Source organism: Myxine glutinosa, chromosome 5 (assembly GCF_964187855.1).
Source record: "Myxine glutinosa chromosome 5, kmMyxGlut1.1, whole genome shotgun sequence".
In the NCBI taxonomy this organism is placed as follows: domain Eukaryota; kingdom Metazoa; phylum Chordata; class Myxini; order Myxiniformes; family Myxinidae; genus Myxine; species Myxine glutinosa.
Genome location: NC_136265.1, coordinates 147,717,562 through 147,787,104, shown reverse-complemented (window position 1 = coordinate 147,787,104; position 69,543 = coordinate 147,717,562). Strand labels below are relative to the sequence as shown.

The window sequence follows — 69,543 nt, the reverse complement described above, 5'->3', positions numbered from 1 at the left end:
GTGGATTTTGTGAGCGTTTTTGGGCCAATGATGATTATTTCAGATTTATCACAGTTAAGCTTGAGGAAGTTGATTTGAAGCCAGGATTTTATTTCAGTGATGCAGTTTGTCAGGATAGAGTGGGTGTCGGTGGAGACGGACTTGGTGGAGATGAAAAGCTGGATGTCATCGGCGAAGCAGTGGAATTGGAGACCATGACGGCGGATTAAGTGACCGAGTGGGGACAGGTAAAGGATGAAGAGGAGGGGGCCAAGAACTGAACCTTGGGGGACACCTTGGGGGAGGGGAGCAGTGGGGGATTTGCAGTTATTGATGGAGATGAACTGGCATCTGTCAGAGAGGTATGATTTAATCCAAGAGAGGGCAGTGCCGGTAACATTAAAGGTGGATTCAAGTCGGGTGAGGAGGATGGTGTGATCGATGGTGTCAAAGGCAGCGCTGAGGTCGAGGAGGACGAGAATGTTGAGGTTGCCAGCGTCAGAGGAGAGGAGAAGGTCGTTGGTGATTTTGAGGAGAGCAGTTTCAGTACTGTGGTTGGAGCGGAATCCGGATTGGAATGTTTCATACAGGTTATTGGCAGAGAGATGATGTTTGAGTTGAGTGGCTACAGCGCGTTCCAAAACTTTCGACAGAAAGGGTAGGTTGGAGATGGGTCTGAAGTTGTTTAGGGTGTCAGGGTTTAGACCAGGTTTTTTTAGAATGGGGGTAACAGCAGCAATTTTGAGGGAAGGTGGGACGATGCCTGTAGACAGGGAGGAGTTTATTGTTGCAATGATAAGTGGAGAGAGAGCAGGGAGGGAGGCCTTGACAAAGCTGGAGGGGATGGGGTCAAGAGTGCAGGTGGCAGTTTTCATTCCTCTGAGGAGTTCAGAGAGGTCAGTCGGGGAGATTGGGGAGAACCGAGACAGGGGATGGCAGGACAAGGGGGGGCAGGTGGTTGGAGGGGGAGCGGGTGCGGCGGTGGTCAAGCTGTTGTAGATGTTGTCAATTTTGCGTTGGAAGAAAGAGAGGAAGGAGATGCAGTTGTCTACTGTGAATGACTGGGTGGTGGTGTTCAGGGGGCGGAGGAGTTTGTTTATTGTCGAGAAGAGTGCTTTTGGGTTTCCGGAGCCAGAGTGGATAATTTGAGAGTAGTAGGCGGAGCGGGCGCGGGAGAGGGTATCTTTGTAGTGTTGTAGGTGGTCCTTGTAGGCTTGGGAGTGAACTGTGAGACCCGTTTTATTGCGGAGTCTTTCAAGTTGGCGAGCACGAGTTTTCATCAGGCGGAGTTCAGGGGTAAACCAGGGAGCAGAATGGGTGAAAGAAACTGTTTTGGTTTTTACAGGCACAAGCTGGTCAAGGCAGGAGGAGAGAGTGTGGTTGTAGTAGTCAGTGAGGTCGGAAGGGGTGTGGAGGTCAATGAAGGGAGAAGTGGACATTTTTTCAGAGAGGGTGGATGAGAATGAGGTAGGTGAAAGAGCGTTTAGCTTACGGAAGTTGATAGTGCGATAATGCCTTGGTGTTGGGGCGGGGATGTTGATGGTCAGAGTGATGGCTAAGTGGTCAGAGAGGGTGAGGTCGGAGCCAGAGAGATGGTGCAAATTTAATCCAGTGGAGCAGACAAAGTCCAAAATGTGACCACGGATATGGGTAGGAAAGTCGACATGTTGAGTGAGGTTAAAGCAGGTGAGTAAATCAGTGAAGTCAGTGGTTATTGTGGAGTCAGTGGAGTCCATGTGGATATTGAAATCACCAAGGAGGAGGATTGAGGGGGAGAGGGAACATAGCTGGGTCAGAAAGTAGGAGAAGTCAGACAGGAATGATGGGTGTGGTTTGGGAGGGCGGTAGACGACAGCCATGACTGACTGCATGCGACCAGAGAGTTTAAAAGCCAGGTGTTCAAATGATGGAGCAGATGAGATGGAGATGAGGTTGGTCTTGATGTCTTGACGGTGGATAACGGCAATTCCACCACCTCGGCCCTCCGAGCGTGGTTTATTGACGTAGGAATATCCATTGGGTGTGGTGAGGTTGAGTGTGTAGTAGTCCAGAGGTTGTTGCCAGGTTTCGGTGAGACAGAGAAAGTCCAGTTTGTTATCCCGGACGTATTCGTTCAGGATGAGGCATTTGTTGTTGAGGGACTGGGTGTTGAACAGGGTGAGCTTGATGTTGTTTTGAACAGCAGGGATGAATTCAGGTGATTTAGCCAGGGTTCGTAGGCAGGAGGTGCGATCGTGTGCGTTGCTGTGACCAGGTGCGCTGGGACGAAGAGTGAGAGTGCGCTGAGCCGACCAGAGGACGGGGATGGAGTGACCTGATTGCAAATAAACAAACTTACGACCGGAGCCACGGTGAATGTACCTGGGTCGTCGGAGGAGTCCATTTGATTTGATGGCAGAGATGCATGATGGGGTGGAGCGGGTATTGAGCAGAAGGAGCCTTGCGGCGGAGTACTGCAGAGCCATGCCAGGCAGGAGCGGAGAGACGACGAGGCCAAGGTTGAGGAGGTGAAACAATGGTCCCAACCCACGAGAGCGGGCCCGAGGAAATGAAGGAGCCAGGTAGGTGAAACCAGGAGCCGAGCCGGGACCAAGCAGAGGGCAGGCAGGAGCAAAGAGACGATCACGAGGCCAAGGTTGATCACGGCAAAGCGGCAAATGCAGCGGCAATCGACCGCCGCCGCTACAAATCTAGATCACGGCGGGAAACCGCCACCAAACCGCTGCGATGGTCACAACCCACGAGAGCGCGCCCGAGGAAACAGCGAGCAGGCGAAGGAGCCGGGCAGGCGAAGCAGGGAGCAGAGCCGGGGCTATGCAGAGGGCAGACTCAATGGCCAAAAAATCCGCACGACCACCAAAAAAGAAAGCAACTGACAGTGGCCCGGTCGAAGAAGCGGCGAGCATGTGACGTCTGCGTCCTCTTCATACCGGACCGGAAGCGGAAGCTTCAGTATTATTTAAATAAATATTATTTAAATATGTTTAACCTTTCCCTTTCAGTGTTTTATTCAGTGGTATATTACAACACGCTGTTTTTCTTCCTATTTAAAAGGCTTTTTTCAAATTCCTCTCCATCTCATTCCACGTCAAAAAAAAGAAATTCAATCTCTTATACGTCTCCCTCACTACATGGTCTAAATTCACATTCATTCCATCCCTCCTCCATCGTTCTGAATCGGATTGCTAACTTGAAAATCACAACAAACCCAATTTGTTATCAATGTTCGTCTTTCATTAATCATCCACTTTCTAAACTCCCCTCTTGCCCCTCCCATCCAAATCCCCCCCCTTGCACCTACACTCCTAAACTCCCCCCTTGCCCCTGCACTCTTAAACTCCCCCCTTGCCCCTCCACTCCTGAACTCCCCCCTTGCCCTTCCCCTACTAAACTCCCCCCTTGCCCCTCCCCTCCAAATGCCCCCTTGCCCCTCCACTCCTGAACTCCCCCCTTGCCCCTCCCCTCCTAAACTCCCCCCTTGCCCCTCCCCTCCAAATCCCCCCCCTTGCCCCTACACTTCTAAACTCCCCCCTTGCCCCTCCACTTCTAAACTTCCCCCTTGCCCCTTCCCTCCTAAACTCCCCCCTTGCCCCTCCCCTCCTGAACTCCCCCCTCACTCCTCCCCTTCAACACTCCCCCCCAACCCCTCCCATTCAAATCTCCCCCCATACCATTCCTCTCCAATTCTCCCTCCTCCCCCCTCCTCCTCAAAGCTGCCTCCTCCCCACTTCGTCTCCCTTCTATCTCATACCTCCACCCCCCCCCCAACCTTCTACTTTCCTCTGCCCCCCCTCAAACAACCCCTCACTGAGCCTCATCCCTTCACCATCAAACCTTTCATCCTCCTCATCCTTCCCTTTCTTGGAACTCTTCTGCAATCTCTGACACACTATCAACTGCTCTCCCTACCTCCCCCTAGCCTTCATCTTACCCTACTCCTCCCCTCCCCTGTCCTGTACCCGATGCTCCCCCTCTCTCTTCATTAACGGTATGGACCTCAAACATCCGGGGCCTTCGCTCAAACCTGACTGATCTCTCCATACAGGTTGCTTCTGACAATCCAGACTTGATCTGCTTAACAGAGACTTTCCTCCTTCAAGATGTCTGATTCCTTAATATCTCTTCCTGGTTACTCCCTCCTCCGGTATGATAGACCTGAGCTTCGGCCTGATGGTGGGGTGGCTATCTTTATAAAAAACTCTCTTCCTCACTCTCCTTGCACTGCCCTCTCTCCTCCTCACCCCCAGGAGTACCTCTGGCTACGGCTTCCTCTCCGCTCCCACCTTTTGTTCATATGTGTTCTGTACCGTCCCCCAAACAGTGATGACTCCATCTACAATTCACTGTCTGACAACATGGACCAACTTCTATCCACTCATCCCAACTCTCTCTTCCTCATATGTGGTGACTTCAACTGTCATCATGCCACCTGGTTGGGTGTGGGTTCCTCTCTCACCAGTCATGGCACCTCAGCAAAGGACTTCTGTGACTCACTGGGATTGACACAATCTGTCAATTTCCCGACCCGGATCTCAGCCAATGGAGTATCTTCTCTTCTAGATTTGGTTATGACAAACTTCCCTGCTAATGTCTGCTGCTCTTCTTCTGCTCCAATCGGTTCTTCTGATCATGTGCTTGTCAAAGTGGACATCTCTCTGGCCATTCTCAGAGAGCCTCCTCAGCGTCGACGAGTCTGGCATTTCATTCAGGCCGACTGGGACGGTCTTCAAGCAGCCATCAATCGTCTGGATTGGTCTCCCATCTCCACTGCCTCTGACATCAATTCTTCCTGGGAATTCTTCCAAAGCAAACTGATCTCTCTCATGCACAGATTTATCCCATCTCGCCTGCAGTTGTCTTACCCTTCCTACCGTCCATGGTACACTGAATCTTGTGGTGAGGCAGTTGCCCTGAAACAACTTGCCTTTGCCTCTTGGAAGGCTAATCCAACTGAAGGCAATCTCAGTTCCTTCCACCAAGCTCGGAACAAGTGTGTGTCTACCCTCAGGAGTGCCAGGAAGCACTATCTCTCCTCACTCAAGAATGAACTCTCAAACCTGTCTCCTTCCTCCAAATCCTGGTGGCGTCTGGTCAAATCCGTTTCTGGTGTTTGTTCCCCCTCCATCCCCTCCCTTACCTCAAATGGCCACACAGTTGACATCGCACGTGACAAAGCCGAATGCCTCAACTCTGTGTTTGCCTCAAAATCCTTAGTCCCAAACCCATCTCTCTCTGTTCCCACCTTTCCCACTCGAACCCAACTGCTCCTGGACTCTGTGTCCTTCTCTCCTGACAAGGTGGAGGAGTTTTTGTCAATCCTCGACTCTGATTCTGCAACTGGACCAGACGGCATCAGCCCACGGGTCCTAAAATCCTGCTCTGCCGCTCTATCTCACCCTCTCTCTGTTCTTTTCACCCTATCTTTTGCTCAAGGTCGTCTGCCAGCATCCTGGAAATCAGCAAACATTACTGCTTTACACAAAAAAGGTGCAAAAACAGATCCTTGCAACTACAGACCAATCAGCCTGCTCCCAATTATCAGCAAAGTCATGGAATCCATCTTTGCTTCGGATATGAAATCTTTCCTCTTCTCCAATGGCTTGATCTCTGATCATCAATTTGGTTTCAGACCAGGTCACTCTACTCTGGACATGCTGCTTCTGCTGTCTCAACAATGGATGGAGGTCCTCAATGCCAAACAGGAAATCAGAGCTGTCTCCCTTGACATATCACGTGCCTTCAATACGGTCTGGCACCCAGCTCTGCTCACCAAACTCTCCTCCTATGGTATCCATGGAAATCTCCATGCATGGCTTGCAGACTTCCTCTCTGGTCGTAGTCAACGTGTGGCCCTGAATGGATTTCTCTCATCTCCCCTTCCTGTTCAGTCTGGAGTTCCCCAAGGCAGTGTGCTGGGCCCTGTGCTTTTTCTGGTCTTTATAAATGATCTCTCCGACTCTCTGGAAAATCCTCTCTATCTCTTTGCTGATGACTCCACTCTCTGACGCTCCATTCCTCTTCCCTCAGATCGGCAGTCTGCAGCCTCCTCACTCTCTGAAGACCTGGACAAAATCACAGACTGGTCAAACAAGTGGAACATGTCTGTCAATCCTGACAAATCTCACACTCTTACAATGTCTCTCCGAAAAGATCGACTGGACAACCCTCCCATCTACTTTCTCAACAATCCTCTCCAAGAAGTTCTGTCGCTCAAGCTTTTGGGTCTCACTATCTGCCATGATCTTTCTTGGGAAAACCACATTTCCAAGCTGGCCTCCAAAGCCAGTCGCCGACTGGGCATCCTCCGTCGTGCGAAGTCCTTCCTAGGCACACCTGAGCTCCTCACCACATACAAGGCTTTCATCCGCAGCTCAATGGAATACTGTTCTCCCCTATGGGCTGGTGCTCCTGCCTCACACCTGGCTCGGCTTCACGCTGTTGAATCCAAAGCTTTCAGAATCATTGGAATCTCCCGCGATGAAGCTATCTCTGAGGGCCTTTCGCTCACTCACCGCAGGCAGGTAGGTGGTCTTTCTGTCTTCTACCGACTCCTCTCCGGCCTTGCTCCCCCAGCTCTCTCTGTGCTCTGTCCCCCAAATATTCCTACAGGTCGCACAAGATCTGCCAGCAACCCTCTGATGGTTAAACTGTCGAAATCTCGGCTCTCTGCTCACCTTCACTCTTTCATTCCTCTTTTCTCCCGCCTCTGGAACAAACTCCCACACTCCCTTCAATCCCACTCCTCCCTCCAGGTCTTTAAAACAGCTGTTCACCACCATCTCTTATCTTCCCCCATCCAAAACCTTAATCTTTTCTACCCCCACTAATTCACCCCAGATCCACCTTGTTTGAAATTCCAACTTCTTTCCTGGAAGTCCTGGCAGCGTCCATATGTTTTATACCTCTCCCACCCGCCCCCCCCAAAGCCCTCTCCCTCCCACAGATCTCTCGATGTCTCCATGTCTCTCGGTCCCTGCTCTCAAATGTTGTGTTTGTGTCCTTCCCCCTCTCTCCCCATCTTGTCTACCGCTCCCGATGTTATTTGTTTTATGTGTCTGTTTGTCTTTCTGTGTGATTAATGTTCGCTCTTTCACGAGCCTCGATCTTGTATACAAAAAAAAAAGAAAAAAAAAAGTCAAGGTCAATGCCATCCAAAACATGTAAAATACATTCTAGGTGGCAATTAGAAAAAGTATCAACCAAATTTGTTACACAGAACATTCCATCATGTAAAACACATGATAGGTCAAATTTAGCACTTTACCAAATTGCTGTTTCCATGGCAACTATTGTTTATTTGTCTTTCAAAAGTATCGTGCTATGCAAGACGTCTTTGTTGTTCGTCTGTGAGCACGATATCTCAAAAAGCAATGTACAGATTCGGACGAAACTTTGTGGGCAAGTTGGGAATGGGACAAGATTTTGGTGAAGATCCAGTTCCAATAATTCCTTCAGTGATTCTTCACAATTGGGTGATATGGCCAACAACTATGTACCGAGATATTCCAAAAGGTTTTGGACGGATTGTGACAAAACTTCGTCGATGAGTTGGGTAGGGGACAGGAACCAGCCAATCAGATTTTGGTTAAGTTCGATTAATGGGATAGAAAACATAAACTGTTCCGCCTGGCAGAGATACAAGTATCGAGTGCCGTTGGAGTGGGGCAATAAAATCGGTAGGTTGTTCAAGTATACAAAAAGTGGTAGACTACCACCAAGTGCAGTGGAGTTGAAAACTATGACTGTGGGTCTTGACTTTGAAGACAGGTATTGGCCACATCTTTAAGTACATTTACCAAAAAAATAAAATAACAGTCACAACACTCCCAGGCCATTGGTAAGACAAAAAAAAAAATAGAATCAACTTCAATCTAGAAAGATTAGAGACCTTATGAATGCTGTTTGTGACTCGGACTAGGCCAGCCTCTCTTTATTACGTCACAATCTCGGCAAACTATGACGTCATTGACTAAAGTGGCCAAAGAGATCAGTCTTTCAATTTTGAAAGCACGAAGATTCTTTTATGTGGAGCATTTCGTTGACTACTTGTGTAATGCCTAATATGGAGCAGATGCGTGGGAGGCGGAGGGTGTGGGAGAGAGAGGAGGGACTGGGGCATGGGGTGAGGGGAGGGAGAGAGAAAAGAGAGCGGGGAATGGGGTGAGGGGAGGGAGAGAGAGGCGAGAGCGGGGAAAAGGGTGAGGATGTGGGAGAAAGAGGAGAGAGCGGAGAAAGGGTGAGGATGTGGGAGAGAGAGGAGAGACCGGGGGATGGGGTGAGGGGAGAGAGAGAGAGGAGAGACCGGGGAATGGGGTGAGGGGAGGGAGAGAGGAGAGAGGAGAGAACGGGGAAAAGGGTAAGGGTGTGGGATAGAGAGGAGAGAGCGGGGAATGGGGTGAGGGGAGGGAAAGAGAGGAGAGCAGGGAAAAGGGTGACGGTATGGGATAGAGAGGAGAGAGCGGGGAAAAGGGTGAGGATGTGGGAGAGAGGAGAGAGAGCGGGGAATGGGGTGAGTTGAGGGAGAGAGAGAGGAGAGAACGGGGAATTGGGGTGAGTTGAGGGAGAGAGAGGAGAGAACGGGGAAAAGGGTGAGGGTGTGGGATAGAGAGGAGAGAGCGGGGAATGGGGTGAGGCGAGGGAAAGAGAGGAGAGAGCAGGGAAAAGGGTGACGGTGTGGGATAGAGAGGAGAGAGTGGGGAATGGGGGGAGGAAGAGAGAGGAGAGAGTGGGGAAGGGGGGGGGGAGAGAGAGGAGAGAGCGGGGAAAAGGGTGAGGGTTATGGAGAGAGAAGAGAGAGTGGGAAAAGTGGCAAGGGGAGGGAGAGAGAGGAGAGAGCGGGGAATGGGGTGAGGAGGAGGGAGAGAGCAGGGAAAGGGGAGAGGGGAGGGAGAGAGAGAGATGGGAGAGTGGGGAATGGGGTGAGGGGAGGGAGAGAGAAGACAGCGGGGATAAGGGTGAGGGTGTGGGAGAGAGAGGAGAGCGGGGAATGGGGTGAGGGGGAGGGAGAGAGCAGGGAGAGGGGAGAGGGGAGGGAGAGAGAGGGGAGAGCGGGGAATGGGGTGAGGGGAGGGAGAGAGCAGGGAAAGGGGAGAGGGGGTGGAGAGAGAGCAGGGAAAGGGGCGAGGAGAGGTTGAGAGAGGGGAGAGCGGGGAATGGGGTGAGGGGAAGGAGAGAACAGGGAATGGGGTGAGGGGAGGGGAGAGAGAGAGAGAGAAGGGGGAGAGCGGGGAATGGGGGGAGGGAGAGGGAGGGAGAGAGAGGAGAGAGTGAGGAAAGGGGCGAGGAGGAGGGAGAGAGCAGGGAAAGGGGAGAGGGGGAGGGAGAGAGCAGGGAAGAGGGGAGAGAGAGAGGGGAGAGCGGGGAATGGGGTGAGGGGAGGGAGAGGGGAGAGTGGGGAAAGGGGCAAGGGGAGGGAGAGAGAGGAGAGAGTGGGGGAAAGGGTGAGGGGAGGGAGAGAGCAGGGAGAGGGGAGAGGGGAGGGAGAGAGAGGGGAGAGCGGGGAATGGGGTGAGGGGAGGGAGAGAGCAGGGAAAGGGGAGAGGGGGTGGAGAGAGAGCAGGGAAAGGGGCGAGGAGAGGTTGAGAGAGGGGAGAGCGGGGAATGGGGGTGAGGGGAAGGAGAGAACAGGGAATGGGGTGAGGGGAGGGGAGAGAGAGAGAGAGAAGGGGGAGAGCGGGGAATGGGGGGAGGGAGAGGGAGGGAGAGAGAGGAGAGAGTGAGGAAAGGGGCGAGGAGGAGGGAGAGAGCAGGGAAAGGGGAGAGGGGAGGAAGAGGAAGAGAGAGAGAGAGAGGGGCAAGAGCGGGGAATGGGGAGAGGGAGAGAGCAGGGAAAGGGGAGAGGAGAGGGAGAGAGAGAGAGGGGGAAGAGCGGGGAATGGGGGGAGGGAGAGGGAGAGAGCAGGGAAAGGGGAGAGGGGAGGTTGAGAGAGGGGAGAGCAGGGAATGGGGTGAGGGAAAGGAGAGAGCAGGGAAAGGGGTAAGTGGAGGGAGAGAGCAGGGAAAGGAGTGAGGGGAGGGAGAGAGCAGGGAAAGGGGTGAGGGGAGGTAGAGAGAAGGGAAAGGGGTAAGGGGAGGGGGAGAGCAGGGAAAGGGGTAAGGGGAGGGAGAGAGCAGGGAAAGGGGTGAGGGGAGGGAGAGAGAGGAGAGAGTAAGGAAAGGGGCGAGGGGGAGGAGAAAGTGGTGTTGATCAATTGAGAAAAGTGGACTGTGGGAGGAATGAAGAGATAAGAGAAAAGTTTGGAAGGAGAGGAAAAAATGGAGGGAAGGGAGTAGGTGTCTATGGAGCATAATGGAAGGGGGTGCTGTGGGGGGTTGAGGGGAGTTGACGGAGGCGAGGTCGTGGTATGCAGACAAAAATTCCGCAATATTTGCATGTGCAATACTGTAAATAAACGATGCTTTTGCTGAAAAGATCCTTCCTGAGAGTTTGCGGCTGTATCCATCTTGTTCACCCCATGTCGTCCCCTTGCCCTCATTCTTCCCCGCATCCATTATTTCTCCAAGTCTTCCTCTATTTACTCCCTCATCCCTGCTGTTGGTGAGTTTCCTCCTTCTCTTTGTGCTGTTCCTTTTGTTCTGTTATGTCCTGATCCATCATTTGTTCTATCTACTCCACGAGCCTCGACAATGTATACAAAAAAATGTACGACAGTACGATTGCCTGTACGATTTAGTGGCAGTGTATCCCAACGAAAAAAATTGTCAACTTTTTAAAATACAGATGTGGGTGAAGCTGGACGTCCCATCCTATAGCATTAGCTGGTGGTACTTTAAATATCCCACTGTTTCTTTGAACAGAGAACAGGCGAGTTATCACCGGCACACCCAACCAAATTTGCTTCATTGACGAGGGACATGGAATCAGTGGCACTGATACGCTCCCACCAGAAATGACGCAACCAGCAGCCAGGTGGTGCAGATTCGCAGAAAGACCTTAGGAAATAACATACCCGGTCGATAAGTGACATTTGTGGTCACTCCCAGATCCTGAACCCTTGGGGTTAAGCAAGAGCCGCAGTCCGAGTTAGTGTCCCCCAAAGGGTTGCGAGACATTGTAATGTCCCTGTCTGTGTCTGTCTTCGTCAAGATATTTTCACTTTAAAATGTTTTTCTCTGCAACCGCTTGTCTAATCGATGCAAAACTTTAAACATAGGAGGGATTCCCCATGGAGTACATTTTATTGATAACTCTTTCTGTCATAGGTCACATGGTATGGCAGCCATTTTGAATCAAAGGAAAAATCTTGGACATCATCTTCTCCGAAACCGCTCATCGAAAAAAATTGAATCTTGGCATACGTCATCAACTCCCCATGGAGTATATGGTGATAACGATGATGTCATCGGTGAAGTGGTATTCCAGCCGTAATTGGTTGAATCAAAATCCTTGTCTGAAAAATCTCTAAAAGTTCATATATTTGATCAACAACCCGATCCAAGGCCGGATACGCCATTGTTAGACTATCGATCTTGTTTTTTTTTGGTTTTTGTTTTTACCTCGGTGAAGCACCACACAGACACATGGTAGGATAGCTGATAGCCTTGAGGTCCGAACGTGTCTGAGCTGTCTAACCTGGGTTCGAATCTCGACCAAGCTATAAACTGTCATCCTGGTGTTTCACAGGCAGGAGGAGGCATCACCTTGCATTCCGTCACTCGGACGGAAATTAAGCCGGATGACCCGTCTGCTGGCCTTAGATGGCGGACCTTAAAGATCCCACGGTGTCTTTCACGAAGAAGTAGGTGAATTATCGCCGGAACCTTGAACGAAGTATAAATTCTTGCCCTAACTTAGAAAAATTGCTGGTCTAGACCTCACACCCTAAAACCTAAAATGGTCGTCACCCATTTAGCAAATCAAATTACCCACTCGAACTCATGTCCTCAAATTTGCCAATGCAGTTCTGTATATCGTTTGGGAGATTATGCAAGTGTTGAAACCGATATCCACGTTGGTGCGTCTGTTCCCGGGTAAAAGCTGCGATTATGAAAGTTGAAAAAAAAAAGTTTTTAAAAGTTTAAAAAGTTAAAAGTTGGAAGGTCGGATAATTTGTTGTGAAAACGGTGCAGGTGTAAAATGATCAGTGATCTGTTATCGAATAATGTTAGGAATGATATTAAAATATTGTGAAAGCGGACATATCGGAAAATGAGAGATGTTCTCCTATTTAATCAATTACATTTTAAAACCAGTTAAGAAATAATAAAAGAGCTCCACAATTTACTGCGCCTCTGTTCTAGGGCGTTCCGTTAGCAAGCGGCTTGTTATCGCTTTCTAAGCGGCTTGCGTGAATCAAAGTGCTCGAGCAAGCACTCCAACGGAACGGAGCACTCGGTATCGCTCAACGGCATGGCGGTATCCATGGAAACATTGCTGTCGTGATGTAATAAGCCTGGTGGTGGCTTAACGGTTAAGATGGCTGGATGAAGATCTTGGCGTCTCCAGTTCCATCCCCGGTCTTGCTGTTCCATAACACCAGGTGGGTTGACTCACCCTGTCATCCTTCCGAGGTCGACAATATGAGTACGTACCAGCTTACTGAAATCAGGGGGCACTGCATCAACGGGCACAGCAGAGCTCCCGGCAATGATGCAACCAGCAGCCGCAGGCTTCATACAAATTAAAAACGAAACAATCCGATTGCAGACCCTCGTCAGGACGTGTTTGTGTGGTGTATTTTGTGGGGTGTTTTTGTACAACTCCCCCCCCCCCCCTTTCATCAGACACGCGTGACATTATGTCCTCTTTATAAAATTGAATTTTTGTATTGTATTGTATTTTAAATATATATATATATATATATATTTTTTTTGTTGTAGTTTTGGAATAAAGGATAATCCCCCTCGTAGGTAGACGCACCACAACATGAAGCCTCGTGATAGTTAAGTTATTTCTTAGTGAATGTAAGCGTAGTCTTTTCCTATGTTAGTTTTGTGTTGAGCAGGCCCGTGAGTAGGGCGGTCTTTTGGCGCTAGCATGCCACGTGGCAGGCCTGAACAAGTCTGGCGAGGCCGAAGGGAGGCGCTGCAGGAAGGAGTGGCCAGTAAGTGCGAGCCGCCAATCAGAGCTCGAGGGGAGTGGCTAACCATGGCAACGGGAGGCGGAGCCTGGAACATTCGGGTAGGGCTGGGGCGGAGCCATAAAACCCTGCTCCGAGCCCTCCACCTCAGTTCTCAGTTGAGAGTTCGGAGTTCTCAGTCGGAATCGGAATTGGAGTTCGGGTCGAGGATTGATCGAGTCAGAGAGAGAATGCGCAAGAGAACGAGTCAATTGCATTGCCGGTTATCGTGATTGTACACGAACTTGCCCGTGCCCCGTGCCCCGTGCCCTGCGCTCTGCACTGTATTAATCGCGCGTTCGAGGAGACGACCCGTGCCGGGCCACAGACGCGCGATCTCCCCTGCCTGCCTTCTCCTGCATACGTGACCGCCAGAGGGCCACGCCGGGCGAGCTGCCCCGGAGCGACCGACGGCAAAGTGCGCTTGGCGCGCGAACTTCTTTTCTTCTTCTCCCCGTGTGCGTGAGTGGGCCCTGTGTCTGAGGATAAGTTAAGATTGATTAAGCTTCTGCTCTGTGTCCCCTTTTCCTTCTGCGAATCATTGTACATAAATAATAAATTGTGTTATTCCTCTTATTTGACCGTTCCCATCCTTTCCATCAATTGGCCTTGCATGGTACGACTAGAACCGCTCGAATCGGGTTCCATAAAAGTAACGGCATGAGTCGCATCATACGCATACCGCTCAGGCGTACTCGATTAAGCATGGCTTGTGTGAGGTTCGTTCCCCGCTTTTGTGGCAGCGTGGGTTAAAGGTACGTGCGGCATCGACCCGATACCCTTTTTCACGCTTGCTGCGGAAGTGGTGATTCGGCCTTGTGGACACGAAGACCCAAGGGGAAAAAGGGGTTTAATCTCCCCTTTGTAACGTGTAACAGGCTTCGGGAGGTCCGCAACAATATATATATAAATATATATATATATATATATATATATATATATTGTCGCGCAACTGTGATTAACATCAAAGTTGCGGATGGCCGATTACGAGGCTTTACTCTCCCGAGGCGAAACCTCAATAGCGGATTCCAATCGAAGCGTGCAGGATGGAGGGAAACGAAGAGAACCCCCCAGTCTTAGCTATGAAAATCAAACACCCAGGAAACTGCGTTCAGATATATCCAGAAAATAATACAAGGGTTTATTAAATAAAAGCAAGACAGTGAAAAAGCACGCGCCGGTAAATCTAATATCCTAAATCGGGATGTCTCCACATGACTGATATCAAACACAAAACGAGGGAGATGAATTACGAAAAGAACACGTCACGTCGTTCAAAATGTACGTGGATGCGGGCTTATCTGGTCTTTCGTCGTCTTTGTGGCTGCCGTCCAACACCGCTCCTTTCGGCCCGATCACACACCATGAGGTCCCTCGCTCCAAGTCCCACAAGGCCGAGCACCACGCACCAAAAGCACCACGCGTCGTCGATCTCCAACGCGAGCACAAACTCCAGAACCAAGACGAATGGCGAAAAGGGGGAGAGAGAGCGCAGGTGCGACTGCACGCTATGGTTCCAATCCGAGTTCGCTTTCTCCAGACTCTTCCGAACTGCACTCGAACTCTTGACTCAAGTCAGGGCTCTGCTCTCCTCTCAACTCACACAGGGAATGCCGAAAATGGCGTCCTGCCCTCGATAATATCTCCGGCCGATGACGTCACATTGGCGCACCCCTCAGCCTATCAGAGCATCCCCCAGCTCGCCGGCACGCCCACTGCGTCACTGCCGCTCTCTCTATTCCTGCCTCTTCTTCATAGCACGTGCTATCCGAGATTGGTAGGCCTTGCGGAGGTGTAAATGGTGGCGGCTGATTGTGGCGGTGTTCCAGCCCGATTTCCCGTCTATTCTCTTCCAAAGTCATGTCAAAGGGGATGAATTATTTAATGTTGTGCTAGGGACCTAACTAAGTGTTTATGTGGTTTGCAGTGCCATAATGGACAAGGGTTTGATGACCAGGTGAGACTCACAGGGGCGTTATCTTTTAATCCCTATCTAACTATCACACAAATATCCTGGTAGATCCACAATCATACATCTTACCCCGACAAACGCCTAAACATGAAGAACTTATTACAGGTAGAGTCCCTATCACGACAGTTGAATGCCTACCTATACAGATCTACCTAGCTCTAGATTTTGCTCTACCCCCAGACATAACAATAACTATATATATATATATATATATATATATATATATATATATATATATATATATATATATATATATATATATATATATATATATATATATTGTTGAGGATTTGGGAATTGTGTGTGTAATTTGATGTAAAACTTGTTGTAAATATCACCCTCTGTAGTATCAAGGTCAAAGGTCGCCCTTAGTTAATCCATCGCACACACGTAGCAAATCATAGATTTCCCCTCGGTAGTTATGTCCTTAATATATGTCAGTATAAGGCTCTGTGGTCCACTAATTCATTGCGTTGCATCAATTAAATAAGATAGGTCCCTCCGACGCCCCCATGGCATCTTCAAAGTGCCAGGTTTGCTGGGTTTGCTGCATTCACCCTCCATTAGCCACGAGGTAATCTCGGAGAAGAAGGGGGAGGAGCCACCTTACGGGTGTAGCCCGCACCTCGTCATCAAGGGTGGAGCCCCGAACGACCAACGACAGGCTCGGTGGGTATGGCTTGGGAAGGCGTGGCATAAAACCCGCGACGACGCCCCCCACAAGAGAGAGGCGGACACGAATGGTTACGTGCGCGGACTGCCTAGCCATGCTGTCCCCTTGCTCTGGAGCTTGCGCCGCCTCGTGTCATCTTGGGCCCTGCTGACTGCGGAATCGGCGCGGGAGAAACCAGCATCACACCACCGGCCCCGACACCTTCTCGAAGCAACTTCTCTGGACCGTGCCCCATCCTGCCGGCATTCAATCCCATCTGCAATTTCCCCATCGTGTGAGTCTGCTCGTTTGTCCGTCTTTCATGTTGTCTTGGGGTTTACTAAGTAAGCTTGTATAGTTAAGTAAATATTTGCACTGTGTCTCCTTGCTTCTTTCTGTCCAGTTATTTTCTTATCCTTCCTCCTCCGTGGTTCTTTTGATGATTTGTATATAATTAATAATAAACCCTGTTATTCCCTACCTTGCCTTTCTTTCGTTTACATCCGTTTCGCTTTAGTGATTTCCCTCATTGAATACCTGTGGCACGATTTGGCCAATGTTAAGGATCGGGTCAGTGCTTGTTAATAGTTCGTGCCGCGGTTGCTAAACCGCTCGGCAATTACCATCTGTCCGCAGTCGCGAACGGGGTTGCGCTCCTCCCTCTCCGGAGGGAGCGGTGCAGCGTCAGGACTCACGTTGGTCAGTCACGAACAAAGGGACTAATCCCCCCTTCTTAAGGAGAAGAAGGCCGACGTAGAGATCCGCAACATTTGGTGTCAGGAGCGAGATTCGGACCTGAAGCGCGCTAAGCGCGCTCAAATTACGAGTGGCCCACAATTTTATTTTAACATCTTAAATTTAAAATCGTGCCATGGATGGTCAAGGTGATCGGATGCCGGTTTGGGAGTTAGAGGGGGTAGAATCGACCCAGGACCCCAGGGAAATGTATATGGGGGAGAGGGAGGAGGAGATAAATGAGGATGTGGTTGCAGAGGTTTCAGGCAGACAAAATGGCGCCCTTGGGCACGTGGTTGCAGAGGCACAAAATGGCGGCGCTGCGGCAGCCGAGTCCGTGGCACTGGTGAAATTGGACCTCTTCGTGGCGCAGATGATGGGGTATATGGCAAAAATGGCTGAAAAATCCAGCAGGGAAATGGCACAAATGATGGAAAGGAATAGTGAGCGATTGGAAAGCAGAATGATGGGAGCAAAGAGGGACGAAGCAAGGGGTACCAGTGAGCGATTGGAAAATCAAATCGGGGGATTAAAAACGGACATGGGAAATCAAATCGGGGGGGCTAGAAGATAAATTTGAGGGTTTAGACAATAAATTTGAAGGTTTAGACAATACATTTGAGGGTTTAGACAATAAATATGAAGGTTTAGACAATAAATTTGAGGGGTTAGACAACGGGATGAAAGAGGTGAAAAATGGGTTAGGGGGGTTAGAAAACACTATGGACGGCAAATTGAGGGAAATAGGGGAGCAATCCGCCCGGGATATTAAACAAATGGGAGAACAAATAGAGGAGGTGAAAATCGGGTTAGAAACCAAATTGGAAGCCCAGAGGAATGATTTGGGACAGATGAGGGCAGCATCTACCAAAGAGATGGGAGAAATGGGGGAGGAGATCAGACGAGGTGTGAGCGAGGAGTTCGCGGGGGTACGCGAGGAGGTAAAGCGAGGTGAGGAGCGTATGGAGAAAGAGGTGAGAAATAGTACGGCTAGGTCACAGGGGGGCATAGAGGATCTAACGAGGGGAGTAGAACAGCTGACGGTGGGACAAAAGGAATTAGTGGATCAGGTGGAGAAGAACACTGCGATAATCGGGGGGTTAAAGGCATAAAAGAAATATTACATGAGTAGTCTAGTAGGAAGACTAGGTCCCCCTGCACCCCCCGGAGATATACTTCTAATCAGTGTTTCTAGATTGGAAAAAATGTGTAGAAAATGACTAGCTATGGCCCCAAGCTGAAAAAATGTCCCACATACCATTTTTATGCAAATTACTGCTGCAAATTTTATGCAAAATTATGCAAATTTTATGCAAATTTTTGATGAGGAGTAGAGTTGAGGGGTCTTTGAGGGCTTCATCGAGGTGCTCTCGGTTGCAAGACTGGGTCATTCTGAGAAGCACAGCAGGGTCAGAGATCATGATGTTCTCCTCCTCAGTGAATCTCTCCATCAACAGCCTCTCCATTGCCTCACACACTGTTTTGAGGCAAAAGAGGGACTTTGCGTAGGCCTTTCCACTGAGAACACCTTTGAGAGATCCACTTGTTACTAGTTGTGCCTCAAAGAGAATCTCTGCATATCCAGAACCACGCATCTTGTGTCCAGTGAGCATCCCGATGTAGTTCATGGATGTGTGGAAGGGTCCAATCGTTACTACATGACTAGCAAATTCATTTGGCCAGCGCCAGATGATGGGAAGGGCTTTCATGCAGACACCCAGATCAAATGTATTCAGGACCCATCTCTGACCCACCTCAGCAGTTGCTGCCTCGGAACGCTTCAGTAGCTCACGAACAACTGCGTTGTCTGTGATCGGTCTGTGCCTGGTGCCTGCATGGCATGGCAATGGCCTGCAGCCTGTGCCTGGGCTAGGGGGTTTCACCTCTGCAACTGGTTCTCCCCCACCCAGCAAATCAACAGTCGACTACTGCACGCCTATCCACCAACCGATCACAGACAACGCAGTTGTTCGTGAGCTACTGAAGCGTTCCGAGGCAGCAACTGCTGAGGTGGGTCAGAGATGGGTCCTGAATACATTTGATCTGGGTGTCTGCATGAAAGCCCTTCCCATCATCTGGCGCTGGCCAAATGAATTTGCTAGTCATGTAGTAACGATTGGACCCTTCCACACATCCATGAACTACATCGGGATGCTCACTGGACACAAGATGCGTGGTTCTGGATATGCAGAGATTCTCTTTGAGGCACAACTAGTAACAAGTGGATCTCTCAAAGGTGTTCTCAGTGGAAAGGCCTACGCAAAGTCCCTCTTTTGCCTCAAAACAGTGTGTGAGGCAATGGAGAGGCTGTTGATGGAGAGATTCACTGAGGAGGAGAACATCATGATCTCTGACCCTGCTGTGCTTCTCAGAATGACCCAGTCTTGCAACCGAGAGCACCTCGATGAAGCCCTCAAAGACCCCTCAACTCTACTCCTCATCAAAAATTTGCATAAAATTTGCATAATTTTGCATAAAATTTGCAGCAGTAATTTGCATAAAAATGGTATGTGGGACATTTTTTCAGCTTGGGGCCATAGCTAGTCATTTTCTACACATTTTTTCCAATCTAGAAACACTGATTAGAAGTATATCTCCGGGGGGTGCAGGGGGACCTAGTCTTCCTACTAGACTAGAGGCATAAAATAAAAAAGGCATGAAAGACATAAAGAAGGAACTTATAGCGACAAAGAGGGAATGTCAGATGGTACATGAGGGATTGACAAAGAGGTTGGACGAGGTGACAGAAGCAATGGAGACGAAAGAACGTGAGGTGAGGACGCAAATAGAAACAAACGGTCAAAGTGGCTTTGGAGGACGAAATTGAGGAGACGCACCGGGAAATGAGAGAGATAAAGGAGAAATTGAGAATGTGGAAGAGGGGGTGAGTGAAATTAAGAAGAGACGGCGGGAAACTAAGAGGGAGATAAAGGAGGAAGTCATGGAATTGTGCAAGGTCTGTGCTCAAATCATGATGATGTGCTTGCTAACCAAATAAAGAGTTTGCAGGTGGCGGAGGAGGAACGGAGATGAGGTGCCGAGGTGAGTGGCGAAATACTCGGAAATGTATATGGTGTGAGGGGAGATTCAGTCGGCTTGGGTGTTGGTTTAGACCCGGGTGTTCGTGAGAGGCCGCTGGTGAAGTGTGCGACAGGTACCGAGTGTGAAGGAGGAGGTGTGCGAGGATGTCCGACTATGGGGTGTGAGAGTAAAAAGTGCGCGCCGAGGAGTGAGTGTGCTGTCGAGAGTGAGTTGGTCATAGCGCAGGTGCGGGGGGGAACATGGAAGCGCGTGATGGGGAGTGTTACAGGGGAAGTAACGAAAGAGTGCACACCTGTGGTGAGTGTTACGGAGGACGTAACGGGAGAGTGTGTACAAGAGGATGCGTGAAAAAGGTGTGTAACAGAGGAGTGCATGATTATAGAGTGCGCTGTCGAGAGTAAGGGTGAATGCGCGACCGAGTGTGGTGGTGAAAGTAGTGAGAGTGACACGGAGCACGAGTTGGTTGTAGCAGGTGAGAGAAAATGCACACCTGGAATGGAAGGATGTACACCTGGAATGAAAGGATGCACACCTGGAATGGTCGAGCGCGTGTGGGAATGCACGCTTGAGTTGATAGTGGAGCACGTGATTGGGTGTGCGGAGGAGAGCACACCCGTGGTTGTCACAGAGGATGTGACCGAGGTGTGGGCGCGAAGAGGTGTGTTGGTGAGGTGTGCGAACGACGAGTGTGTGCTAAGGTGTGCGGTGGTCAGGTGTGTGATGAAGTCTATGAGTGTACAGGGGGGGGGGGGGTGTAAGAGAAGGTGCAATGATGGAGAGCATGGAGACAGCTGGATGTGTGAGCAAGGAACGGAACGCGGGGTTTGAGCATGCAAGTGGAGCATCGACGCTAAACGGGATAGCGGTTAGATCGACTTGTAGCCGAAGCGAGCCCTCGGTTCGTGCCGGGCTTTGTGCGCCGCGGGAACCAGCGGGGATCGTAACCACGGCGGTTTCAAAGGAACCGCCGTACGGGATCCATGCCGGGCCTCGCTCCGAACGGTCGCGTCCGTGCTCCGCTAGGCGGAGCGGGCGGCCCGGGCGGAAGGGTCATCACGGCGACCCCTTGTGGTTGAGGCGTTCCGGCAGGGTGAGATCGGGCCATCGGACGCCTCCGTGCCGAGATGGTGCGTGGAATCTCGGCCCGGGTAAGCCCCCTTCCCTGCACCGAATGCCGGACGAATCCAACCGCCGGCAACAAACCACCCGCATTCATTGCTCGGCTTTGCGAAGCCGAGCTTTGGAAATGAATTGGCGCACCGAGAGGCTCAGGTGAGTAGACGTGTGAGGGTGGTAGCAGTAGTGAATTGGAAAAGCAAAATTTGATTGGCAACTGATTGGTAGAATGATTGGCAGTGATTGGCAAATTTTTGATTGACTGGAATTTGATGAGCGAAATTTATAGTAGAAGATGCCCGATGTGGTGGGATGGCAAATCCACCATCCCTCACAAAGGGGGCAAAGGAGCTATAGTTTTATGGGGTTTATGGCAGTGTAAGCTCGCCGAGGGAGGGTTAGGATATAATGTGTAGGGACCTAGAAATGACCATAGGTAACTGTAGATTTAAGAAGCGACATTGGACAGGTAGTGGGGACATAGAGAGGGTAGTTGGATTATAATGACGAGGGAGCGCAATAATATAAGGGGCGACGAGGAAGCACGAGTTTTAGCAGGGCACCAGGTAGATCAGATCATGCCGTGTGTTTGAGGATCGGAAGTGTATTGAACATGTGTATGAGTGAGTAATGGTGATTGAGTGTTGTGTTGAGCAAATGGTCCTGGAGGAAGGAGGGTGCAGGAGGCACCAGGTTTGATGGCACAGGTGTGCAAACACAGGTGTATGGAGAATGGTTGTATGGAATAAATGGTCTGGAATATATGGAGCATGGAATGGATGGTGTGGAGTGAGTATGGTGGAAACTGTGGAGTGGAGTGGATGGTGCGAAGGCAGTGGATGGGGAGGATGGACCCCATCACGAATACCCGAGGAGGGTAGTTTAAGAGTTAGGTAGAGGGAGTAGGTAAATTGTGGTTGGATATTGGCATCTGTGGTGCGTGGTGGAAGAATGGTGTTTGAATGGGTGCATTAGTGTCGTGGAAATGGCTGGGCGTGTGGCCTGTTAGTGTGTGTAGTTGAATGGAAACTCCACCACTGTTAGGATGTCGGCCAGGTGAGGCCACAGGTGGGCTCTGGGAGCCGGTAGAGTTGTTGTGGATGGGGCCCGAGGATCCGGAGGACGGACCCGGGTAGCCCAGTGCCAGAGAGGGCACCGAGAGGGGAGAGCGCCAGAGGGCCTTCCCCAGTTAGATAGGTTAGGTAAGGAGCAGGTAAGCTCGGAGGCAACTACAGTGGTGGAGGTGTGCAGGTGGGTAGACCTGCTGGGAGAGCCACACGACCCAGTCCTGAAATTGTGCAAAGGCACAGGGAGTTGAATCGGGGGAGTGAGACTCCAAATTGAGGAAGCACCACAGTTTGGTCAATGGGAATTTAGTTCTTAAAACCGCATAGAGTAAGTTGGCCAATGGTTTGGCAGGGAAAGACCCCGGGTAGTGTAAAGTGTATTAAAGTCATTTAGGAAGTAGTTAGAATTAAGAATCTCCTCGCACCATCTACATCCACTCACCTGAGGTGACAGAACTCCACACCATGCCATGTTTTTATTATTTTCTGTGCAAATGTTTGGAATGTGAGACGCATCATGACGTGGGTGTGACATTGTGTTGTGTTCCATCTCTTCCTCCTGAAGAGGGATTGATGATGAATTGGTGATGGCAAATTTGGATTAGAGGGATTGTGGTGACGAATTTGGTATAGGGGAAATATGGGGAAGACGTGACGGTAGCAACGAATTTGTAAATGTGTAGATTTTTGTAAATATGGGGTAAGGGCAAGGGTAGAGTAGGTAACAAGGGGGGTGACGTACGGTAGGGACGAGCTTTTCTCCACTCGGTCTCCAGACGCACCTCACCTTGCATTGCCTTAATTGATGTGTACCCTTGTGACCTTACCCCTCGCTCACCTGTCTTCTGTTCCCCTGTCTCCCACCCGAGGACTGTGCTCTCTGGGCACCGAGGGGAGCATGTGGGAGTCCGCCATTGTGTGCCAGAACTCCCGCAACCAGCATGCATTGCATTGATGCACCACTTATGGACCGCCGTTCTGCGGCCAAGCACCACTTTATGGACCCCACATTTTGGGGCCTGGCACCTCTGCTGGAACCGGCCATGATGGCCTGGGGTATTGCTTGCGGACCTCGGTAAGGTGGCACCTATGCCAAACAGGTGGACCACCCTTAGTTGGCCCCTGTGGCCCTAAATAACAATGGACACGTTCTGTGCTGTTTATTATTGCCAAATAGGCTGCATGAAGAAAGGAAACATCAGGAAGAACATTGGCCCAGCAGAGAAGAGGAAGACCACCACAAGTTGTTTTTTTTGTGTGTATCATTATTATGAACTGGTGACTGTTGCAACGAATGGTGCTTTTGGTGCGGTTTTGGTATTTATTGGTGCTCTTGATGGTACTGGTGCGTCGATGCAATGCGTGCTGTCTCCTCCCTCCCAACAGGAATTTCTTTTTGTTTCCTCAAAAGAACAATCACAGGTCCTGGGTTGCATTTTGTAAATAGTCAAACTAATGTCAATGTAAATAATGCTCCCCCACCATAAATGTTTAGTTTGAAAATAATTCCGCAATTCGGTTAGCTGTGGGTGTGAAACTGTTAGGCAGGGTGCAACGCAATTAGCGGGACATATTTATTCGTGTTTTAAGATTGTCGCACTCAGGGTCAGGTTAATTGTAGAGGGTTACTACACCTGCGTGTCACACTAAAGTTAAAATTTTCGGGCAGGGACGTCCCGTAAGGAAGGAGGGTGCAGTGTTGAGGATTTGGGAATTGTGTGTGTAATTTGATGTAAAACTTGTTGTAAATATCACCCTCTGTAGTATCAAGGTCAAAGGTCGCCCTTAGTTAATCCATCGCACACACGTAGCAAATCATAGATTTCCCCTCGGTATTTATGTCCTTAATATATGTCAGTATAAGGCTCTGTGGTCCACTAATTCATTGCGTTGCATCAATTAAATAAGATAGGTCCCTCTGACACCCCCATGGCATCTTCAAAGTGCCAGGTTTGCTGGGTTTGCTGCATTCGCCCTCCATTAGCCACGAGGTAATCTCGGAGAAGAAGGGGGAGGAGCCACCTTATGGGCATAGCCCGCACCTCGTCATCAAGGGTGGAGCCCCGAACGACCAACGACAGGCTCGGTGGGTATGGCTTGGGAAGGCGTGGCATAAAACCCGCAACGACGCCCCCCACAAGAGAGGCGGACACGAATGGTTACGTGCGCGGACTGCCTAGCCGTGCTGCCCCCTTGCTCTGGAGCTTGCGCTGCCTCGTGTCGTCTTGGGCCCTGCTGACTGCGGAATCGGCGCGGGAGAAACCAGCATCACGCCACCGGCCCCGACACCTTCTCGAAGCAACCTCTCTGGACCGTGCACCGTCCTGCCGGCATTCAATCCCATCTGCAATTTCCCCATCGTGTGATTCTGCCCGTTTGTCCATCTTTCATGTTGTCTTGGGGTTTACTAAGTAAGCTTGTTTGTTAAGTAAATATTTGCACTGTGGCTCCTTGCTTCTTTCTGTCCAGTTATTTTCTTATCCTTCCTCCTCCTTGGTTCTTTTGATGATTTGTATATAATCTATCTATAATTCCAGTAATCTCTGTGTGTGTGTGTGTGTGTGTGTGTGTGTGTGTGTTTGTCTGTGACCGCTGTTTCTCGACAACTACCGGTCCGATATACTTAAAACTTGCCAGGTATATTGCTGGGGACCCGAGGATGTGCCTTTTCAAGGTTTCATATTAATCGGACAAGTAGTTACCGAGCTATTAGTAAAAGTAACGCAAGCCGTTCGCTTTGGCTTTGCGAATGGACCGAACCATTTCATGTAAATAGAGGGGGGGGGTTCTACCGTACTCGCAAGCCGTTCGCTTTGGCTTTGCGAATGGACCAAACCATTTCATGTAAATAGAGGGGGGGGGGGTTCTGTGGTCGTTACTGCCACGTGGTTTCAAAGTTTTTTTTTGTTGTTGTTGTTTGCACGCATGTTTTTTTGCACGCACGTACGGGCAAGCACGTACGGGCAAGCACCCACGTACGGGCACGTCCTAGTCTATCTATAATTCCAGTAATCTCTGTATGTCTATGTGTGTGTTTGTCTGTGACCGCTGTTTCTCGACAACCACGGGTCCGATATACTTGAAACTTGCCAGGTATATTGCTGGGGACCTGAGGATGTGCCTTTTCAAGGTTTCATATTAATCGGAGAAGTAGTTACCGAGCTATGGCGATTTATTTACCAAACTCCGCAAGCCGTTCGCTTTGGCTTTGCGAATGGACCAAACCATTTCATGTAAATAGAGGGGGGGGTTCTACCGTACTCGCAAGCCGTTCGCTTTGGCTTTGCGAATGGACCAAACCATTTCATGTAAATAGAGGGGGGGGGGGTTCTGTGGTCGTTACTGCCACGTGGTTTCAAAGTTTTTTTTTGTTGTTGTTGTTTGCACGCATGTTTTTTTGCACCCACGTACGGGCACGCCCTAGTTAATAATAAACCCTGTTATTTCCTACCTTGCCTTTCTTTCCTTTACATCCGTTTCGCTTTAGTGATTTCCCTCATTGAATACCAGTGGCACGATTTGACCAAAGTTAAGGATCGGGTCAGTGCTTGTTAATAGTTCGTGCCGCGGTTGCTAAACCGCTCGGCAATTACTATCTGTCCGCGGTCGCGAACGGGGTTGCGCTCCTCCCTCTCCGGAGGGAGCGGTGCAGCGTCAGGACTCACGTCGGTCAGTCACGAACAAAGGGACTAATCCCCCCTTCTTAAGGGGAAGAAGGCCGACGTAGAGATCCGCAACAATATATATATATATATAATTTTTTAAATGAGGCTGTCCTCATGGTCTTTTGCATCCTCAGAGTCTTTTGGGTCCTCTGGGTCTTTTGGGTCATTGGGGTGTTTTGAATCATCGGGGTATTTTTGGTCTTCAGAGTCCTCGGGGTCCTCTGGTTATTTGTGGTATTTAATGGTCTCCGTGGTATTTTGGGGTCTTGATGGTCTAAAGGGTCTTGGTGAGTCTTAAAGGTTATTCAAAGGTCCAATGGGTCTCAGCAGTCCAAAGTGTCAAAAGGTAATTGCGATAGTACATAATTAATAGACGTACGTAATTAACATACAGGATGCCACTGACTTCAAACAGTACATAATTAATAGATATATTGAAAACTCACGTGGCTGGAGAAGATAATGTCGTAGAGTTTCTTCTTCTTCAACCAATAACTTCTGGCTTCCAGACCGTAAGACCTATCATATTGAAATTTTAAACACATGCTCCACTTTACGACTACTACATTACTTTGAAGTTTCACATCGATCAATGAAGCGGTTCAAGAGATCTAATTTTTAAAAAGATTTTTGTTCAATCCAACATGGCTACCAAACCATGTCACGTATGATTTATTCAAGGATAGCATGGTATCCCCAAGGCATGGGGAACATATGTGTGAAGTTTCCATTCGATCTGTTCAGCCATTTTGGAGGAGTGGATTTTTAAAAGTGTATTATTCAAAAGAATCACAGCCGCAAAAGCATGTGACCTATGACGTCATGGTCGTGGAACGTTTTGTTTGTCCTGGATTTGCGATCTTGCATGCAATGTTTTGCTTTGATCTGTTCAACTGTTTCGGAATTTTTTTTTTCGTGGTTTTGAGGCTTTTGTGTTAAAAACAAAAATGGCGGCTGAGCCACGTGACGAAAACATTATTTTAAAAATTCTCCACAAATTTATCCCTACATATGCTCAAGAAATTTTATCGTGATGGGATGAAGTTTTATACTTGACGTTGTAATGGAGGCACCTGTGATCATCATTAACATATGTTATTCCCCATGGAGAGATCAGCCATATCTCAATTTTTTCAACACAGCACTTTCGGAGATATAGAGGTGCAATGTTTTTCGGTTTTTCCAAGATGGCGCCCATACTACGTTGCCTATGACATCATAATTATCATTACAAAATTCTACAGAAGGAGGCACACCGATGGTGAGAATTTCCTGTCAATTGGACCAACGGTTGCAGAGAAAAGCATACTTATTCGGACAAACAGACAGACAGGCAAACGGGCCCAAATGCAATACCCTCTCCTCTGGCGAGGGTAATAAACTCGAGCGAATGATGTCCGAGCCGTCGTTTTCATTTTACTCGATCCTTTTATAACAACTTCCCCCAAATGATTTTATTGTGTTAACAACGGCTACAAAGAACGACTTTAAACCCAAGTTTATGAACACCGACCTGATTAACTGTAATCCCTACCTATTTAATACAACGCACTACCCTCCGCATGGTACACTTTCAAACAGACAATCCTTAAGCTGACGTGTCCCTGCTTCGTACATCAAAACTGGTAAACTACTCATACACAAACCATACTACTCCATGCACTTCTATTTGCACCAAGGTAATCTCTAACCACCTTCAAACGTAACACAGCCCCTCCCCCTCCCGCCCCCCACTCCCCTGGAACGCAACTCCTGAAAGGTTCAATGCATGGGCAACAGCTCCAGCCTATCACTTACAGTCTCACACCTAATTAACCTTAACAAAATAAATCAGAAGGGGCTGTGGGAAGCAAGCCAATGCTAACTTACCAATTCTCCTTACCATACTACACCCCCTAGTTTCAACCAATCATTCAAAAATGTACACTTTTATGTGCAGTGGATGTTCCTCTCCAGTCTCCTCACTCCGATGTCCTGGGGAGTGGATAAAATGGCTTCCGAAAAACACAAACAGGCCTACCTTATTGACAATTTACCATAACCAATTAACAATCCCATCTACTTGACCACATCCCCCAGTGGATGTCACCTGCTCCAGCTGTCAGCTAAGTCCAAATACCCAATTTAGAATCTACCTATCCAATTTCAGGACTACCTGCCCTCCATAGCACATTTCAAGTCACACGGGATTGAGTGGAACATTCTCACACTCATACACAACAAAAACAACACCAACCATTACATTCCCTGCAAGGCCATCCACGGCTTCCTTTCTTATACACTGCAGGTGTAACCATCAACTCGGCAGCGGGGAGGTCCCGCACAAACAAGATGATGGGGGCACTTCAGACTGTCGTGCTCGCAGTCCCAAACACAGTCGCCAACTTCACAAATTATATGCCCCTCCCCTCTTCAACTTATCAGCCACGAGCAGCCAAACAGCTTCTTTGCTGTACAACGTGCTAGGGATGGTCTGCCCACACCGGCACTCTTGACCTCAGGCATTCCTGGCTTCTCCCCGGGTCGCAATGATTTAATGGTTGCCCAAACCTACTATTCTCCACCCAATGGTTGCCCAAACCAGAGCCTCCTCCGACGGCCTGGGCTCCCAATTCCAGGCACCACCAGTTGCCAGGGATGAATTACCTCAGTACAGGCCTCAGTCACCAATCCTCTATAGCCTGAGCCATACCTACAGACACACACAACTCCCCTGCTGCCATACAATTTCCATCACCTGCAATACAGGGTACTGAATACCCACCGTTCCATGGCCTATGTACATACAATAGTCACAAACACAAAAACAAATCTCAATCCTTCATTCACAACACACATCACATTTAACCCTTTCCACCCGATCCACATGCTTGGCTCTCATGGCCCCTCTTGCCCGTCACCCATACCAATTCCCCAAATCATCTGCATACCCCCAATAGCAACGCATGGCGAGTCGTGGCAATGGGGAAAGGTAAAATTCGCACAAATGCAATTAACACTGAGGAGCCCGTTCAATACTAGCAGCGCCTGCTGCAGCCAATGTCATGTATCCCATGCCAATTAAACCCAGGGCTTTCTTTACAAAAAACGAGAGCCCATTAATCACAGTCGCCAATACCTGGAAGATCATGCGGCCCACACTGGGTCTTTCCTCAAAACTCCATCACGTTCTAAAGGTGTTCCAATGGTTGCCTGGTGGGCTGTATTCATACCCAGTCCATGCGGTTCAACCCATAACGATAGATCAGCACAGTATGGCAGGCCTCTACATGTTGGCTGTCCCAGAGCTTCAGGCTATCCCAGGCCGCATTCCCAGTTCACCACGTAGGCGCTTACTCATCTTCAGTGGTGCCGCCACCAAAGCGCAGCCCACAACATCTCCCCCTAGTGGTTCTCCCAGTACACCATGACAGGTGCTCAGAATGAACCACTTCCGACCCCCAGAGGTCTCGACTCCCTCCAGGGTGTGGCAGCCCCACCGGCCCGAGACACTCGTTCAGATGGTGCACCGATGGACAATACATGTATATGTATACTCAAAGGCGCAGGAGGCATGTAGGAAAATGTTCGGAGAACGCTTGGATTCGGAAGAGGGTCAGAAAGCAGTATTCAGGATTGCAAAGCAGATAGCGAAAGAGAGGTGTGATGTGATGGGGGTGAGTTGCTTGAAGGATGAAGTGGGACAAATCGTTGTGGACCCAGATGGAATTAAAGGAAGATGAAAAAGATATATGGAAATGCTGTTGAATACAGAGAATGAATGGGATGGCAACATAGAGAGTAACCCAGTTTTAGGACCGGCAGAGAAGATAACTGAGAAGGAAGTTGAGGAAGCGATAAAAGCAATGAAGGGTAGAAAAGCGGGAGGGCCGACGGGAGTTGTGGGAGATATGTTGAAGGCAGCAGGAAGTTGGGGTGTGAAGAGAATGACAGAGATCTGTAATCTGGTGGTGAAAGAAGGCCTTTGTACCCTCCTTCCTTCCAGTGGCCTTCCTTCCAGTGGATTGGGAACTGAGTACCCTCGTCCCTCTATACAAGGGGAAAGGTGACCCTCTGGAGTGTGGCTCGTACCGAGCGATAAAGTTATTGGAGCATGGAATGAAGGTATTGGAAAGGGTGTTATGTTGGAGAGGAGGATAAGGAAGAAAGTGAAGATCGACGAAATGCAGTTTGGATTCATGCCAGGAAGAGGAACGACAGACGCACTTTTCATTGTGAGGCAGTTGCAGGAGAAGTACATGGAGAAGAGGAAGAAGTTGTTTCTTGGGTTTGTTGATCTGGAGAAAGCATTCGATAGGGTACCACGCAAAGTATTGACATGGGCATTGAGGAAGTTAGGAGTGGAGGAATGGTTGATCAGAGTAGTGATGGCAATGTACAAAAGAACGCGCACAGCTGTAAGGACGAAGGACGGGAACAGTGGTGAGTTTGAGGTGAAGGTGGGAGTGCATCAGGGGTCGGTACTAAGTCCACTACTATTTGTAGCTGTGATGGAGGTGCTGGCTCAGAACGTAAAGGAGGGTTTACCGTGGGAGTTGTTGTATGCAGATGATCTGGTGTTGATTGCGGAAAGTATGGATGGACTGAAGGAAAAGCTGAACACGTGGAAGGAATGAATGTATGGAGACAAAAGGTCTGAAGGTGAATATCGGAAAGACGAAGGTGATGGCAAGGGGTAAAGCATGTGGTGAGGTGGAAAGAACTGGGAAGTGGCCCTGTGCTGTGTGTAGGAAGGGTGTCGGAGTGAACTCCATTCAATGTACAATGTGCGCTGAGTGGGTTCATCAAAAATGTAGTGGTCTGAGAGGGTCATTAACCAGTGTGGCAGCTACATTCAAATGTAAGGTGTGCACAGAGGGAGCTGCAGATGGAGGAAATGTTGAGTTGGATCTTGGAGACGGCGTGAAGCTGGAAGGTGTGAAAACATTTTGCTACCTCGGAGACATGCTGAATGGAGAAGGTGGATCAGACTCGGCAACGGTTGCTCGAGTGAGATGTGCATGGAAGAAGTTTCGGGAACTGAGTGGCGTGCTGATGATGAGGGGAGTGTCGTTGAAGCTGAAGGGAAAGGTGTATGCTGCATGTGTGAGAAGTGTTATGATTTATGGGAGCGAGACATGGGTAATGAACGTAGAACAGCAACGAAGGTTGGAAAGGGTGGAAATACGAATGGTTCGACGGATGTGCGGAGTATCGTTGAGAGAGAGGAAGACAAATGATGAATTGCGAAGGATGATGGGAATAGAGCCTGTGATTGATGCTGTGAAGAGGAACAGGTTGAGATGGTTTGGTCATGTGTTGAGGAAGGATGAAAGTGACTGGTTGAGAAGAGTGATGGAAATGAATGTAGAAGGAAGCAGAGGACGGGGAAGACCGAGAAAGACTTGGCTAAAGATGGTGGAAGAAGAAATGCGGGCAAGGGGGTTAACAAGGAGAGATGCAGAAAATAAGGCAAAATGGAGAAGATTGTCATGGGGACCGCAAGGCTAACCCCCGCTCTAGCAGGGAAAATGGCCTTTAAAATGCATGTTGTTGTTGTTGTATACTGATATGGATTCGTCACTTCCGTTGTTGTGGTTCTCATCCACTGTAAACATTTTTGGTTCCATGTACTATTATTGGTATCGTTTAAGTGAATTGGAGATAACTGTTTTCAAAAGGTAAAAAAAATTAATGTTTTAAAAAGAAACCGGAAACCGCATCTGGAACCAGACGAAGAAGAAGAGGAAGAAGAGGAAAACGAGGCGGAGCAAGTGAAGTGGAGAAGGAGCCGAGCTGCTTTGAGGTCTTGAGCAAACGCTGGCGAACGGGGGTCACTAGCGAACTTTGGGGTTTCCTGGGAAAGGGATTCCTGCGATAGAGTTGTTATCGCTGTGACAGATAAACCTGCGTGACAGGTTTTGTGGTTGATTCCAAAGATAATTGTTGGAGTGCCGTTACGTCTCGAGTACGGGCCGGTTGGCCATTTTGCCTCGCACCCGATTTCGCATCGCTCTAGGCTCTTCACCTCGCTTCAACCATTTCACCGCATTCAGACGTTAACCTGGTTTGTGTGTGTAACGTGGATTTTGGAGTGGGAATTTGCGGTTCGCCGTTTGTGAGCCGTTGAACGTCCATACCCGAAGGTGTGATTTCCCAGTCGCCTCTTGAGGGTACCTTTGCCCATCTTTGGCAGTGTGACTGTCAACCGAGCGGGATTCTGGTCTCGATACAACATCGTTCTGACGATCACTGGAGCGTGGATCGACTTTGGCTTGAAGCCGGGACAGAGACATTGGGAATGTTCTTTTCTCTCACTTGGAGCACAGTGAGTTATATAGTACGAAACTGATGGTACCATCATAGGAATGATATATTGGTTGTACAATTGATTGATATTGTTATTGCTGTTATTCTTGTGTGACCTTAATACAATACTTGTTTGTTGGTAACAATTGGTGTGGTTTCACCATTGATCTTTGACACACAGAATAACACATCTTTCTGCCGTGACTCCTCTCGGGACTCGGAGGTACACCATGACCGGGGTTTGGGGAGGAGCACGTAACAGAAATTGGGGGCTCGTCCGGGATAGAATTCCCTAACATTCCCAAAATTCCCAAATTTGGAATTTTCTAACATTCCCAATTTTTTCGAAAAATTTGATTTTTTTTTGTGTGAATGTTAACAGGTGCTAACTGATAGTCACCATAGTGTTTGACGCAGAAAAGTTTGTGGCGTCCCCTAATGAAGCACAGTTCCAGGCATTAAGAAGATCGGAACTCATGATATTGGCCAAATATTTTAACTTGAAGGTCCGAGTTAGTATGAAGAAAGCAGAGATTCAGACATTGGTGGTGGAGTCTCTAGTGGAACAAGGAACATGGGAAGAGGTAGCCTTGGATTGGTTACCTGAGGAAAAAGGAAATGTGGAGCCCCGGAAAATGGAGATGCAACTGCAGAGCCAGGAAAGGTTAAAAGAGTTGGAATGGAAAGCCGAGGAAAGAAGAGCAAAGGAAAGAGCAGGAGAGGAACGAGAACTCGAGGAAAGAAGAGCAGAGGAAAGAGCAGAGGAAAGGAGAGCTGAAAAGGAAAGAGCAGAACAGGAATGAGAACTCGAGGAGAGAAGAGCAGAGGAAAGGAGAGCCGAAAGGGAGTTAAAGGAACGTGACATGGAGTATCAGAAGGAACTTAAACTCAAGGAGCTGGAATTACTGGGAGAACGGAGAGAAGTAGTATCCATGCCGGCTAGTTCGACAACTAGTGAGAACTCTTGGGATGTTGGTAGGCATGTGAGGCTGGTTCCACCCTTCAATGAAAAGGAGGTAGCCAAATTCTTTTTACATTTTGAGAAAGTGGCTCAAATGCTAAAATGGCCTGTGGGGTCCTGGACTATGTTAGTACAAAGTGTTCTGGTGGGTAAAGCTCAAGATATCTATTCGGCTTTACCGATTGACCAATGTCCAGATTATGAGATAGTGAAGAAAGCCATTCTCAAAGCCTATGAATTGGTCCCTGAAGCTTACCGGCAAAAATTCAGGAATGCCAGGAAGAGGGAGAGTGAGACCCATGTGGAGTTTGCCAGAATGAAGGAAACCATGTTTGATCGGTGGTGTGACTCGAAGGAGATTGGGAAAGACTTCAACCTGTTACGACAATTGATCTTGGTGGAGGAATTCAAACAGTGTGGCCACGTGGACATTAAAGTACATCTGGATGAAAAGAAAGTACCAGAGTTGTATGAGGCAGCAACCATGGCAGATGACTATGCCTTGACACACAGGATGGGGTTCCACAAACCTAACTTCCCGCCTAGAGTTAGTCAGGGGAGTTATGGTAAATCAGGTTCGGAGAACAAATTTTCATGGAGGCGGCCTAGAGAGGACTATAGGGACAAATCGGATACCGCGACTTTTAGGGATCAGAAGACTGCAGTTCCAAAACATACTTATCTTCCGGGGGGCCCGAGGAAGACCACGAGTTTTTCCTCCAGGCCTACTTGCACTTTATGCAAGAAACCTGGGCATTTGATGTCCCAATGTTATGCCCTGAAAAGGAAAAATCAGGAGGGGAGTCAAACTAGTGTAACTCCAAATGCATTGGCAAATGCGAGAAATCGTCCTTGGAGGACAGTGCCTTGTGAAGGTTCCCGTGCCAAAGTTACGGCATCACAGAACGACCTTGTTCAAGAGGGTTACAAACATTTTATTTCAGAGGGGGTTGTGTCACTGGATGGGGACTTGACTAACCAGAGACCTGTTAGGGTATTGAGGGACACAGGAGCACATCAATCTTTAATGCTTGAAGGCATTTTGCCATTGTCAGAGAAGACGGCAACTGGTGTTAGTGTTCTTTTACAGGGGGTTGGTGGCTATGTTAAAGCTCCACTTCATGTCATCCATTTAAAGTTTGATTTGGTGTCAGGACCGGTCACCATAGGTTTACAAGCCACTCTTCCTGCAGAGGGAATCTCTTTTGTTATCGGGAATGATTTGGCCAGCGGTCGAGTTTCTGGTAATCCGATGTTTGTTGAAAAGCCTAGTATGGAAAATAACACCGCGCAGTTAGAGCAGAAGATTCCGGGTATCTTTCCATCCTGTGCCACGACTTGTGCTATGGGTAGGAATCGCTCTGAAGAGAAGGAGAAGGTACTGACGTCACGCTTTGCACAGGCACATCTTGTCGAGTACCCTGAAACTAAGTGTCAGCACACACAAGTCATGGATGGAGGCAATGTTGGCAAGCTCTTTGACGGTGGACTGAACTTTGACACAAGTGAAGATGTTCTAGACTCCATCTTTGGCAAATATGGACCACTCTTGGAAGTAGTGCTGATAAAAGACAGGGAGACGCAAAAGTCGAGAGGGTTTGGCTTTGTCACGTTTGAAAACACAAAGGATGCCAAAGATGCAGAAAAGGAGTTCAATGGCAAGGATTTGGATGGTCGGACCATAACAGTAGAGAAGGCAGGCCATGGGCGTCGAGGGGGCGACAGAGGAGGAAAACGTGGAGGTAGTTTCAGAGGTGGCTATGGCTCCCGGGGAGGGAGTAGTAGTTTTGTTGGCGGCCGCAGTCGTGATTACTACGGAGGCTCCCAGCAGCAGCAGCGCAGTTTTGGCAACTCTCGACGGGATGACTATTACGGGGGTAGCCGAGATGGGGACCGCTACTCACGTGACTACAGCACCCAGCTCTACAACTGTGATTATGATTTTTATGATCAAGAGAAGAGTTGGAAGCACTGAGTGCTCAGGAGCAGCCGAGCCAAGATTCCTACACGGATTAACCCGTGAACTCAACGTTCCTAAATGCGTCCATGCAGTGAATACTTCCAGGCCTCACCACCCAACCACCATGAAACCTGGCTCTCAGCTCGGCCTCCTTAAAAAAGTGCTATAGATTTGCTTTGCTTTGAATTTTTGCTCACAACCCCTTCACCTTCATTCAAAAAATGAAAAATAAAAATCAGAGGTGGATGAGATGGAGTTTGGCTTTGCAGGAGTTCAACTTGGAAATTGAGCATGTAAAGGGCAGGGACAATGTCGTTGCTGATGCTTTATCCAGAGTGAACTAACTTTGGAAATTCCTGTAGGTTGTTGGAAGTTTTGTTGCTTTATTTTGGGGAATATTATTTATTGTTGTTCACGTGAATTGATCATTTGGGAGAGAGTTTTACTTTTGTTTGTTAAAAGAGTTTTTGCATACAAAGAAAGTTTTCACTATGTTCCAACTTTCTTTCTTGAGGGGGGGAAGTGTTACGGATTCGTCACTTCCGTTGTTGTGGTTCTCATCCACTGTAAACATTTTTGGTTGCATGTACTACTATTGTTGTCGTTTAAGTGAAATACAGATTACTATTTTCAAAAGGTAAAAAAAGTTAATGTTTTAAAAGAAACCGGAACCGGACGAAGACGAAGAGGAAGAAGAGGAAAAGGAGGCGGAGCGAGTGAGTCGGACAAGAAGACGAGCTGCTTCGAGGTCTTGAGCAAACGTTGGCGAACGAGGGTCACGAGTGAACTTCGGGTTTCCCGGGAAAGGGATTCCTGCGACAGAGTTGTTATCGCTGTGACAGATCAACCTGCGTGTCAGGTTTTGCGGTTGATTCCAAAGAGAATCGTTGTTTGAGGGCAGTTGCGCCTCGAGAAGAGGCCCTTTGGCCGTTTTTGTCTCGCACCTGATTTCGCATCACTCTGGGCTCTTTGCCTCGCTTCAACCATTTCACCGCATCCAGAAGTTAAGCTGGTGTGTGTGTGTAACGTGGATTTTGAGTGGAAATTTGCGGTTCGCCGTAAAGGGAGCCGTTGAACATCCATATCCAAAGGGGTGATTTCCCAGTCGCCTTGAGGGCACCTTTACGCATCTTTGGCAGCGTGACTGTCACTGTCAACCGAACGGGATTCTGGTCTCGATTCGACATCGTTCTGACTATCACTGGAGCGTGGATCAACTTTGGCTTGAAGCCGGGATAGAGACATTGGGGATGTTCTTTTCGCTCACTTAGAGCACAGTGAGTTATATAGTACGAAACTGATGGTACCATCATAGGAATGATATATTTGTTGTACAATTGATTGATATTGTTATTGCTGTTATTCTTGTGTGACCTTAATACAATACTTGTTTGTTGGTAACAATTGGTGTGGTTTCACCATTGATCTTTGACACACAGAATAACACATCTTTCTGCCGTGACTCCTCTCGGGACTCGGAGGTACACCATGACCGGGGTTTGGGGAGGAGCACGTAACAGAAATTGGGGGCTCGTCCGGGATAGAATTCCCTAACATTCCCAAAATTCCCAAATTTGGAATTTTCTAACATTCCCAATTTTTTCGAAAAATTTGATTTTTTTTTGTGTGAATGTTAACAGGTGCTAACTGATAGTCACCATAGTGTTTGACGCAGAAAAGTTTGTGGCGTCCCCTAATGAAGCACAGTTCCAGGCATTAAGAAGATCGGAACTCATGATATTGGCCAAATATTTTAACTTGAAGGTCCGAGTTAGTATGAAGAAAGCAGAGATTCAGACATTGGTGGTGGAGTCTCTAGTGGAACAAGGAACATGGGAAGAGGTAGCCTTGGATTGGTTACCTGAGGAAAAAGGAAATGTGGAGCCCCGGAAAATGGAGATGCAACTGCAGAGCCAGGAAAGGTTAAAAGAGTTGGAATGGAAAGCCGAGGAAAGAAGAGCAAAGGAAAGAGCAGGAGAGGAACGAGAACTCGAGGAAAGAAGAGCAGAGGAAAGAGCAGAGGAAAGGAGAGCTGAAAAGGAAAGAGCAGAACAGGAATGAGAACTCGAGGAGAGAAGAGCAGAGGAAAGGAGAGCCGAAAGGGAGTTAAAGGAACGTGACATGGAGTATCAGAAGGAACTTAAACTCAAGGAGCTGGAATTACTGGGAGAACGGAGAGAAGTAGTATCCATGCCGGCTAGTTCGACAACTAGTGAGAACTCTTGGGATGTTGGTAGGCATGTGAGGCTGGTTCCACCCTTCAATGAAAAGGAGGTAGCCAAATTCTTTTTACATTTTGAGAAAGTGGCTCAAATGCTAAAATGGCCTGTGGGGTCCTGGACTATGTTAGTACAAAGTGTTCTGGTGGGTAAAGCTCAAGATATCTATTCGGCTTTACCGATTGACCAATGTCCAGATTATGAGATAGTGAAGAAAGCCATTCTCAAAGCCTATGAATTGGTCCCTAAAGCTTACCGACAAAAATTCAGGAATGCCAGGAAGAGGGAGAGTGAGACCCATGTGGAGTTTGCCAGAATGAAGGAAACCATGTTTGATAGGTGGTGTGACTCGAAGGAGATTGGGAAAGACTTCAACCTGTTACGACAATTTATCTTGGTGGAGGGGTTCAAACAGTGTGTCCACGTGGACATTAAAGTACATCTGTATGAGAAGAAAGTACCAGAGTTGTATGAGGCAGCAACTGTGGCAGATGACTATGCCTTGACACACAGGATGGGGTTCCACAAACCTAACTTCCCGCCTAGAGTTAGCCAGGGGAGTTACGGGAAATCAGGTTCGGAGAACAAATTTTCATGGAGGCGGCCGAGAGAGGACTATGGCGACAAATCTGATACCGCGACTTTTAGGGATCAGAAGACTGCAGTTCCAAGACATACCTATCTTCCGGGGGCCTGAGGCAGACCACGAGTTTTTTCTCCGGGCCTACTTGCGCTTTTTGCAAGAAACCTGGGCATTTGATGTCCCAATGTTACGCCCTGAAAAGGAAAAATCAGGAGCGGAGTCAAACGAGTGCAACTCCGAATGCATTGGCCAATGCGAGAAATCGTTCTTGGAGGACAGTGCCTTGTGAAGGTTCCCATGCCAAAGTTACGGCATCACAGAACGACCTTGTCCAAGAGGGTTACAAACCTTTTGTTTCAGAGGGGTTTCTGTCACTGGATGGAGACTTAACGAACCAGAGACCTGTTAGGGTATTGAGGGACACAGGAGCACATCAATCTTTGATGCTTGAAGGCATTTTGCCATTGTCAGAGAAGACGGCAACTGGTGTTAGTGTTCTTTTACAGGGGGTTGGTGGCTATGTTAAAGCTCCTCTTCATGTCATCCATTTGAAGTCTGATTTGGTGTCAGGACCGGTCACCATAGGTTTACAAGCCACTCTTCCTGTAGAGGGAATCTATTTTATTATCGGGAATGATTTGGCCGGTGGTTGAGTTTCTGGTAATCCAATCTTGGTTGAAAAGCCAAGTATGGAAAATAACACCGCGCAGTTAGAGCAGGAGATTCCGGGTATCTTTCCAACCTGTGCAGTGACTCGTGCTATGGGTAGGAAGCGCTCTGAAGAGAAGGAGAAGGAAGGCGATGTGGATTTGGGTTCCTTAGAGGTATTGGAGGAAAATTCTGAAAGAGGTAATAGGAAAGGGAGTGACATCAAGGAACTTAAGGAAAAGGTGGCATCTGGAACAAAAGAGGAAAAGGGAGTGTCCGTCGGAGACATCTGGGAACGAGGTTGAACAAACGGTGCTGGTCCGAAAGAGACTTGTTGAAGAACAACACGGAGATTCGGAGCTCCGGAGTTTAATTGGTAAAGCTGTTACAGAGGGAGAGGCTATGAAGATACCTGTTGGTTACTTCATGAAAGGGGAAATACTCATGAGAAAATGGAGACCACCGGAGGTGCCAGCAAACGATGAGTGGAAAGTTCATTACCAAATTGTGGTGCCACCGCCGTACCGGAAGGAGATATTGAGTTTGGCGCATGAGACACCTTTGGCCGGGCACCTTGGAGTGAACAAGACATGTGACAGAATATTGGTACATTTTTTCTGGCCAGGATTGCGACGTGATGTGGCGGAGTTCTGTAAATCTTGCCATTCTTGCCAGCTGATTGGGAAAACCTAATCAGAAAGTCCCATCCGCACCTTTAAAACCAATTCCAGCTTTTGAAGAGCCATTCAGCCGTGTCATTATTGACTGTGTCGGCCCTTTACCTAAAACTAAGGCTGGACATCAGTATTTGCTGACCATCATGTGCGCTTCCACAAGGTTCCCAGAGGCAGTGCCTCTTAGAAAAATTACTGCGGCAGTTATTGCGAAGGCCTTGATTAAATTTTTCACTTTGGTTGGTCTACCTAAGGTCATCCAGTCTGATCAGGCTTCCAATTTGATGGCCTAAGACTTTGATGGCCTCCTCCCCCACATCTACATGGTCGATATTTATGTAGATTTGCTGGCTCTTTTTTGGGGGAAATAAAAAAAAAGCAGGTCATTACATTGCAAACCAGGTCTGTCCGTCTCTACTGTAGCAACTGGTTGTGTGACTGCTCGCGACTGGATATGTGACTGCTCACGACTGGTTGTAACTGGCTATGTGACTGCTCACAACTAGTTGTGAGTGGTTGTGCAACTACTCTCGACTGGTTGTGCGACTGCTCGCAACTACTCCCGACTGGTTGTGCGACTGCTTGCAACTGCTCGTGACTGGTTATGCGACTGCTCACAACTGGCTGTGACTGGTTGTGCGATTGCTCGAGACTGGTTGCATAAAATCATGTTGCACAACTCACATCTATTTATTATGTACTCATAAGAGGAGGCGGAGGAGTTGCGTTGTTGTTTCGTCTGTGTCCATGATGTGTCGGAGTGGTGAAGAGATTGTTGGTGGATATCCCATCTTATAACACCTTCTCATCCTATTGTGGATTTAATAAAACATGTTCACTGACCACACCTTATATGAACGAAATTTCAAACACTATTTGCACGGTGTGCATCTGCTAGGCCGGGTGCAGCCAGAGGCATCCAAAGTACAGTGAATGCAAAAACATCAAATGCTTGTGGCGCCATCTTGTGGATAAAGTTCAATTTCAAATCCTGAACTACAAAATTGACAGAACAAAAATATCCCATTTGTAATAAATATTTTCAGACAGTAATGCAAAAATGGATAAAGCTCAGTACTTTGTTCAAACACGAATATACTGCATTTTACAGTGGGAAGGTCAATGACACCTATAATTTTTCATAATTTGAAAGGATTCCACGATAAGTAGGTGTAACTGAAAATTTACGCATTGGGCAATGAAGTGCCAAGAGGGGTGGGCGGGGCAAAGACTGTCAATCAGCCTGATGGGGGCTGGGCCACAAGACACATTTGACCATATGTACTGCTTAGAATGTTACATTGTCTATAAAGTATTGTTACGTTTGTAGGGGGTAGGTAATGATTACCTTAGTCCAGGTAGAATTGCATAGGTAGTGTGCTCCGACTGTCGTGAAGAAGAAGAAACCCCATGTATCATAAGTAGGGGTCCGGTAGACGTCATGGAAGAGTGTATCTTTGTTCCCATCATGAGGGGTGGGTGATGTGATTTGTTAGAGATTATGGGTAATTAATCCCCTGCATGTAATGGCCTCTGTTGTTTTTCCTAAGTTCCTTATGACACCAGCAGCACACACACACATAGCCAGAAAATCACGCATTTATAACACTAAATAAAGCAACCGTAACCAAGACATTGAACACTACCGCTGGTGCCGCAGCCATCACATCGCAACACAAGCAGGCAGGCCCGGGAGGCCACGCCCGGAAGAGCAGTGATTGGTCCGGGATTGATTGGAGCAAGGACTGCTAAGATGGGACTATGGGATTGGTGGAGCAGGCACGGATGATGTCAGAGCCTGGAGTATAAAAACACTCTGCCTGACATTTTCTCTCTTCTGCTCTTGACTTCACCTCTTGGCTGTCTCTCTTGAAGACAAAAGACGTTGTTCCGACATTTTCTGCCCCTTACATTCAGGATTCCACGGCGAATGGTCAGAGTTCATAGCGCTCCTGCGCAAATGGGATTCATTGACGAGCACGAGAACATTTTGTAGCGCTCTTGTGCCGGGGACATTGAAAGTCTGGACAATCGTGAGGAAAGGCGGTCGGGGCACGTGGACTCTGGTGCGCTTGGTCGTGGCTTCGTGACGGCTGAGGGCCATGCCGAGTGAACCGGAGAGGCGGCGGTGCTGTGTGGAGCAGAGACGAGAGGACGGGCGCGGCCTACTTGCTTGAAGTCGAGAGACGCGGACTGCACAGGAGGCCAAATTTCTGCTCGCGAGCTGCGCAGCAAAGCGTGCTGTTCACACCAAGGACGTGGGGGTGTGGACGAATCCTGATGAGGTTCAAGAGCAGATCAGAGCTCCGTCCCCACAAAATAACACGCATTTATTTTTGTTCTTTTATATTTCCCTTTGTGTGTAATCGAGTCTGTATGAGGGCGCTCCACTTAGGAATTTAGTTTTACCGTGCATTCTTTGTTACCGGCATTCTTCAATAAAGCTGGTATTTTTGTACATTTTAATTCTGCGTCGGTTTGAGTTAATTGATTATCCAGGTGCGAAAACGTCGGGTGGAAGCCGTCCAGGTAAGTTCATCATCCTCCTTTCCCTCACATGTAAAGAATACCATCATCATTGGATTGAGCACCTTGGAGTTAAAGCTCGTTTGGTCATCCGTGTCGCCCTGCAGTGTTCACTACAGGGCAGGCACACGACAGTATGTACTGATTAGATTTTGGTGTACAATGAAATTTCACGTCACATCGGTGCAATTTTTCCCTTTAATTCGGTATTACCAAATGAATCCTTCATTGTTCATTTATTTTAGAAATAACGAATGGCGCATGTGTGTGTGCATGCTCACTCAATATAACTTTGTCTTTTCTAGGGACAACCATTATTCAAAGAAAGATGTAGGGATGGCTTCACATTATCATTTCTTGTGATCATCCCGATCTTGTTTCCATACTTTTTGGAGTAAAATCCCTACATCCTTTTGCATTAAAAAAAAAAAGAAAGAAGTGTTTATTACTTGTATTATTGGTTTTATTACCAACTATTGCAAAATATTACCAACGAATTTTTGTCCTTATTTTATTTTACCGTTGTGCACAGGTGCTGGAGAGGGGGACCAGTGAGTTTGGAGAGGGGTTTGACGCTTTGACGAGGGGTTGAGGCACGTGTTTGGGGTGGGACAGGGAGGTGAAAGTTTAATCAAATTATTTGGAAGCAGGCAGCTGGACGATATTAAATTACAGTGATATATTTAACTGTTCTTTGCATGATATTTTTGAAGTTACAAATAACAATTACATTTTACATGACGCTGGATTTCCACGCGAACCTCACCTAATCTATCAATATTCCACTGACTCGCTGTCTATTCTAAGCAATCAATCGCTCAGAATTCAATTTTGTTTTATAAAATGCATCACATCACTTGCAAGGAAAACTGATTCATAATCCTTTGTGAGCACCGTATATGGTTTTTTTGTTGATATGACAAAAAAAAAGAAGTGGAGGGGACCAACTGTTAGATGGGTGTTGTTGGTCTACATGGATAAACAGAGGTCTTTTCATGGAGGATTCCAATTAGCTCATGGTATGGAGGTGGACACGGTCCACCATTTGAGGACCCATGACAACATAATTACACATTTATCTCCACAAACAAGAAGACGTCATGCAGAGCACGATACTTGCAAACCGTCCCTCCCCCTACCCCTCATCCCCAACATGTTTACATTGATACAGCAAATTGTCCATTTCACCAAGATTAAAATTGACGATCTTGATCAAAGCTCGAGTCAACAGGATGAAAAGTGACGATTTTTCAGATGAAAATTGATGATTTTGGAACTTTGACCTTGAATTGACCTTTGACTTTTTTGGCTTCAATCAAAAATAGTTGGTTTTCTTATTTAGTAACAATATACAAATGCTGTTCAATTTTCAAGTAAGAAAACTAAATAAGAAAACCAACTATTTTTGATTGAAGCCAAAAAAGTCAAAGGTCAATTCAAGGTCAAAGTTCCAAAATCATCAATTTTCATCTGAAATGAAAAATGGCGATTTTAGAAGTGTGGATGAAAAATGGCGATTTTGTTAAGTGTGACCTCCAGATGACCTTTGACCTCAAAATCAATAGGCTTCTCATTTGTGACGACCTATACAACCTGGTGAAGTTTCATGACGATCGGTTTAGAATTGTGACTTGTAGGCCGATGACAGACAAAGAGACAGAATAATAAACGCAACCGACGCAATAAACCAATAAACGCAACGGAATATCTTCCATTTTGCAAGTAACAAACTTTTCTTTCCTGAAAATTCCACCATGGGCGAGCAAAGAGGCTCCTGCGGAAGAAAACTTGAAGCAACACAGCACTGCAGCGGGAATGTCTGTCTGTCACGCTTTCACTAATCACGTGACACATGTTCAGCGCACCATACAGTCCGTGCTTATACTCCGCCTAAGGAAATCCAGCATGCCATGCACGAGCAGCGATACGGTCTCTGTCTGATTAAGCAACCTATTTATTGATGTAAATAATAACACTCCAACACTCAAAACATGGTTATCATTATTCATTTTATTTTCAATAACAATACGAAGGTAAACTGACACCACATTGGAAGTTAAGGCATTATTAACGGGTGAAAACCGCTCCGAAATGCGAAACGTCTTACAGGTTTAAAGGTTATTGAGAGTTACCCAAGGATGCTAAAACAACATAGATGGGAAACAGAATGACGTAATAATGACAAAAAACAAAGAAGCTATATCATTGTACTTGTTACATGATGATAGTTATACAAGGTTCACGCCACCGAATGAACTTTGTCCAAAACAAATAAAGGACAAGTGCAGACTATGGTAAGGACAAGGCATTCGATCCGACACGGGAACATTAAAGAAGATCATTTTGACGATCAAGTTTCATACATCACGGTGGAGCAGGTAAAATGTTGCATTTTGGGATCATTATGCACAAGAAGAGCCCTTTACATAACCACTGACGGACACAGACACATACATAGACACACACACACACACACACACACACACACACAGATCGACACGGACACACACAGAGACAGACACACACACACACACAGAGACAGACACACACACACACACACCCAGAGACACACACACACGCACACCCAGAGACACACACACAGACAGACACACACACACACACACACACACACCGAGACACATACACACCCAGAGACACACACACACACCCAGACACACACACACACACACACACCGAGACACACACACACACCCAGAGACACACACACACACACACACACCGAGACACACACACACCCAGAGACACACACACACACACACACACACACGTTTCAGATTCGTGAAATAACAATGAACGACAAAGTACCAAAGTTGTTTTGTCTTTCAGCTGGAATTTAAGAACAAACCAGGATGAAACTCATAAAAGAATTCCAATTTATTACATCCGGTACAATCTCCACACCGTTCCCTGCGATATCCCCGAATCCCAAATCAGGTTTTGGTAACCTAGCAAGGCTAATGTTTTCGCACGGATACCTATCTCCCTAATCGGTACGTAATACAATTTCTACGTAATACTGGCATCAATAGAGAACGAAACAGCCAAACGACATGATGACGTCATAGAGGAATAGAAGCAACGACATTTAATAATAGAATTTCATGCAAATCTACACTTTTAATAAACACATTGTTCAGCAATGGTATATAATGTTATCATTAATATTTTATTATCGACATGTAACTTAATACAGTATTAGTAACTGTTAACCATATAGTTATAACCACTATCGGTAACTATGATTTCGGTGTTACTTATGGTGGTTGGCCTTGTATTACAAAGCAGAAAAATACATCAATTTACCCTCGATTTTTGGTCAAATAATCTCAACCGCATCATCTGACTTTTAATTTTATACCAATAAATGCGAATGGATGATACACAGTGAAGGTGTTATATTATGGAGTTATAATTCATTGTAAACAATGGCAGTGTATGTATGTGTGTGTGTGTGTGTTATACGTATGGGTGTGTGCATGTGTGCGAGTATGGGTGTGTGCGTGTGCGTGAGTATGGGCGAGTATGGGTGTGTGCATGTGTGCGAGTATGGGTGTGTGCGAGTATGAGGGTGTGTGTGTGGGTGAGTATGGCGAGTATGGGTGTGTGCATGTGTGCGAGTATGGGTGTGTGCGTGTGCGTGAGTATGGGCGAGTATGGGTGTGTGCATGTGTGCGAGTATGGGTGTGTGCGAGTATGAGGGTGTGTGTGTGGGTGAGTATGGCGAGTATGGGTGTGTGCATGTGTGCGAGTATGGGTGTGTGCGTGTGCGTGAGTATGGGCGAGTATGGATGTGTGCATGTGTGCGAGTATGGGTGTGTGCGAGTATGAGGGTGTGTGTGTGGGTGAGTATGGCGAGTATGGGTGTGTGCATGTGTGCGAGTATGGGTGTGTGCGTGTGCGTGAGTATGGGCGAGTATGGGTGTGTGCGAGTATGGGTGTGTGCGTGTGGGTGAGTATGGGTGTGTGCGAGTATGGGTGTGCGTGTGGGTGAGTATGGGTGTGTGCATGTGTGTGAGTATGGGTGTGTGCATGTGTGCGAGTATGGGTGAGTATGGGTGTGTGCGTGTGGGTGAGTATGGGTGTGTGCGTGTGGGTGAGTATGGGTGTGTGCATGTGGGTGAATATGGGTGTGTGCGAGTATGAGTGTGTGTGTGTGGGTGAGTATGGGTGTGTATGTGTGGGTGAGTATGGGTGTGCATGTGTGCGAGTATGGGGCAGTATGGGTGTGGGCGAGTATGGGTATGGGTGGGGGCAAGTATGGGTGTGTGCGTGTGGGTGAGTATGGGTGTGAGTATGGGTGTGTGCATGTGTGCGAGTATGGGTGTGTGCATGTGTATGGGTGTGTGCATGTGTGAGTATGGGTGTGTGCGTGTGTGTGAGTATGGGTGTGTGCATGTGTGTGAGTATGGGTGTGGGCGAGTATGGGTGTGTGCGTGTGGGTGAGTATGGGTGTGTGCATGGGTGTGTGCATGTGTATGGGTGTGTGCATGTGTGTGAGTATGGGTGTGTGCATGTGTGCGATTATGGGTGAGTATGAGTGTGTGAGTATGGGTGAAATCAGGGTTTGCACCGCACAAGAAAGTTAAAGTGTATGTTTATGATGCATTAAAGGAACTAAAGGAAACTGTTCCGTTTTATTGGAACAGGAACATGGCTGAAAAACGAACTTATATGATTTATAAGGAAGTGCAATAGAAGTTTCGAAAGCAATAAATGTGAATATTATTACAAATACAATGGGAAGTGTGCGTGTAAAGTATGCACGTGTAAAAAATATTGTTAACCCTAGAAAAGCGACCTTCCGAAGGTTATTATCATGATAACATGGGGGTGGTTTAGGAATAAATGAAATAAAACTGAGCTAACATAACGAGTGATCGAATATCGAAAAAGATTACAAGCAAATAAAATAAAGATTATATCATCGGATAAAGGAGTTGGAGCATTAAAGAAATTAATGATAATTAACCTCAGAATGAAAAAAAAAAAGAAAAAAGATTCACATCAAACATTTTTGCTTTCTCCTGTATCAGCTCGAATCAAAATCATTTTGTTGGAACATCGGGTCTCCCGCAAACTCTCCAAGCAACCACAGGGATAGTGTGTGTAAGGTGATTAAACAAAACAAATTAATCAGCTGCTATGGTGAGTGGGATCGAGATTGTTGAAGGCCAAGGCCTAGAACCGAGGAGTGAAAAGGGCCAAGGCCTATAGCCGAGGAGTGAAAAGGGCCAAGGCCTATAGCCGACAAGTGAAAAGGGCCAAGGCCTATAGCCGAGGAGTGAAAAGGGCCAAGGCCTAGAACCGAGTGAAAAGGGCCAAGGCCTATAGCCGAGGAGTGAAAAGGGCCAAGGCCTATAGCCGAGGAGTGAAAACGGCCAAGGCCTATAACCGAGGAGTGAAAAGGGCCAAGGCCTATAACCGAGGATTGAAAAGGGCCAAGGCCTATAGCCGAGGAGTCAAAAGGGCCAAGGCCTAGAACTGAGTGAAAAGGGCCAAGGCCTAGAACTGAGTGAAAAGGGCCAAGGCCTGTAGCCGAGGAGTGAAAAGGGCCAAGGCCTATAGCCGAGGAGTGAAAAGGGCCAAGGCCTATAGCCGAGGATTGAAAATGACCAAGGCCTATAGCCGAGGATTGAAAAGGGCCAAGGCCTATAACCGAGGAGTGAAAAGGGCCAAGGCCTATAGCCGAGGAGTGAAAAGGGCCAAGGCCTATAGCCGAGGATTGAAAATGACCAAGGCCTATAGCCGAGGATTGAAAATGACCAAGGCCTATAGCCGAGGATTGAAAATGACCAAGGCCTATAGCCGAGGATTGAAAAGGGCCAAGGCCTATAACCGAGGAGTGAAAAGGGCCAAGGCCTATAACCGAGGATTGAAAAGGGCCAAGGCCTATAACCAAGGAGTGAAAAGGGCCAAGGCCTATAGCTGAGGATTGAAAAGGGCCAAGGCCTATAACTGAGGAGTGAAAAGCAAGAGCGAAAGTTCACTGACGCACGAATACCAGGCGACCCGAATGAATGAGATCGGCGATATACGTGATGAGGTTGACAGCCGTAAGCACGGCGACAACCATCTGCTGATCCCAGTTACATATGCCCACCCTATGACATTGGCTGGGGCGCTGCGGAGTGCCATACTTCTTGTGGAAACAGTAGACGGGCCAAATGATCGTGGCCGTGATGTAAGCGAGCACAGAGAAAAGGTTGCACATGCTCAGGTAGCGGTCGAAAGGGACGCAGAGTCGGCCGGTGCAAGCTCCCACGGCCAACAAGATGGCGACGGCGGACAGGATGAAGCAGATGGCATAGACCGCTACGCACCATTGCAGAGCATTGTAGCGCTCATACAAGTAGGGCCGCTCGGCTAGTACGGCGAATATTATACCAGCAACGAACGTCTCCATAACCTGCAGGAAAAGAAGAAGAAGAAGAAAAGGGGAAAGGCTCAACAATCGAGGCAGAAAGACGAGGAAGCAGACCGAGCGCGAAGCTGAAGTGTCACACATTGTGGCATTAACAAACTATAAAATTAAATATCTATGCACTGGACCTTGAGAAAACCGGGAATCGTAGTCATGTAGGCCCTGACTTCTCCAGGCCGTGGTTTCGAGGCGGCCACCTCCGCTGCGTACGCCATGAACGCCAGGCACGAAGCCACAGTGGAACCGATGCGATAACCTCGTATTTCCTTGCAGCTTTCTGTAAAACACACAATGGAGCCACAAAATGTTTTGCAGATAAAAGAATGCACTCTATTAAAGATGTATCGATCCTCAGGCTAATAATCAACAAAAGCCGAGTAACTCGGCGTACACAAGAGTCGTGATTTCAATGTGACGGGGTCGAAGCGAGCATCATCCAAGAACGGTGAGGGCAAAGGTTGCGCCCTCACATTGGCTGAGCTCAGCTCAACTCGAGGTCCACTCTAGGTGGAGATCCTCGTCTTTCGGCCATCTAGTCGGAGTTCGTTTTTTGGCCCGACTATAAACCGGCGGGTTTTCGCTTTGCAGAGGCAGGATGAGGCATCACGAATTGCGCCGTCCATTATGTGGGCATCCAGCCAGGTATCCAGTCTGCTAGCGGTCGTTGGTAGACGGTAGAAGGTCCCAAGCGAAGACCAGGCGAGTTATCGCCACCGCCCTGAAGAAATTACAAGTTCCTGCCAGAATCACCTTCGGTCGAGCACCCCACGACAAAATGGCGACTTGTCCAAGATTAACAATCCCAGTCTTTAAGCGTTTCACGACTTGTCTGTGAATGCCTCGTTGCTCTGCCAAGACTTTAGGCCCCTGTCTACATCACCACAACCGCATGGAGATGCAGGATAATAACTCAAGTCCTCAGCACGATCTATTGTTGCAAACCCGAAGAAGCCATGACCATGGTTTGTTCGATTTACTGTGCCAATTGCTCGAGATTCACCTTGTGGCACCTAGGTATCATAGGGGCTGACTTCAAGGTATCATAGGTATCACCTAGGTATCACCTCCAAAGTATCACCTAGGTATCATAGGGGCCTTGTGGCATTGACATAACTTATAAACAAAGCAAATGGCAAGCTATGACAGGAATGGCTGGGTGAGCTACAGAACCTCCATTAGCATCTGTGGCCTAAGGATTCCTCTAATGAACAGCATGCTCCATGATGCAGTGCCTACAAATGGCCATATCCTACAATAAGTGATGCTGAAGGTAGGGATAAGGGTTATTTAGATATGGGTTAAGGGATAAGGATAACTTTCCATCCGGTACAAAGTAGTATGTACTTCATTAAAGGCCCCAATTATTATCACCTTATTGTGAGGAAAGCTCACGGAAGGCTCACCGGCTCCAGTCTTTCATGAAGCGGCTGGCGAGGCCATTTTTGCAAAGAAAGTCCAGGTTTGTGGAGGAGCGAGAACATAGAATGAATCAGGACGCAACAGAATGAAAAAAAACAGTAAAAGGGAGGAGAATGGAGGATGGTTTTGAGAAATAGGGGATGTGTGCAGAATGATAGTTGGGGAGGACACAGAAGGAACGATATGGAAAACAATTTTTTATGAGGGGGATCAAGGTAAAGTTGAGGAAGGGGAAAGGCGAACACTTGGGAGAAAGAAGGGGACAAGTTCACAGGCCGACTCGTCGAAGCCTGAAGACACAAATTTGACAATACACCACTGCCAGGTTCCGGTATGATTAAACACAGAAAATTGGATGAAAACACAAACAGCAACACAGGAACGAAAAGATAACAGGAAGATATGACGGATCTCGTCTGGAAAATTTAGCCCAGATGAACTGGAAGGAGGGACTGCATGACCCGACGTCCAGCATCCTCGGCCCAGAAGCAAGGTCCCATGTTAGACTGAAGGCGATTTGAAAAGGAATTTTGCAGGATTATTATTGTCGTCATAGAATCGCTTCGTATTTGTCATGAAATCGTAAGGAGTGCAGGAATGTGAACCAAATTGATAAATCATAGTAAAAATGGTCGCCGTCGTGGGTTGAGCCGACGGATCTCAGGGTTCTCCGCCACCAAATTGATAAATCATAGTAAAAATGGTCGCCGTCGTGGGTTGAGCCGACGGATCTCAGGGTTCTCCGCCACCAAATTGCCGTTACCTCTCCTTCCTTCGCCTCTTCTCCTCCTCGTTCTTGGTGCGTGTCTGCTCGAACTCCTTCACGCAATCGGTGCGGTAACTGTGCCTCTTCCCAGGATGAAAGGACATTTTCCTCCATCCGGTCGTGCTGATCTTGCACCGTTTGAAGGAACCTTTGAGTGAATCTTGATATCGATTTTTGGGGGTGCCAATTCATCTTTTTCCTTCTGCAAGGTCGCCATAGAATACTGCTTTGGGCAGACGATGGTCTGAATGGGCGGTACGTAACAAGGTACTTGCCATGGGTCAGAAGCAGTCACCTTTGGTGGACAATTGCATGGCCGAGTGGCTCGACAGGGAAACACCAATAAAATTCGTAAACTATAACTGCACTCGGTGGAGTGGAAACCTCTGCCAGGCTGAACAGTTTATGTTTTGTATGCACTGATAGGCCGGATCTGGATTCGGACCTGAACCAAAATCGAATCGGCTTGTTCTTGTCACCTAACCAACTCGTCCACCAAGTTTAGTCATAACTCGTCCACAACTTTTTGAAATATTGTGCTATATATCTCTCAATGGTGAAGAACCACTTAAAAAATTTTTTTCAACATTCTCGGATCCGGATCTTCACCAAAGTCGAATCAACTCTTTCTCGTCACACTCACAACCCGCCCACCAAATTTCGTCTGAATCTTCCCACTATTTTTTGAGATAGCGTGCTTCATATAGTTTTTGGCCCTATCTCTCAATGGTGAAGGCTTCTCGTATCTGATCCAAATCTGGATCTTCACCAAAATCGAATCAACTCTTCCTCGTCACACACACACACCTAATCTGTCCACAAAATTGCGTCCAAATCAGTCTACAACTTTTTGACGCTGTGAAGAGGAACAGGTTGAGATGGTTTGGTCATGTGTTGAGGAAGGATGAAAGTGTCTGGTTGAGAAGAGTGATGGAAATGAATGTAGAAGGAAGTAGAGGACGGGGAAGACAGAGAAAGACTTGGCTGAAGGTGGTGGAAGAAGAAATGCGGGCAAGGGGGTCAACAAGGGGAGATGCAGAAAATATGGCAAAATGGAGAAGATTGTCATGGGGACCGCAAGGCCAACCCCCGCTCTAGCAGGGAAAATGGCCTTAAAATGCACGTTGTTGTTGTTGTCGACAAACACAAAGACGTGGGTGAAAACATACCTCCGTCCACCTTAGGTGGCGGAGTTAAATAGGGATGAACACCACAATTGTGCTTTTTGCTTATTCCTGCCTCGGAGTGCATCACGGAAGAGATCGCTGGCCTGCTTCACTTATCTTCATGATCATAAGAGAAAAAAAATCTTGGCTCACAGACTGGAAAAATCTGACGAATCCTTAAATCTCTAAATCAAATGAAATCTCCAAATGTTAACCGACTCAGTGTCATTGTGGTTTTGGCATCTGCTACGAGTCTGGTATGTGGGTGGTTTGATTCCGGCCCAGGCAGAATAATTCCAAAGAGGTTAAAAATGGTGTACGCTGCTTCCTCGCTTGGTGTTATTTTAGATAGAGGATAGAGCACGGGCAAACCCTGTGGGTTGGTTGGCATCCCATCTGGGTGGCCGAGGGTTGGGCGGGGTAGGGAGAGGGGGTGGAGGTGAGATTGCTCCTTAAAATGTTCAGCAGTCTGTGGAGGGAGAAAGACGACACCCACCAGATGGTGCCACCGGCACCAATAAGATAATCTCTCAATATCAAGTCCTGTGTTGTCTGGCTGTTGTCTGTGCATGTGTTCAAAAAAAAAGTAATTTTTTCGACTATTTATTTATTAATATGTAACCAAATATGATGCAATCTCTGCCTCCTTCCAGAAACTCCATGCACACCCATTCTCTTCTTTGCAGACACATCATGAAGGTTTACGGAAAGGGAAAATGTGTAATAAAGGATTCCTAGGAAGCCAGGAGATGAGCTGACGAGTAGGAATATATGCATTTGGTGCACATTACCCCCTATTTGTTGGTCTACTTTAAAATACACAAGTCAAGGCTCATGTAAAATGAAAAATAGAATCGCGCTGTCAGTTCAACGTCAACTAATATGCCTCCAACCACATTATTACATCATTACGCATACTTGTACCAAAATTGATTTTAAACCCTTCAGCTGTTCTCCAGTATCATATTTTTAACCTGACATGACCTCTGACCTTTCACCTCTTGATGCTGAAATCGAATCAGTTCATCTTTGCATCATAATATGTACTTGGACCAAGTTTGGTCAAAATGCCATCACTGACTCACAAGTTAGCGCGGTAACAGAATTTTTACCAAATGGGACCTTTGGCCCTATAATCTAATCTGATTATCTTTACATCATTCTAAATACTCATACCAGGTTTGACTATGTCTCTGCCTTCAGCCATTCCTAAGGTATCATGGTGACGAAAACCTATCACGGATGGAAGGACAACCCAAAAACAAAATTCCTCCGGCGACTTCATCGAAATAAGATCAGAATTTCTTATTGGGAGCACAACAAAAAAATATCCCCAAGTTATCTGGCTCTTCCCTCAACCATTACTATAACTCCTCCCCAAACCTCCATTCCTTTTTCTCCTCCTTTTGCCAAACTCCCACGCCCTTCCTTTTCTTGCCTTCCTTCCAAACTGCCGCAATCTGATTTGGACGAAACTTAGTGGACAGATTGTGTGTGTGCCAAAGAAAAATCGACTCAATTTTGATGAAGATCCAAATCCAGATACAATATACTGTATTTAAAAAAATTTAAAGCAATTCTTCACCATTGAGAGATTGGGCCGAAAATTATATGAACTACCTTTAGAGGCCATTTTCCCCCGCAGAGCAGGGGTTGGCCTTTTTCAGGTTGGCCCCCCTTTGGTCCCCTTTTTGAAGCAATGTTTTATGGCCAGATGCCCTTCCTGCCGCCAACCCTATTAGTCGCCTCTTGCGACACACAGGGAATGACCAGTGAACTGGTACTCGATTTGCCGACCTCAGAAGGATGACAGGCTGAGTCAACCCCCCTGGTGTTAATTCAGCGATCAACCAGGATTCGAACCCAGGATCCCAAGCTGGCACCCTAACCGCTAAACCAACATCAGGCTATGGGCCAAAAACGATATATAGTATGATATATCAAAAGATTATGGGCACATATATATATATAGTTATATTTATATTTTTATATATTTATATCTGTATATATATATATATATATATATATATATATATATATATGAATGATCGTTTTAAGGCCATTTTCCCCGCTAGAGCGGGGGTTAGCCTTGCGGGCCCCATGGCAATCATGGTTCCCTGTTTTGAGGCAATGTTTTTATGGCCGGATGCCCTTCCTGACGCCAACCCTTGGTCACGCTCTTACGATGCACAGGGATACGGTGTACCTATTCTAAATCGGGGTACACACCGTGATCATTCATCCCAGCAAGCTGGTACTCAATTTGCCGACCTCGGAAGGATGACAGGCTGAGTCAACCCCCCTGGTGTTAATTCAGCGATAGATCAGGATTAGAACCCAGGATCCTAGGATCCCAAGCCGGCACCCTAACCGCTAAGCCAACACCGAACCCAGGATCCTAGTATCCCAAGCCGGCACCCTAACCGCTAAGCCAACACCAGGCTAGACACCAACACCAGGCTAATTCTGAGAAATTGATCAAATTAAAAAAAAACTGCCATGTGACAAGTGTGATATTCGTGGGCACCGATTGAGAATAACATGTATATATATATATATATATATATATATATATATATATATATATATATATATATATATATATATATATATATATATATATATATATATATATATATATATATATATATATATATATATATATATATATATATATATATATATATATATATACATATATATAAATGTATATATATATATATATACATATATATAAATATATATATATATAAATATATATAAATATATATATATATATATATATATAAATATATATATATATATATATATATATATATATATATATATATATATATACATATATATATATATATATATATATATATATATATATATATATATATTTGTATATATATATATATATATATATATATATATATATATATATATATATATATATATATGTTATTCTCAATCGGTGCACACGAATATCACACTTGTCACATGGCAGTTTTTTTTAAATTTGATCAATTTCTCAGAATTTATTTGTTAGCACAAGTGCAACATGTGCTCTTGCTATAGTCAAGTTCACATTCCGCTCGGAGAACTTCCCAGTTGGTGAAAGAGTGTGAAATAAAACAAGCTTACAGAATTTCATGCCATTGGAAGCAAGACCTCTTGAAACCCACATCCGAGGCTTCTTGGAAATGTGCCTCACCCACATTCATGTGCACCAACATGGCTCTTAATCAGATTTATAAATATCACCATCACAGTCACTCCAACTATTGTGTTTTTCTAAACTAATTGTTATCGAGCCTTATTACGTGATGTGAGCTGTAATTTAAAGTGCTGGGTACATTCCCCATTCGAGGCTGTAATTGATTGAGGGGAAAAGCACGAGGTGTTGGGAAAAAAGAAGAAGAATCGTATATGACTTTCGGTTTGCCAAACTTTGCCGGACACAAGAGGGATGTCAGATAAAAAATAAATTAACGTAACGATATTTAATTTGTGATTCAGAAATTAACAAAATTATCTTTTCCTTCTTCCCCCGGCTCAAAAGAGCATCTGAAATCCATCGTTGGGTCCAATCAAAATAAAGAGACAAACATTGTGACAGCTCTGGCTGATGACACACAACAGCTGACACAAGTGTCAGTGAGATAAGAAAAACATGTGTGTGGAAGAATGCAGAGGGAGGAGTGATTAAACAAGAGGGAGACTTGCAATGCAATACATGTCCCTTACTGCTGATGTTTTCCAAGGCCAAAAATGGCATAACTCCTTGAAAAATGGACGAAACGCTCCGTAACTCAAACTTGTTCTGCAGCTTATCTTAACAAAGGCATGTCAGAAGTTTCAGTTGAATACGTTTTTTTTTTGTATACAAGATCGAGGCTCGTGTAAGAGCTAACACTAATCACAAAAAAAACCAAGAAGACGTCATGCGAGCACGATACTTGCAAAATCCGCCCCCCAACCCCAATAAAAAAAATTCCATTGATACAGCAAATTGTCCATTTCATCAAGATTAAAATGGACAATCTTGATCAAAGCTCGGGTCAATAGGAAGAAAAGTGACGATTTTTCAGATGAAAAATGATGATTTTGAAAGGTTCACCTTGAGTTGACCTTTGACCTTTTTAACTCAAAAATAGTTAGTTTCCCGATTTAGTGACTCAATGTGCAAATGCTGTTCAATTTTCAAGTCGATCGGATGAAAATTGAGGATTTTAAAAACTTGGCCTATGTTGACCTTTTGGCCTATGTTGACCTCAAAAATAGTTGGTGATTGAATTCAGTGATAAAGGTTGTGGGGAAAAAAGTCTGGAAAACCACAGGTGGGAGGGACAGACAGACAGGCGGAGAGCAACCCTATAGTCCACTTCGGGTAGGGGAGTAAAGAAAGAAAGCAAAGCCGATGTTATGGGGCACTGCACCTCGGAGCACGCCGTCCTTCAGAGGGGGACATAAAGCCGGCTATCCTGTCCTCATTTACATTGTGGACGTTCATTATGGCCAGGTACCTCTTTTCAAAACAGTAATAGGGCATTGTGTAAGGGGTCAGGAGAAAATAGAGGAGGGGGAACATGACCCTTACCATAATGGCAAGCCCGTTGCAGGCTGTACACCGGATAGAGGATGGAGGCGGCCAGGGTCATGAGGGTGGCGAGGGCAGCCACGGTGGCGGTGAGGTCTCCCCAGGAGATGGGAAAACGTCCTGAGATTTGGAATCCTTCGACGAGCAAGACGAGCAGAGTGGCAACGAAGCATCCACACCACGTGATCATGCAGTAGTCACCATACTCGAACTCGTAGCCTCCCCGATGGGCGGCGAGGCTGAAGGCGATGCAGGTGAAGAGGATTTGGAAAAGGCGAAGGATCCCTACACGGGAGGTGAGGACCTCTTGGGAGAAAATAGCCATCTTAAAGGTAAGAACTAGACCTTTTAATCCGTGTCAAGGTCTTATATCCACCTAAGCACGAACAAAGGAAGGGGGCAAGATAATAAATCGACTTCTGCAGAAACCCAGATTTTTAAATGTCCAGAATTGCTCAACCTCTTCCTTCCGCTCTTCCACAAAACTTCCTCAAAGGATCGCGGCGTCCAACCTCACGTCTGTAATACATGGTGGAGATGGAAAAGTGAAGGAATTTATTATATACAAACTTTCACCGACTAATAAATCCCTTAATTATCATATAAAGTGTACACCTGAAGCTGCTCACCTTTGGGGGGGAGAACTGTCCAAGCTGTGAATGCGGAAAGGCGAGGAGGACATGTGCACGTGCTCCGCGGTCACCAACTCTGGATCCATCTGCGAGGACCCACCCTCCTCCCTCGATCCCGAGGTCCTTCCCACTTCCCCCACGCCCAGCCGGCCACTCCACCCTTCCTCGGCCGTGACCGAAGGAGAAAGGCACGTCCGGGGGTTCTGGCAAACAAAAGTCTCGGTGATCTGCTCCAGATGTTTGGGGGGAGGTGAGCTCGCCCGTTTCCACCGTCAACGGGGGCGGGAGGAGGACTCCTCTCCTCGAGAGGGGTGTTACTGACATGACGTCAGAACGAGCACACAAATAATGGAATTATCCTTTTTTGGAAAAGTCACATGGTGTCCGTGTCCCTGCACCAATATTTTGAGCACGCGCCGTGTTTCCAACGAACCAACAATTAAGCCGGCTGTCTCACATAGGACTTGAAGACCAGTCTCGATTTCGAATGAAAAAGGATGGAAAAAAATGTACAGACCCAAGAAAAGATTGTTTTTGGCTCAAAGCAGGTGGGTGTCTGAAGTCTGAAGTCTGTCTGAAGTTTCCCCCACTGGTTGGTGTCTATCACCAACCACCCAAAACTTCAAAAGAAGGCAACAAGAACCTCTTGAGGTTATCTGCTTGATCTAGATTCTAGATGGAGACCACTCGTGAAATGCGGTCTGCAGGCTCAACGGACCAAATCAGGTCCAAAAGGGTCGAGGTGGTTAGACCCGTTTAATGCAACGTGAGGTTAACCACGGTTTATACCCACACTAACCCCAGAATGTTTAAGGTCTCCACTGCAGATTGAACGGAAAATGAGGTTTATGAGGGCGTGCTCTTCAATGCAGCACCCGGCGCGCACCATCACAGTAGAGCGGGTCGGATCCGTATCAGGTGTCAATGGATCGATGTTGATCGGACAGTGCAGCAGCTCGTCTGCCTGTGGTGCACGTGCACGGATGGATCATGGATGCGTGGGGGGTTGGAATTTCACACGAAGTGGTAAGTACTAATAAAGTGGAGTCGAGGCGGTGACGTACGACGTGTTGAAATGTACAATGCACAGTGGAAATTACTTGGAACGTTTAGCACGTTACCAGCTCAACAGTAGAAAATTTACGAGGGATGGGTCTTTGTTCATTTGTATCCAGTCCATGGAAACGGTCAGCGGGACCACAGCCAGCACCACCTCCTCCTCCTCTGGCTTAAACCCACCAGCCTCCCCCTCCTTTGGCTTAAACCCACCACCCTCCTCCGCTTAAACCCACTCCTCCTCCCCTCCTATGGCTTAAACCCACTCCCCTCCTCCTCTGGCTTAAACCCACTCCCCCCCTCCTCTGGCTTAAACCCACTCCCCTCCTCATCTGGCTTACACTCACCACCTCCCCTCCTCTGGCTTAAACCCACTCCCCTCCTCATCTGGCTTACACTCACCACCTCCCCTCCTCTGGCTTAAACCTACGCCCCCTCCTCCTCTGGCTTAAACCCACTCCCCCCCTCCTCTGGCTTAAACCCACTCCCCTCCTCATCTGGCTTACACTCACCACCTCCCCTCCTCTGGCTTAAACCTACTCCCCCTCCTCCTCTGGCTTAAACCCACTCCCCTCCTCTTCTGGCTGAAACCCACTCCCCCCTCCTCTTCTGGCTGAAACCCACTCCCCCCTACCTCTTCTGGCTGAAACCCACTCCACCCCCCCCCCCCTCCTCTGGCTTAAACCCACTCCCCCCCTCCTCTGGCTTAAACCAACTCCCCCCCTCCTCTGGCTTAAACCCGCTCCTCTCCCTCCTCTGACTTACACCCACTCCCCCTCTCCCCCTCTCCTCCTCCTCTGGCTTAAACCCACTGTCTTCAGCAGGACCACGCCCAGTTTCTCCTCTCACTGGTCGGACCACGCCCACCCATTGTCTCTCACAATCACCATTCACAACACTCAGCACACACCCTCCTCTTCCTCTCCTTTCTCTTACCAGCTGGACATCACCCATCAACCCCAGTCCCGCCTCCTCTCTCACCAGCAAGACCACACCCAATCTCCTCTCTAATCAGGACCACGCCCGCACTCTTCACTCAACAGGACCACGCCTACACTCGTCAGTAATCAGGACCACGCCCACCTTAGTCACTCATCACAACCACACCCTGCACCCCCCCCCCCTCCTCTCTCACCAGCAGGACCACACCCAACACATCAGATCTTCTCTCATCAGCAAAATCCTCGATATTAGAACCGCACCCAACCCTCTTTCGCAATCCCATCCTCTCCGCAATGGGAGCACGCTAAATCTTCTTCTTTCTTCAAAACAACCACGCCCATTCTATTATCTCTCATCAGCAGGACCACGCCCAGCTTCGATGCTCATGGGAAGGAGGGGTTGGGGGAACGTGGAAGGGAGATGACACATTCAGGTTCCCAGTTGGACCTAACTCGATGAGTCGGACGAATCTCCAAAAAAACAATTTGCATTCAAAAGGAACCCCCCCCCCCCCCCCCCACCCCACCCCAAAACAAACCAGGCACAGCAGCTGTGACCCATAAAAAAACCGTACGTGGAGGAGGACGGAAACATCTGCCGTTTATGTCCTCGACATCCCGTTCGGAAAACCTTTATATGATTCATTATACTATAAGGAAGAACATTGGAGTAAAAGCGAAAATCCTCCTCATTGTGACCTCGAGATCCACTCAAATCCACGGAGCGTTACAACAAGTCTTTGTGTCCCTCGGGATCGGAGCCAAACTCAACTTCTCCGCAATCAGTTCCCGCCAATAACCACCCAGAAAATAAATAAATAAATAATAAATAAATAAATAACGGAACCAATGGAACGACACAACAAGAATGGAAAAAGATCAGCGTTTTCTGTGAAACCGCAACAACCACATTCACTTGGTTACTGGAAAACAAACGGTGCACGAAGGATCATCCAAGGTTCATCCACAATTTGGGAATTACATGCACTACTCCCAGAAAACAACTTACACTAAAACGTTCGACTACATTTTGATATCCATGAAAATCCTTGCTCGAACCTCGAGGGATTCAATCAGCATACATGGACATTCGACGTGAAAACCGCCGTTCGGGGGGGAGCCTGGAGTGGGGGTTCGAGGCCCCAGAAACGGGAATTTTTGGTTATTGTATCGAGATTGTTTTCAACTTTTAAAGTCTCGGATTAATCCGCCTATTTGATCAAGGATGGCGCGAATGCAAGACCTTGATACCTCGAAATTATCGGTCGTCGTCAATGATCTTCCTTGGAAAATGCCGCTACGCTCCATCTAAGTGGACTACAGCCAGGAGGAGGAAACAAGCATTGAGGATACGAGGCAGCCACAGGGAGGTAACGAAGCAGCCACGAGTGGGCACATGGAGGAGGCGAAGCAGCCACGAGTGGGCACATGGATGATGGAGGAGACAAGGCAGCCACGAGTGGGGGCATGGAGGAGACGAAGCAGCCACGAGTGGGAATATGGAGGAGACGAAGCAGCCACGAGTGGGCACATGGAGGAGACGAAGCAGCCACGAGTGGGAATATGGAGGAGACAAGGCAGCCACGAGTGGGCACATGGCGAAGACGAGGCAGCCACGAGTGGGGGCGTGGAGGAGACGAAGCAGCCACGAGTGGGAATATGGAGGAGACGAAGCAGCCACGAGTGGGCACGTGGAGGAGACGAAGCAGCCACGAGTGGGAATATGGACGAGATGGAGCAGCCAGGAGTGGGAATATGGAGGAGACGAAGCAGCCACGAGTGGGAATATGGAGGAGACGAAGCAGCCACAAGTGGGAATATGGAGGAGACGAACCAGCCACGAGTGGGAATACGGAGGAGAGGAAGCAACCACGAGTGGGAATATGGAGGAGACGAAGAAGCCACGAGTGGGAATATGGAGGAGACAAAGCAGCCACGAGTGGGAATATGGAGGAGTCGAAGCAGCCACAAGTGCGCACATGGAGGAGACGAAGAAGCCACGAGTGGGAATATGGAGGAGACGAAGCAGCCACGAGTGAGCATGTGGAGGGGACGAAGCAGCCACGAGTGGAAATATGGAGGAGACGAAGCAGCCACGAGTGGGATTATGGAGGAGACAAGGCAGCCACGAGTGGGGGCATGGAGGAGACAAGGCAGCCACGAGTGGGCACATGGAGGAGACTAGGCAACCACGAGCGGGCACATGAAGGAGACGAGGCAGCCACGAGTGGGCACATGGAGGAAAAGAGGCAGCCACGGGTGGGCACATGAAGGAGACGAGGCAGCCACGAGCGGGCACATGGAGGAGATGAGGCAGCCACGAGTGGGGGCATTGAGGAGACGAGGAAGCCACGAGTGGGCACATGGAGGAGAGAAGGCAGCCACGAGTGGGCACATGGAGACGACGAAGCAGCCACGAGTGGGCACATGGAGACGACGAAGCAGCCACGAGTGGGCACATGGAGAAGACGAGGCAGCCACGAGTGGGGGCATGGAGAAGACGAGGCAGCCAATAGTGGGGGCATTGAGGAGGCGAGGCAGCCACGAGTGGGGGCATGGAGAAGACAAGGCAGCCACGAGTGGGGGCATGGAGAAGACGAGGCAGCCACGAGTGGGGGCGTGGAGGAGACTAGGCAGCCACTTTGGGGGCATTGAGGAGACGAAGCAGCCATGAGTGGGCACATGGAGGACACAAGGCAGCCACGAGTGGGGGCATGGAGGAGACGAAGCAGCCACGAGTGGGCACATGGAGAAGACGAGGCAGCCACGAGTGGGGGCATTGAGAATGCGAGGCAGCCACGAGTGGGGGCTTGGAGGAGACAAGGCAGCCACGAGTGGGGGCATGGAGGAGATGAGGCAGCCACGAGTGGGCACATGGAGGAGGCGAAGCAGCCACGAGTGGGCACATGGAGGAGACAAGGCAGCCACGAGTGGGGGCGTGGAGGAGACGAAGCAGTCACGAGTGGGGGCATTGAGGAGGCGAAGCAGCCACGAGTGGGCACATGGAGGAGGCAAGGCAGCCACGAGTGGGGGCATGGAGGAGACGAGGCAGCCACGAGTGGGATCTACATAAAATACCCTATTGAAGTGTGGTGCTGCGCACACACAACTTGCTTGCCAAAGAGGGAGGCCACAACGCGTTTGTTAAAACAAAAGTCTTTATTTCGAAAGCTCGAAGTGCAGCACTGAGCGGGCTCGAACTTAGAGCCCGCATATGTGTGCCGAGGCCACGCCTAGTCCCCGGGCGTGGCCGATCGGTCGAAGGGCGGGGCATGTGCCATCGGTCCCCGCCTGGGCGCTCGCGCCACCCACTGGTGCGAGGAATTATTACCCCTTGTGCCCGCCACACGCGCCCCCCCAGAATTCCTGCGCACCTGAAGGGTGAGTTTGCGGGGAAGCCGGATGACCCGGCCGACACGCCCCCTGGCGATGGGTGCAGGGCTGGGGGGTAGTGGGCCGGCGGGGCTGGGGGGTGCCGGGGGTCCGACCGCCGGGGGGCGGCCTCGACGCGGAGGCAGAGCTGCTGGCGAGGGTGCCGGGGGTCCGACCGCCGGGGGGTGGCCCCGACGCGGAGGCAGAGCTGCTGGCGGGGGGTGGTCCGGATCGAGGTGGGCCGGCTTGAGGCGGTCCACGGAAATGCGATCCGGGGCACCGCCGATGTCGACCGTGAAAAATTTGACCCCGGTCTCCAGCACGCGGAAGGGCCCGTCGTACGGGGGCCGTAGCGGTGCCCGGTGGGCGTCGTGCCGGATGAACACGTAATTTGCCGTGCGAAGCTCCGGGGCGGCATGGGAAGGCGGGCAACCGTGGTGTGCCATTGGCACCAGGGCGAACCTCCGGGCGGTCTCCTGAAGGGCGGAGCGCTGTTGCGCCGCGGACCAAGGAGCCGTGGCGTCGGGGATAAATTCACCCGGTACCCGCAGTGGGTGCCCGAAGACCAGTTCCGCCGAGGACGCGCGCAGGTCGTCCTTGGGCACCGTCCTGAGGCCCAGCAGGACCCAGGGGAGTCTGTCGACCCAGCCGCCGTCGCAGAGGCTGGCCCGGAGCGCGGCCTTCATGGAGCGATGAAAGCGCTCGCACAGGCCATTGGCCTGGGGGTGGTAGGCCGTGGTGCGGTGTAATTTCACACCGAGCCCTTGCGCCACCGCGGCCCAGACCTCCGAGGTGAACTGGGGGCCGCGGTCGGACGAGAAGTCCGAGGGGGCACCGAACCGGGCAACCCAAGTGGCGATAAAGGCTTGCGCCACCTCAGCCGCGGACGTTGCCGCCAATGGGATGGCCTCCGGCCACCGTGTGGTGCGGTCGACCATGGTGAGGAGGTGGGTGAACCCTCGCGAGGGGGGCAGAGGTCCCACCAAGTCGACGTGCACGTGGTCGAACCGCCGCTCGGGCACCGTAAACGGGGCCAATGGTGCCTGGGTGCGGCGGTGGACCTTTGCACGCTGGCACGTGAGGCACGTCCTGGCCCAGTCGCGGACGTCCTTCCTGAGGCCATGCCAGACGAACTTCGCCCCGAAGAGTTTCTGGGATGCCCTCGCGCCAGGGTGGGGGAGGCCGTGGATGGTGTCGAACACTGGGCGCTGCCAGCCAGTGGGCACGATGGGGCGAGGCCGCCCGAGGGAGACGTCGCATAGGAGGGCCGTGCCCGCGGCGTCAAACGACACCTCAGTGACGCGGAGGCCCGTGACAGCGGTCCGCAAGGCCTGGACGCCGGGGTCGGCGGTCTGGGCCTCCGCCATCCGGGCATAGTCGACCCCGAGGTGGACCGCGTGCACGACGGACCGGGAAAGGCAATCCGCCACCGGGTTGTCCTTACCCGCCACGTGACGGATGTCCGTCGTGTACTCGGACACGGCAGAGAGGTGGCGCTGCTGCCGTGCCAACCATGGCTCGGCAACCTTGGCCATCGCGAACACAAGGGGCTTGTGGTCAACGAAGGCCGTGAACGGGCGGCCCTCCAGCAGATGGCGGAAGTGTCGGACCGCCAGGTGGAGCCCGAGCAACTCGCGGTCGAAGGTGCTATAGCGGCGTTCGTGCGGGCGAAGCTGTCGGCTGAAAAACGCCAGCGGTTGCCAAGCACCACACACCCATTGCTCGTGCACCGCGCCCACCGCGTAGTCCGACGCGTCGGTGGTGAGGGCGATCGGTGCATCGGGCGCCGGGTGCGCCAGCATGGTGGTGTCGGCCAGAGCCAGCTTTGCGCCCGCGAACGCCGCGGCCATCGGATCCGACCATGCGGTCACCTTTGCCCGGCTTGCCCCGTAGGGCCTCGTGCAAGGGGCGGAGGAGCTGGGCGACGTGGGGCACGAAGCGGTGGTAAAAGTTTACCATGCCCAGGAACTCCTGGAGCCCCTTGATCATGCGGGGCCGCGGGAAATCCCTGACCGCCTCCACCTTGGCCGGTAAAGGGACGGCCCCGTGCTCGGTGATGCGGTGCCCCAATAAGTCGATGGTGGCGACACCGAAACGGCACTTGGCGGGGTTGATGATTAGGCCATGCTGGCCCAGGCGTTCGAAAAGCGTGCGGAGGTGGAGCAGGTGCTCCTCCCGGGACGCGCTCGCGACTAGGATGTCGTCCAGGTAGACAAACAGGAAAGGTAAGTCGCGCAAGACGCTATCCATAAGCCGCTGGAACGCCTGAGCCGCATTCTTCAACCCGAAGGGCATCCTTAGGAATTCGAAGAGGCCGAAAGGGGTGATGACGGCCGTCTTCGGGACGTCGTCCGGTTGGACGGGGACCTGATGTTAGCCCCGGATGAGGTCCACCTTAGAAAACACGGTCGTGTTGGCCAACCGGGCGGAAAAGTCCTGAATGTGTGGGACCGGGTAGCGGTCAGGGGTGGTGGCATCGTTGAGCCGGCGGTAGTCCCCGCACGGCCGCCATCCCCCACCGGGCTTCGGCACGATGTGCAGCGGAGAAGCCCAAGTGCTGTTGGAGCGCCGTACGATCCCCAGCCGCTCCAGCGTGGCGAACTCCGCTTTCGCCACGGCGAGCTTCGTGGGCTCGAGTCGGCGTGCCCGGGCATAGACCGGTGGCCCGACCGTGGGGAAGTGATGCTCCACCCCGTGTTTAACGGCCACCGCTGAGAAGGTGGGCCGCGTGAGGGCCGGGAAACTGGCGAGGAGGCGGGTAAAGTCGTCCGCTGCCGGAAGCGTGCAAACTAAACTCGCCGGGACGGAACCTTCCAGCAAGCCGCTTGGCAAGCTGCTTGGCAAGCCGCTCAGTGAGCCGCTCAGCGAACAAGCGAGCGAGCTAAAGGTTTCAGCCTGGACGAGGCGTCTGTGCTTCACGTCGACCAACAACCCATTCGCACATAGGAAGTCCGCACCAAGCAATGCCATTGGCACGCTGGCGGTTACGAACGACCATTGAAAGTGCTGCCCTCCGAACCGCAGGGAGAGGCAGCGCTTCCCGAATGTGTGGATGGGTGTACCGTTGGTGGAAAGCAACGCGGGGCCCCGGCCCGCGGTTCGCTTGTCGGACGTGGAGGCGGGGATGACGCTTACCTGCGCTCCTGTATCGCAGAGGAAACGGTGCCCGGACAAGGTGTCCGTAATGAACAGGAGGCTGCCGGAATGGCCGACGCTCAGGGCCGCTAATGAGCGCCGGCCTGGTCGTTTCCCGACTTGTGAAAAAGCATGGCGGGCGACACGTCCTAGCCTTGTGGCTGAACCTGTCGTGGAAATAGCACCAGGCTTGCGGCGGCGGCGGCCGTGGTGTTCTCGGCGGCGGTGGTGGTGGGCGGGGCGCGGCAGCGGCCACGAGGGACGCTGTCGCCTCTGCCCCGGGATCCACGACGGCAGCACCGTAACTCGACCGCGTGTCACAAGCTGCGAAAAACTTGTCGGCCTCTAGGGCCAGGGCGCGGGGTTCCTTTATTTCAGAACCGGCCAGCGTGAGGCGTACCTGTAGAGGTAGCTGGCATAGGAAAAGCGCCCGGAATAAGAAATCCAGGGCTTGGTCACCCAGCAGCGACAGCATAAAATCCATCCGCATGGATGGTCGTGTGTCGCTGAGTTCGGGAAGGTCCAGGAGGCGGTCGGCCCGTTCGATCTCCGTGAGGCCGAACGTGGCGATGAGGAGACGTTTGAGCGCCTCATACTTGTCGTCGACCGGCGGGCGCCGCAGGATGGACACGACTCGGGCGGCAGTGCCGGGCCCGAGGGAGGCGACCACGTGGTAGTAACGGGTCTTGTCTGCCGTTATGCCTCGAAGCTGAAATTGAGCTTCGGCCTGCACGAACCACACGTCGGCCTGTGCTTCCCAAAACTCTGGGAGTTTTACTGCGACGGCGTTGGTGGCCATGGCGCGTTCAGTGGTCAGCGACGGCTGAACCAATCGGGGTCACCAGTGAAGTGTGGTGCTGCGCACACACAACTTGCTTGCCAAAGAGGTAGGCCACAACGCGTTTGTTAAAACAAAAGTCTTTATTTCGAAAGCTCGAACTGCAGCACTGAGCGGGCTCGAGCTTAGAGCCCGCATATATGTGCCGAGGCCACGCCTAGTCCCCGGGCGTGGCCGATCGGCCGAAGGGCGGGGCATGTGCCATCGGTTCCCGCCTGGGCGCTCGCGCCACCCACTGGTGCGCGGAATTATTTCCCCTTGTGCCCGCCACACTATAATGTAAAAGTGGAATTTTTTCCAGAAATTTAAAAAAAATAATTGAAAATTAAATGCAGGAATATCTAATTTACACGAGTATTTAACCCTGAGTCAATACTTTGTAGAAGCACATTTGGCAGCGATTACAGTTTTGAGTCTTCTTGGGTGTCTCTGTATCAGCTTTGCACATCTGGATTTGGGGAGTTTCTCCCATTCTTCCTTGCGGATTTGCTCAAGCTCTGTCAAGTTGGATGGGGAGTGTCGATGAACAGCAATCTTCAAGTCTTTCCACAGATTTTCAATGGGATTTAAGTCTGAACTTTGGCTGGGCCACTCAAGGACTTTCACATTCTTGTTCTGAAACAATTCCAGTGTTGCTTTGGCTGTATTGCTTGGAATGTAAATCTTTGTCCTGTTGTCTTGAAAATTGTCCTGTTGGAACGTAATCTTAACCGCAGTCTAAGGTCTTTTGCACTCTGAAGCAGGTTTCCTCAAGGATTTGCCTGTATTTGCCTGAATTCATTGTGCCTTCTATCCAAAGCATCCCCATAGCATGATGCTGCCACCACCATGCTTCATGGTAGGGATGGTGTTGGAGTCTTTCACGTGCCTTTTTGGAAACTCCAGGCATGCTGTCATGTCCCTTTTTCTCAGGAGTGACTTCCATCTGGCCACTCTCCCATAACACCTAGATTTGTGAAATACTGCAGAGTGTTGTCCTTCTGGCAGGTTCTCCATCTCAGCAAAGGAAGGAACACTAGTTCTGTCAGAGTGGTCATTGGGTTCTTGGTGACCTTCCTGACCAAGGTCCTTCTTGCCCAGTTGTTCAGTTTGGTCGGACAGCCAGCTCAAGGAAGAGTCTGGGTAGTTGCATATTCTTTCAACTTCCTAATAATGGAGCTCACTGTGCTCTTGGGAACTTCAACACTCTAGAGTCTAGATATTGTTTTATACCCTTCCCCAGATCAATGCCTCCTTACAATTCTATCTTGGAGTTCTACGGACAGATCCTTGGACTTCATGGTGGAGTTTCTGCTCTGACATGCACTGTCAACTGTACGACCTTGTATATAAAGGTGTGTTTCTTTCTAAGTCATGTCCAATCAATTGAATTGGCCACAAGGGGACTCCATTCAAGTTGTAGAGACATCTCGAGGATGATAAAAGGAAATTGGATGCACCTTGGATGGATGCAACAATTCAAAATTCAATTTGATCCATTTTAAATTCAGGCTGGAACACAACAAAATGTGAAAAAGTCAAGGGGTGTGAATACTTTTTGAAGGCACTGTATAGCATGATATTTCAAAAAGTTGTGGCCAGATTATGACAAAACTTGGTGGATGAGTTGGGTAAGTGGCAAGAACAAGCCGATTCGATTTCGGTTTATGTCTGAATCCCGATCTGGCCTATCATTGGGATGCAAAACATAAACTGTTCAGCCCAGCAGAGGTATGCGCTCTACCAAGTGCCGTTCTAGTTCACCATGTTTCTCTTTCTCCCTTGCACCCTACCTTCCCTTCCTTTTCTCAACTTACCTCTTCCCATTCATACACACTATGGAGATCAAATCTTGCATTGTTCACAAAACCTGTGCACAACGTCCGATAGGTTAGAGTTCAAGGCTTTTCATATGAATCCATTGTATTTATTCAAGGCTGGAGGCAGTGCGACTGTGCGAGGTCATTTACAGTTTGCTTGCCAATATTTTTGTCGCGCTCCCATGAGTTGACAACTGTATCAAAAAATCGCAGTGACTATGACAACACAAAACCGTTTAGACATGGAAACGTAGTACTGCATATTACATTGCCTTGGTTAACGAGCCTAACTACTCCAAGTTGGTGTTCTTCCAGTAACGCCCTCCTAGTTAAACATCCAAAGTTCAGGCTATTTGCACACCTCCAGTCTTATTTACCTGCTTCTCTTGTCTATGGAACCACCTTCTAGATACCATTCTGTCTCTCTTCCCTCCAAGGCTTGAAGCAAGCAGTGCACCACACTCATCGCCATTCATCCCCAATTCTAACGCATGATCTTTAATACCCCCATTAAGCTTTCCTAACCAAAAAAATCTCACTTTCTAGTTTCAGTGCTTCCTCCCCTCCTCCTCTTTTCCTGTTCATCAATTCCCTTGATGTTTGTCCCACTGTCAGTTCTGCATTGCTCTTCCATGAGCCTCGGTCCTGTAAAGAAACTAGAAAACAGAATTTGACCGAATGTGTCGATGGATATGCCTCCGCCCACGTTAGATATCAACCCACTGTTACGCTTGATCTCAATTAAAAGTCACAGGAGAGAGAGAGGAGAGAGGAGAGAGGAGAGAGGAGAGAGAGAGAGAGAGAGAGAGAGAGAGAGAGAGGAGAGAGGGAGAGAGAGAGGAGAGAGAGAGAGAGAGAGGAGAGAGGAGAGAGGAGAGAGGGAGAGACAGACTTGACTTTTGAGGGTCTTTTATTACAAAAGTGTAAAAGGAAAACAAGTAATACAATAGCAGTCAACAAAAATAAATAAATCAAGAAACAGAAAGACATGAGATATTAATTAGAGCACCAAAAAAAAGTTCATCTCCCTCCACCTTACACAGGACTTCAGCTTTGCACCATTTCTGAACAAAGTGATTAACCCGAGAAGTCTCTCGGTAAAAATGAAATTCAGTTTTAAGACAGGCAAACACAAAGCCTTTAAAGACTAACAAAACACTGCATTCCGGTGAACCTATCCCAGAAACCCTACTCTTCCGTGTAATATATACATCGCGAGTTTCGCCTCAGCAAGCAAGAAATTAACAATTTGAGATCCGAAATTCTCATTATATAGAGGCATACAGGACACAAAATGATAGAAGGAAAAACAAAAACCGAAATTCCGGAAAGCAGATTTCAGGAGTTGAAAAAGTGGAGCCAGCCTTTAGTCTACTTGCCAGCAATGTGAACCCGGAAATGTTGAGTACCCCAACGTTTTAAGTTAGAAATGTACAGTATGGGTCCCCAGCACTTAGAAACTGCCGGATGCTAACTTGCATATGTTGGGCAATTAGCAAAATTATCATTAATAGCATTAACCCTATCAAACATAGGCCTGGGACACTGAAATTCCTGTTTCGCTCTATTGCTCCGTTTGAATGCTTCGTGTGAGCAAACTATTTGAAGGATCTGTATGAAATCTGGACATAATACACTTAGACAGATATGCTTTCCGTGAGTGTTCTTATAAAAATTTCCCCTACCCTAATAGCTCACAGGTTCTGGCGAGCAGAAAGAGAGGGTGATTGGATGCTGCAACAACACTGCCTTGAAGAGATGCTGCCCTATTTCTTTGCTGCCGGTCATCACCACTACTCAAGATGGATCACATGGCATCTGCGTGACATGCAGTACCTTCCTGCTACTGCCAAGGATGACCTTTACGCTGGAAGCCATGTGTGCCGCCACTCTGATGGTGCAGCTGCAGTGAGTGGAGACATGTTTGGGGAGCAGACATGCATCAAGCAAGGGAAGGGAGTAAGAGGCATGAAGGGCATCTCCACCAACCCTGAGCAGGTCGCCGTGTGGATCCAATCTTTCGGCATCTGCTCCTATCTCTCCAAGTCATTGGATGAGATTTACGACGATGCTGAAGCACCGGATAAGACAATGAAGCCCAACAGACACAAAGAAGAGGGTAAAGGACGGCGGGAATTGGACGCGGAGGACCGGGCTAAAATCCTGAGAGTGCTACAGGAAAACTCCCATCCACTCAACATAGAGACCGCGACCCTCCACCATATCATAAATGGCCAGGTGGCAGAT

At 48.7% G+C, this 69,543-nt stretch overlaps 1 protein-coding gene and 1 long non-coding RNA gene across 2 annotated transcripts; one reads left to right on the top strand and one right to left on the bottom strand.

Moving 5' to 3' along the window:
- Positions 1-10,383: 10,383 nt before the first annotated feature.
- LOC137428228 (uncharacterized) lies at positions 10,384-41,708 on the top strand. The gene is made up of 4 exons (XR_010984667.2): positions 10,384-10,516; positions 11,603-11,717; positions 12,220-12,458; positions 41,678-41,708. It is a non-coding gene; the product is annotated as an uncharacterized LOC137428228 (long non-coding RNA).
- Positions 41,709-43,135: 1,427 nt separating this feature from the next.
- MYADM (myeloid associated differentiation marker) lies at positions 43,136-56,301 on the bottom strand. The gene is made up of 4 exons (XM_068116008.2): positions 56,153-56,301; positions 55,524-56,042; positions 47,716-47,864; positions 43,136-47,572 (listed from the first exon to the last, which is right to left on the bottom strand). Exons 2-4 carry the CDS (start codon positions 55,846-55,848, stop codon positions 47,150-47,152), a joined length of 897 nt encoding a protein of 298 aa, XP_067972109.2. The 5' UTR covers positions 55,849-56,042; positions 56,153-56,301; the 3' UTR covers positions 43,136-47,149.
- Positions 56,302-69,543: the final 13,242 nt, after the last annotated feature.

Excerpts from the sequence above, each read along its gene's own strand:
- MYADM (XM_068116008.2), bottom strand. The coding sequence starts at position 55,848 with ATGGCTATTTTCTCCCAAGAGGTCCTCACCTCCCGTGTAGGGATCCTT. Across the intron at positions 47,865-55,523 it reads GCAACGGGCTTGCCATTATG|AAAGCTGCAAGGAAATACGA; the intron begins GTAAGGGTCATG and ends TGTGTTTTACAG. Across the intron at positions 47,573-47,715 it reads CGATTCCCGGTTTTCTCAAG|GTTATGGAGACGTTCGTTGC; the intron begins GTCCAGTGCATA and ends CTTTTCCTGCAG.